This window comes from Primulina huaijiensis, chromosome 14 (genome assembly GCF_012295235.1).
Source record: "Primulina huaijiensis isolate GDHJ02 chromosome 14, ASM1229523v2, whole genome shotgun sequence".
In the NCBI taxonomy this organism is placed as follows: domain Eukaryota; kingdom Viridiplantae; phylum Streptophyta; class Magnoliopsida; order Lamiales; family Gesneriaceae; genus Primulina; species Primulina huaijiensis.
The window spans coordinates 34,883-94,281 of record NC_133319.1 but is presented as its reverse complement, the minus strand read 5'-3'; the positions used below and the strand labels follow the sequence as shown (position 1 = coordinate 94,281).

At 34.4% G+C, this 59,399-nt stretch overlaps 9 protein-coding genes and 3 long non-coding RNA genes across 28 annotated transcripts in view; 8 read left to right on the top strand and 4 right to left on the bottom strand.

The window, feature by feature from the left end:
• LOC140957629 (uncharacterized) overlaps positions 1–9,711 on the bottom strand; it is a 12,524-nt gene extending 2,813 nt beyond the window's left edge. Inside the window, exon 1 of the mRNA XM_073414960.1 lies at positions 8,196–9,711. Within this exon, the coding sequence (XP_073271061.1) occupies positions 8,196–9,618 (1,423 nt within the window). The 5' untranslated portion in view covers positions 9,619–9,711. The remainder of the gene's footprint in view (positions 1–8,195) is intronic.
• On the top strand, positions 7–3,298 carry LOC140956783 (uncharacterized). The gene is made up of 2 exons (XM_073413649.1): positions 7–485; positions 1,060–3,298. Exon 2 carries the CDS (start codon positions 1,232–1,234, stop codon positions 3,296–3,298), a length of 2,067 nt encoding a protein of 688 aa, XP_073269750.1. The 5' UTR covers positions 7–485; positions 1,060–1,231.
• Positions 6,624–7,894, top strand: LOC140956518 (uncharacterized). Of its 2 annotated transcripts, XR_012171484.1 has the most exons (3): positions 6,624–6,718; positions 6,805–6,828; positions 7,718–7,894. It is a non-coding gene; the product is annotated as an uncharacterized lncRNA (long non-coding RNA). The 2 variants fall into 2 exon arrangements; XR_012171483.1 differs by lacking the exons at positions 6,624–6,718; positions 6,805–6,828 and adding an exon at positions 6,851–7,134.
• Positions 9,712–14,809: 5,098 nt separating the features above from the next.
• On the top strand, positions 14,810–17,768 carry LOC140956722 (WAT1-related protein At1g70260-like). Its single transcript, XM_073413578.1, has 7 exons — positions 14,810–15,207; positions 15,299–15,361; positions 15,455–15,571; positions 16,248–16,521; positions 16,617–16,775; positions 16,888–17,039; positions 17,310–17,768. The coding sequence occupies exons 1-7, from the start codon at positions 14,819–14,821 to the stop codon at positions 17,461–17,463; spliced, it is 1,308 nt and encodes a 435-aa protein (XP_073269679.1). The 5' UTR covers positions 14,810–14,818; the 3' UTR covers positions 17,464–17,768.
• A 1,050-nt stretch (positions 17,769–18,818) lies between these two features.
• On the top strand, positions 18,819–21,573 carry LOC140956744 (WAT1-related protein At1g70260-like). Its single transcript, XM_073413613.1, has 7 exons — positions 18,819–19,012; positions 19,104–19,166; positions 19,260–19,376; positions 20,053–20,326; positions 20,422–20,580; positions 20,693–20,844; positions 21,115–21,573. Exons 1-7 carry the CDS (start codon positions 18,855–18,857, stop codon positions 21,266–21,268), a joined length of 1,077 nt encoding a protein of 358 aa, XP_073269714.1. The 5' UTR covers positions 18,819–18,854; the 3' UTR covers positions 21,269–21,573.
• A 6,867-nt stretch (positions 21,574–28,440) lies between these two features.
• LOC140958085 (uncharacterized) lies at positions 28,441–30,602 on the top strand. The gene is made up of 5 exons (XM_073415479.1): positions 28,441–28,625; positions 28,712–28,876; positions 28,960–29,040; positions 29,988–30,111; positions 30,195–30,602. The coding sequence occupies exons 1-5, from the start codon at positions 28,495–28,497 to the stop codon at positions 30,240–30,242; spliced, it is 549 nt and encodes a 182-aa protein (XP_073271580.1). The 5' UTR covers positions 28,441–28,494; the 3' UTR covers positions 30,243–30,602.
• A 1,247-nt stretch (positions 30,603–31,849) lies between these two features.
• LOC140956468 (uncharacterized) lies at positions 31,850–35,227 on the top strand. 6 transcript variants are annotated; one of them, XM_073413211.1, is made up of 11 exons: positions 31,954–32,029; positions 32,422–32,530; positions 32,639–32,858; positions 33,043–33,201; positions 33,597–33,674; positions 33,787–33,879; positions 34,001–34,093; positions 34,165–34,308; positions 34,379–34,486; positions 34,774–34,825; positions 34,913–35,221. In XM_073413211.1, exons 3-11 carry the CDS (start codon positions 32,760–32,762, stop codon positions 34,942–34,944), a joined length of 858 nt encoding a protein of 285 aa, XP_073269312.1. In that variant the 5' UTR covers positions 31,954–32,029; positions 32,422–32,530; positions 32,639–32,759; the 3' UTR covers positions 34,945–35,221. The 6 variants fall into 6 exon arrangements, with proteins under 6 accessions (XP_073269309.1, XP_073269312.1, XP_073269308.1 ...); XM_073413208.1 differs by lacking the exon at positions 32,422–32,530 and having other exon boundaries at positions 31,850–32,029; positions 32,599–32,858; XM_073413207.1 differs by having other exon boundaries at positions 31,958–32,029; positions 32,422–32,858.
• A 776-nt stretch (positions 35,228–36,003) lies between these two features.
• On the bottom strand, positions 36,004–37,085 carry LOC140956562 (uncharacterized). The gene is made up of 3 exons (XR_012171490.1): positions 36,732–37,085; positions 36,574–36,625; positions 36,004–36,494 (listed from the first exon to the last, which is right to left on the bottom strand). It is a non-coding gene; the product is annotated as an uncharacterized lncRNA (long non-coding RNA).
• A 1,074-nt stretch (positions 37,086–38,159) lies between these two features.
• On the top strand, positions 38,160–41,537 carry LOC140956488 (uncharacterized). 6 transcript variants are annotated; one of them, XM_073413245.1, is made up of 11 exons: positions 38,264–38,339; positions 38,732–38,840; positions 38,949–39,168; positions 39,353–39,511; positions 39,907–39,984; positions 40,097–40,189; positions 40,311–40,403; positions 40,475–40,618; positions 40,689–40,796; positions 41,084–41,135; positions 41,223–41,531. In XM_073413245.1, the coding sequence occupies exons 3-11, from the start codon at positions 39,070–39,072 to the stop codon at positions 41,252–41,254; spliced, it is 858 nt and encodes a 285-aa protein (XP_073269346.1). In that variant the 5' UTR covers positions 38,264–38,339; positions 38,732–38,840; positions 38,949–39,069; the 3' UTR covers positions 41,255–41,531. The 6 variants fall into 6 exon arrangements, with proteins under 6 accessions (XP_073269343.1, XP_073269346.1, XP_073269342.1 ...); XM_073413242.1 differs by lacking the exon at positions 38,732–38,840 and having other exon boundaries at positions 38,160–38,339; positions 38,909–39,168; positions 41,223–41,530; XM_073413241.1 differs by having other exon boundaries at positions 38,268–38,339; positions 38,732–39,168.
• A 3,254-nt stretch (positions 41,538–44,791) lies between these two features.
• Positions 44,792–48,745, bottom strand: LOC140956536 (uncharacterized). Of its 4 annotated transcripts, none has more exons than XR_012171486.1 (7): positions 48,634–48,722; positions 48,262–48,560; positions 46,201–46,393; positions 45,868–45,926; positions 45,631–45,769; positions 45,083–45,157; positions 44,792–44,960 (listed from the first exon to the last, which is right to left on the bottom strand). XR_012171486.1 is itself a non-coding variant. In XM_073413308.1 (7 exons), exons 1-3 carry the CDS (start codon positions 48,733–48,735, stop codon positions 46,348–46,350), a joined length of 459 nt encoding a protein of 152 aa, XP_073269409.1. In that variant the 5' UTR covers positions 48,736–48,745; the 3' UTR covers positions 44,792–44,960; positions 45,083–45,157; positions 45,631–45,769; positions 45,868–45,926; positions 46,201–46,347. The 4 variants fall into 4 exon arrangements, 3 of the variants coding, with proteins under 3 accessions (XP_073269409.1, XP_073269407.1, XP_073269408.1); XM_073413308.1 differs by having other exon boundaries at positions 46,201–46,400; positions 48,262–48,565; positions 48,634–48,745; XM_073413306.1 differs by having other exon boundaries at positions 48,262–48,565; positions 48,634–48,745.
• On the top strand, positions 46,407–48,081 carry LOC140956537 (uncharacterized). Its single transcript, XR_012171487.1, has 2 exons — positions 46,407–46,776; positions 47,580–48,081. It is a non-coding gene; the product is annotated as an uncharacterized lncRNA (long non-coding RNA).
• A 2,174-nt stretch (positions 48,746–50,919) lies between the features above and the next one.
• LOC140956725 (uncharacterized protein At4g28440-like) lies at positions 50,920–53,666 on the bottom strand. 3 transcript variants are annotated; one of them, XM_073413582.1, is made up of 3 exons: positions 53,526–53,666; positions 52,703–52,907; positions 50,920–51,251 (listed from the first exon to the last, which is right to left on the bottom strand). In XM_073413582.1, the coding sequence occupies exons 2-3, from the start codon at positions 52,890–52,892 to the stop codon at positions 51,064–51,066; spliced, it is 378 nt and encodes a 125-aa protein (XP_073269683.1). In that variant the 5' UTR covers positions 52,893–52,907; positions 53,526–53,666; the 3' UTR covers positions 50,920–51,063. The 3 variants fall into 3 exon arrangements, with proteins under 3 accessions (XP_073269683.1, XP_073269685.1, XP_073269684.1); XM_073413584.1 differs by having other exon boundaries at positions 52,703–52,901; positions 53,526–53,651; XM_073413583.1 differs by lacking the exon at positions 53,526–53,666 and adding an exon at positions 53,362–53,508.
• Positions 53,667–59,399: the final 5,733 nt, after the last annotated feature.

Here is a 59,399-nt window from a genome sequence, read left to right as displayed (position 1 = left end):
CACATCAATACCACTGAACATATCATATTGAGCCTATCTGTTATTGAGATCCAGTTATATTTCGGTTGAGATCCGTTATATATATGATATGATATGGTGTTCTGGAGATGTTTGGCTACCTTGATTCGGTCCGGCTTAGGTAGTTGCTGGCTTCGAGGCTGGGCCATATCCCAGGCACGGTCCGCTGAGTCGTGGACCAGCTCGAGCATATATGTATGATTGTTGATATCGATCATTTGATTCCTGATATCCTGATATCTTGCACCTATACATGCATTGCATTCATGCATGGCATCATTGCATTTCTATGTCATATATCGTGGTTTCTTGATGTCTCGTACTGGGGTTACTGACCCCCGAGAGGGGGCTGTCGTGTCTTTTGTGTGTGGACATGACAGGTGGTACGGGTGGTTCGACCTCAGGCGCTCGAGAGGAAGCCTCAGGAAGTACCAGAGCTCCTTGAGAGTGGGTTCAGTTGTATTTAGGTACTGCGCGGTGTTGCTGTCTCCCAGATACTATATGTATATATTTGGAGGATTGTATTATGGTATTATCGAGCCTTGTCGGCTCTATGATATTTTGGGTTTGTATATGTCATGATTGTGTATGGCTGACACATGTTTTATGATGTTGTGTTTATTGAGGGCATATGTTGTGTATTCTGAGTATTTGATTTTCTGGTATGTCCAATTTATGCGAAGGTCATGCCGAAAATTTTATAGGCCCAAACGCAAATTTTTAACTCACTTTTCCGCTGTTTACTGATTAATTATGATTGCATGTTAATAAATCGTTATTAGGATAACGGGCCCTCACAGATGGTATCAGAGCGTAGCCTGGGATACGCTCGTACTAGAGTTAGTACACTCGAGTTTAGGCACAAGAGATTTGTGCGCATGTGTTTTCTTATTTGAAATTACTTGCTCTTGCCTGGTGTGAATTACATGGTAGTATCTTAGGGATATGACATATAGACTGTACATTGGAGTTTTATTTCGGTGCTTTGGATTATATTGAGGTTATTGAATATTTTGGGAATTTAACCTTAAAATTTTGTAGAATGGCAACTAGAGGAAATAAAGGGAAATGAAAAGAAGTGGCTCAGGAGTCTGGGGCACAAAATATCGGAGGAAATGACAGAGTTCCTCGAGGTAGGCGCGGGCGTCTTGCTGCAGAGGTAGCCGCTAGAGCTGATGCAGAGGTAGAACAGTTGGTGCACAGAGTTGATGAAATGGAATTGGCTGTAGCTCGATTTCAGAACATGCATCCTGCGACATTCTTTGGGAATGAAGGCAGTGATCGAGCAGAAGGATGGCTAAAGCACATGGAATTCCTGTTCAACACAGTACATTATGATTCTGATAGAAGGTTGACTATGGCAGTTCTCCAACTACGGGATCGTGCACAGCGTTGGTGGGAGGCTACTACCAATGTACTGCAACAAACAGGTAGTCAGATCACTTGGGAGGTGTTCCGTGCTAAATTTCTCCAAGAATATGCTCCACCATCCTACTACTCAGCCAGAGAATCAGAATTTCATCGACTAGTGAAGGGCAATATATCTGTTGAAGAATATGCTCGACAACTTTCTGCTCTTCTCACTTATGTACCACATGTGTCTGCCAGTGAAAAAGGAAAAATTTCAAAATTTTTGGAAGGACTGGACTTTCAAATACATGCTATGGTTATGGCTGGGTCGCCTACAACTTATGCCGAAGCTGTGGACAAGGCGATTGGAATTGAGGCGGGGTTGAGACGAGGAAAACAACCACAAGCTCCCCAAATGCCTAGTAGTGGTTCATATTTTTCAGCAGGTACACCGTCTTTTCCATCTCAACAGTCATACCAACAGCAAAAACAAAAACAATTCAGACCAAAGGGCAAACAATTTAAAAAGAAATATCAGTCCAGTTCCTCTAGTTCGAGCAGTTCACAAAGTGCGACAGGTGGACAGTACCCCGTGATTTATTGTGATCGATGTGGAGGAAGACATCCTACTGCACAATGTAGTGGAGTACAGGGTTCATGTCATACTTGTGGTCAGCCAGGGCATTATGCTAGAGTTTTTCCGAGCCGTGCACAGGGACATATGCAGCCACAGCAGTTGCCTTATGCTAGAGGTAGTGTTCCGAGTGGCTCATCTCAGCGACCATTTGCTCCTGCACCGTCCTATCAGCAGTCTAGTTACCCACAGGTCAGGGGTAATGTGCCACAATCTTTTCAGGGTCCCCAACAAGCCCGAGTATATGCTTTGACCGAGGATCAGGCTAGAGAGGCTCCAGGCGGGGTGATCGCAGGTACTTGCCTTATTTACGATCATATTGCACGAGTTTTATTTGATACTGGGGCATCTCATTCATTCATTGCATCTGATTATGTTGATGAATATGAACTTTGGACTACACCATTTCATGAAACTGTATCTGTGTCTACGCCAGCTGGTCGATTTATTCCATCTGGGCAAATTGTATTAGACTGTGTGTTGCATTTCGATGATAGCATTATGATCACAAACTTGATTGTATTACCGATGCATGATTTTGATTGTATCATTGGTATGGACACACTGTCTAGTTATCGAGCCACTGTAGATTGTTTTCATGGTGTAGTACGATTTAGGCCATACTATGGTAACAAATGGAATTTTTATGGTCGAGGATCACATGCTAAGATACCGTTAGTCTCAGCGATGGAAATGTTTAGATTATTATCTTTAGGAAATGAGGGATATATGATTTATGCTGTGGATGCTACAAAGAAAGAACCGAAATTATCTGATATCCCAGTAGCGAAAGAATTCCCCGATGTCTTTCCTGAAGAAATACCAGGCTTTCCACCGCAGAGAGAAATTGATTTTAGCATCGACTTGATGCCGGGTATTGCGCCGATCTCTAGAGCGCCGTACAGAATGGCTCCTGCAGAACTGAAAGAATTGAAAGAGCAGTTACAGGATTTACTCGAAAAAGGTTATATACGCCCTAGTATGTCACCCTGGGGAGCACCTGTACTGTTCGTAAAGAAGAAAGATGGTTCCATGAGAATGTGCATTGATTATAGGCAGCTCAATCGAGTTACTGTTAAAAATAAATACCCTCTGCCTAGAATTGATGATTTGTTTGATCAGCTGCAAGGAAATTCTGTTTATTCGAAGATTGATATTCGATCAGGATACCATCAACTTCGGGTTAAAGAAGAAGATGTTCCTAAAACAGCTTTTAGAACTAGATATGGACATTATGAATTTTTAGTAATGCCGTTTGGTTTAACAAATGCACCAGCAGTGTTATGGATCTGCTGAATAGAGTATTCAGAAATTTTCTGGATAAATTTGTTATTGTCTTTATCGATGATATACTGGTGGATGCGAGATCAAAGCGGGAACATAAAGAGCATTTACGATTGGTTCTTCAATCACTTCGAGATTCTCAATTGGATGCTAAGTTGTCAAAGTGTGAATTTTGGATGGATAGTGTAATATTTTTGGGTCACGTGATATCAGCCCAAGGAATATCTGTAGATCCAAGTAAAGTTGAAGCCGACTTGAATTGGGCTAGACCAACCAATATACCAGAGATTCGAAGTTTTATGGGATTGGCTGGCTATTACAGACGATTCATTGAAGGATTTTCTCAGATTGCTCGACCTATTACCCAACTGACCAAGAAAGATGCAAGATTTATTTGGTCAGCTGAATGTGAAAAGAGTTTTCTTACATTGAAAGAGAAGTTGACAACAACACCAGTGTTGGCATTGCCATCTGGATCAGGTGGATTTGTGGTGTGTACTGATGCATCATCAAGAGGTTTGGGATGTGTTTTAATGCAACATGGAAAAGTTATTGCGTATGCCTCAAGACAATTGAAAACACATGAATCCCGATATCCAGTTCATGATCTTGAACTTGCAGCCATTGTTTTTGCTTTAAAAGTTTGGCGACATTATTTATATGGTGAACAGTTTATTATCTACTCAGATCATAAGAGTTTGAAATATCTGTTTACTCAATCAGAACTGAATATGAGGCAAAGACGATGGTTAGATTTACTGAAGGATTTTGACTGTGAAATACAGTATCGGCCAGCAAAAATGAATCAGGTTGCAGATGCATTAAGCCGGAAGTATCAGGAAGTTATGATAGCATCTATCCATGTCTGGCAGAATTATGATGATTTATGTACAACTGGTTGGAAATTTCAGCCGAAAGACAATCATTTTATTGTTTCTGCTTTACAATTTGAGCCGAAGATTATTTCAAAGATCAAGAAAGCTCAAAAGAATGATCCACAGGTTCAGAAATCGAAAGACTTGGTTTTGTCTGGTACCCAGATAAATACAATATCTCATCAGATGGTTGTTTACGAATGAATAACAGGTTAGTGGTACCAAATGTCACAGGATTGAGAGAAGCATTGCTTCAAGAGGCACATTGCAGCCGTCATAGTGTTCATCCTGGTACGCACAAAATGTACCACATCCTGAAGCCATATTTCTGGTGGGATGCGATGAAGAGAGATATTTCTNTTTTTTTAACAAAAAACAAAATAATCTATAACAATTAAAATCATAATTATGATACTTGTTCATCGTAGTCTCCAAACGTTTCTCATTAACAAGATCTTCAATATTTTGGTTATTGAACTTGNGACATGCCAGCAGGTTAAGGCCGAGAGAATGAAACCTGGAGGTATGCNATCGTAGTCTCCAAACGTTTCTCATTAACAAGATCTTCAATATTTTGGTTATTGAACTTGTAAGATTCAGAAACCGACAAAACATTGACAATGTAATATTATATCTCCATCGNCCAAATCAGCACACTTTATTCCATACGATCGTACTTATGCTTATAACAAAATGGCACGATTATATGTGGATAATGTTATTCGATTGCATGGAGTTCCAGTATCTATTGTATCTGACCGAGATCCTAGATTTACTTCCAAGTTTTGGAGTAGTTNTAAATATTTTTAAACTAAAATATACAAAGATAATCTGTATAGACATGATCTTACTATTGAAGCTGTGATCTACGATTCTTCGAAGTATAATATTCATCAATTATAGAATCTGAGTCTATATTTGAAGCAAACTCTCTCTCAATGTAGATAATCATAGAATCTGTCAGAAAATCATCTCCCATTTTACTACGAAGAACTGTTTTAACATGCTTCATAGCCGAAAATGCACACTCCGTAGTTGCCGTGGAAACAGGCAAAGTTAAAACTAGACGGATCAACTTGTCAATCAAATTATAATGTTGCAACTTTTTTGTTTCAAATAACCCTCGGCACAATTCTGAGATAGTGGACATTTTCTGAAAATCTTCATGACAAACTACATCGAGCTCAAAATGTTGTAGCTGACACCTCAAATGATGCATTTCCTGTTCAGCGAAGCCCTCGGGATAATACTTCTCAGCGAGAGTACAAATCTTGTCAATGTTGAACCATTTAAAATTATCTTTTGGATCCAAAGCAGAGCTAAGAATTAGAAGTTCAACTGTCTCATCACTGAATCTAGAGTTTAATTCTTCTAACTGAAAATCTATTGCAACATTAAATATATCATAATGAAAGTGATGTTCAACTGTGATGGTATCATTTTTCTTGCATGAACGAGTAGAATGCTTATAATGAGAACTCATCTCCGGTATATCGACATCCAGTCTTGTGCAAAATGATTTTATATACGAAAGAAGAATATCAAAACCATCATTTCTCAATCTTAGGAAAAGTTCTTTAGTCGTAGAGACCAAATCCATTGCACTTATGATATCAAGAGATTTTTGTTGCAAGGCACGGCAAAGCAAATTTGTGATCCCCATAATTTTATGCATTAAATGCAAAATAAAAATGAAATCAAAAGACTTCATCACTATTAATGAACCACCAGCTTCCCCGCGCATTGAAGTAGAGGTGCCATCAATGATAATGCTTTCGAGCACATTAATAGTTGCATCATTGTAATGACCCGATTTAATTATATGTTATTTGACGATAATTAAGATTAATTATTTTAAATTGAGGAATTTAAAATAATTACGTCAAATAATTAAATCGTGTGTTGAAATATGTATTAGAAAATATCGGTTCATAGACGATATTAAAATACGTATTTAAATTTTATAGCACACGAGAGTTGAAATAAAATAGATCGGGTCAAATTTCGAACCCCGAAAAGATAAAAGATAAAAAAACACACACACACACACACATATATATATATATATATATTATAATACACTCTCTCTCACACACTACACCTATTCACACACACGAATCCACTCTCCCTCCCCGTAACTTTCCGTCCAAATCTCCAACCCACCGCCGCAGCTTTGACCGCCGATTGTGGCCGCACCGGTCGTCGAAAAATTCAAATAAATATATGGTTGGAAAGCTCTTGACGAGAGCTACGTTTTGGTACCCATCTTGAAGTGTTTCTCGACACTTTTCGAAAATCCATCGGAAAACGCCGCGCCTTTTTCCGCTGAATCGTCACCGTACGTCGCCGGAGTTCGGAAATTGATTGAGGGGGTTTGTTCCTTATCTCATAAGCTTTCTTTTGATACCACTTTTGCAAATTTTCGAGAACGACACGTCGGCTCTGATTTTGTGCGTTAATTCCGGTCATCTTCTCCGGCGAGTCCACCGCCTGTTGCCGTTCAGCGTCGGTTTAGGCTCGAGTTTAGCCACTGTTATTGGACGTACAAGCTATATTGGTGCGGATTGTTGTGTATGTGAATTTGATTAAATTTCGAATCAAATATTGTATCATTATTAATTAATTATTGGGTGATTATTGTAGGTTCCGGACTTGTGCGAGTTGGAGGTATGATCTGGTGAACCTAAAATTTATCGCAGTCGCATAAATATTAGTTTAGCGTCATTTAAAGCTAAAAAGAATATTCTGCGACAATTAAAATAGAAATAAATAATTTTAGGCATTTTAGTCGAATTTTGGAATTTTAGGAATTTAAAATGTCTAAATTGTTGTAATTGGATTTTTAGTGAATTTAAATGGTTCTGGAATTTTTATATGATAATAAGACCATTTAAATTAATATTCAGGTGAATGGTCTGAGTTGGCATTTTCAGGACTTTCTTGAGGATTTAAGTTACTCATAAATTAGTTGAGGTACGTAGAGATCAGTTATTTTCACGATGTCTGACAGAGGCATCTGATGATCCTGTGTATGATTTAGTTGCTATTTGTTGATTTATGTGATATTATATGCTGAATCGCATATTATCAGTTGGTAATTGATGTGCAAAATAAAATAAAATATTTCTTTTGTTCACACACATTTTATTTTAGTTAGGCACATCAATACCACTGAACATATCATATTGAGCCTATCTGTTATTGAGATCCAGTTATATTTCGGTTGAGATCCGTTATATATATGATATGATATGGTGTTCTGGAGATGTTTGGCTACCTTGATTCGGTCCGGCTTAGGTAGTTGCTGGCTTCGAGGCTGGGCCATATCCCAGGCACGGTCCGCTGAGTCGTGGACCAGCTCGAGCATATATGTATGATTGTTGATATCGATCATTTGATTCCTGATATCCTGATATCTTGCACCTATACATGCATTGCATTTATGCATGGCATCATTGCATTTCTATGTCATATATCGTGGTTTCTTGATGTCTCGTACTGGGGTTACTGACCCCCGAGAGGGGGCTGTCGTGTCTTTTGTGTGTGGACATGACAGGTGGTACAGGTGGTTCGACCTCAGGCGCTCGAGAGGAAGTCTCAGGAAGTACCAGAGCTCCTTGAGAGTGGGTTCAGTTGTATTTAGGTACTGCGTGGTGTTGCTGTCTCCCAGATACTATATGTATATATTTGGAGGATTGTATTATGGTATTATCGAGCCTTGTCGGCTCTATGATATTTTGGGTTTGTATATGTCATGATTGTGTATGGCTGGCACATGTTTTATGATGTTGTGTTTATTGAGGGCATATGTTGTGTATTTTGAGTATTTGATTTTCTGGTATGTCCAATTTATGCGAAGGTCATGCCGAAAATTTTATAGGCCCAAACGCAAATTTTTAACTCACTTTTCCGCTGTTTACTGATTAATTATGATTGCATGTTAATAAATCGTTATTAGGATAACGGGCCCTCACAATCATACATATCTATCAAGCTGCAAATAGAATCAAAATGGGAGCTCCAACGAGTAGTACCTGCTCGCTGCAAAGTACCAATCTGATTAGCTCCTCGCCCAGTCTCACGTTCACCGGCAACAACAGAACGTGCACTTTCAGTAACTTGATAAGATTGTAACTCAGCATTGCGCTTGGAAGAAGATGTAACAAGATTGACAATAGTCGTCAGATTTGAAAAGAAAAGCCATATAGAGATCTCTTTTTCAGCTACTGCAACTAATGCTAGTTGGAGTCGATGGGCAAAACAATGTACATAATATGCATAGGGGCAATCATTAAGAAATAAAGCTTGCAATCCATTAAAAGCACCACTCATGTTACTAGCACCATCATACCCTTGACCTAGCATATTATGAATTTCTAGATTATATCTAGTGAGGACATCACATATTTTTTTCTTGAGTGTTGCAGCTGTGGTGTCATGAACATGCACAATTTGAAAAAAACGCTCCCGCGGAAAACCATGGGCATCAACAAATCTCAAAATTATAGTCATCTGTTCTTTGTTGGATACATCTTTCGCTTCATCCACCAAAATACAAAACTTAAAATCTCCAATTTCATCACGAATTTTTTTTCTGACTCTATTACCAATAATATGCAAGATTTCTTTTTGAACTTCTGGTGAGGTATATCTTGCATTTCCCGGAGCCTTGTCTAAGATAACATCTTCAATACTAGCATTCCATTTCCCCAGTAGTTTTAACATCTCAATGAAATTACCACGATTTTGGGAATATGAAGATTCATCATGACCTCTCAGTCCACGTCCTTGCAAACTAAGCCAATGGACACACTCAATTGTTGCTGCAAGCCTTAACCGATTTTTTTGAATCCGTTCAGAAGTTTCTTGATTCATAACTACATCTATATGCCTAGTGACATTCATCAAATCAACAACAGATTTTGAAGATTTATTGTGTGTCGAGTTAGAACTTCCTATGTGAGACAAAAAAACACACTTTGCTCCATCATTAACGCGTTTCCAACTTTGAAACCCTTCAATTGTAAATGTAGATTGTTGTGCTTCACTTAATTCAAAAAGATAGCACGGAAAACAAAATATTGCATCCTTCGAAAGAGAGTACTCTAACCATGGAAACTTTTTAAACCATGTATATTGAAATCGACGATGCTGCTTTCCTGATTCAGACCGTGGGTATTCCGACAATTTAGGTTGATATGGCCCCATTTTGATATAAGCTCGTCTAATTTCATCACGATGATTAACAGGATGTTGCAACATCGAAATACGCAATCTAGGATCCCGTTCAAGGGAAGTTTCATCAAACACAACTCTTTTAGATTTAGAAGGAGGTCCGGGCTCCTCAATATGAATGGATGCATGAGGTTCGATCCTCTCGGAAGATGAAAGATTATCAATTTTTGGCTGAAAGAATGATAAAATATTGTTTTTCCTCTTTTTCTCTTGATTTGACATTAAAATAACCTAATATAAACAAAATTATTAAATTTAGATTAGAACCAAATAATATAAAGTACATAGATAAATTTAATGTTAATAACATGACAATACTCGATAAACAAAGAATATATGATCTTAATAAATCTCTATAGTGATTTCAAAAAATATATCTCATGCTTTCTCAGAATAATCGAGCACTCAATATTCCTAGAATAACTCTTAGCAAGCATGTCAACAACTTGATAATAATTTTATGTTTATGCACGCTTATGTTAAAATTTGAAATGACGATACAAACAAAACTATAAACTTTAAAATAATTATTCAATAAGCCCGGGCTTATTGAATAATTATATAGACAAAAACTAATACATAGTAATAAAAAAAAAATTGGGCCTTGGGCCACCCGGGCTACAGCCCAGGTGGCCACAAGTCTCCCTCCGCCCCTGCTCGTGTACTTAATTAATATTTAATTATCAAACAACAAGGATTAATTGGTGTAAACAGCGAAAACGAGTTTAAAATGTTCATTTGGGCCTACAGAAATTTCGACATGATCTCTCCGTAAGTAGGACATCCCAAAAATTGCAAAACACAACATCATCAATATACACTCGAAAATAACGTTAAGTTCACAATCAACCAAACAAATATCCTACAGTCGCACTGACCAGGACTAGATACAACATACCACAAATAAAATCCAACACAACATAAAAACATCACCATACAGTTACACAGAGCATCTCCTTGACAAATGTATCAAACCAGTATAATATATAGATATCTAGGAACTCTGACAAAAATCAACTGACTACTGTGTACCACTCGCTGACGCTCCACCAGATGCGTCAAATCCCCTGGAATGACCTGCTATGGCATCAAAAACAACCACAACATAAAAGGAAAACAGGGGTCGGATCCCAGTACGAAAAACCAGTAAAATTACGACGTAAATAAAAGACATGTAATAATACCAAGTAAATGCAATGATATGCGATGCATGAATGGTAACAATGTAATAACGGATACCAAACAGAGTCCAAACGAATAGCATCATCAACAGTAACAGTGGACACCCGTGTCAGGAATGCAACATCAAATCGCAACTCGTCCATGCACGTAGCATCGGGAATGCGAGTAGCTAAGTCGCTGTCATCTGGGAATGTGGCTAATTCTAACCCTCTTGTCCCTCTGATTACTCAATACATCTCAACAGAATCAACATAAATCGCCGTTAAAGGAGTCAAAGCTCAATACGTTATGCCAACACAATTAATGCATGAATGTAACAGAATAAACATTCAAGGCACATAACAGCAAACATCATTCACTGAATATTCTTACACGCCAATATAAGCGTCATAATGATATATGTTTGAGCGTACCTCAACTACAACTTACAATACCACAATAATTTCTTAAAGAATTCCTGATGAACTCGTCCAACGATATAACCTAAAATATAAATTCGCTATATAGTTCAAGATACTGCATTTCAACTGACTAAAACAATTTAAATTGGCTTGGTTAAAATTAAATTTCCGGACAGCCTATATAACATTTTTATAATCTGAAATTTCAAGCTTAATACCTCAAGAATCGAGGCTAAAACGCACAATAGTGATCTCGTCGGAAAAGTCGTCGGAAACACTATTCTCATGCCGGAAACCTAGCTGAAAAATAGCTGGAAAAACAGGAGAAAATAAAAGGCTTTGATTCCTTGTTCAATAAACCCCACAACAAGAAGAAAAAAAATCGAAGCTAGAAGCTCACCAAATCGGACAAATAACGAAACGCGCTGCTGCCCGAACGCGAAGGATGGAGCTCTGATTTCTACAGATTCAATGCAGGAAAGAAGTTAACAGAAAGAGGGAAGAAGATTGCTAAATTACTGCTGCACTAAAAATCCGACTGCTGGCGGCGTTGCTCGATGGCTGCAGAAACAGGAGAGAAGCTACAAGTTGCAATGCAAGGGAAAAGCTTTCTGGACTGAACGTTCCTGCTATCCTTAAATCAAATGGATTGGTTAATATATAATTGAAATGGGCTGGGCCCAACTTAAGTATTTGGCTCTCACAAAATTTTTTAAATTTAGTTTCTAGTTTTTTTTAAAAAAAAATTGTACATGTAAACAAAAATTTGAAACGTGCAAGGACGCTAGTTAAAAATAAAGAATTGGAATCCGCCATGGCCGGATGGAGACGTCGAATCAAAGCTCGGGAAATTCTTAGGAACACTTTTTTCTTCAGTAAAATTCATGAGGGGTTGTGATCATTCGGGAAGTAGTCTAGCCGGATCCCAGCTCATTTAGTTCCTGGTTTTTATTATTATTATTATTATTTTTTTTTTTTGGCCGGCTCCCGTGGGTAATTTGCTTGACTCTTTTCTATATAATCTTACTGATCTTCATGAATAATGATGCATTCAAAATACAATGAAACGTAAAGGGTAACATTTGATTTCGGAGAATATATTTGGACAGCAAATTAAATTCGCTAGCTGTTACTGATGATTTAACCTGTTTCCCTGATTGTCAAACCTACGTTTATGGAATGTATAAAAAATTAATTGCTTAAGGATCAAATGGCTGGGTGGCTGTTGGCTGAAAATCTGGCTTGTAGAAGTTGAGTTTCCCGTGGATAGGACTTGCCACCTAAGTTTATTGGTGTGCTTCAGTTGAGCCTAGTAATTGTCAGATCATTATATTCTTGTAGTAGAGTGTGCTATATAAACTAGAGGAACATAACTTGGAAAGAAAGCATAGGTTTTACCAGGATAAGTACCAATATCTGGGTGGTCCTTGCATGGGATAAGCCATATATCAGCATCTTGTTCATCCAGGACAAATTGATAAGAGTTTAATGTACGTAAATGTCGGTGTACTGTGAACTTGTTGGGATTAATAGGATGACTTAATTATCCCAGGACTCAAATTTGTTCGATCTTTTTCTTCTCAGCTATGTGCAATATTTTGGTTTCGGAATATTTCTATTAGTATTTGTATTGATTTTTTGGCTTAATTTATAAATGTTTAGCTAGTGTCTGATTTGTCTTTTTGGATGGACTAATTCATTTTTAAGATATCGATATTAATTAGAAAATTATGTTGTTTTGGGATTTTCATTCATGAAAGTAAATACATCTAGAATTTAAGTAAAACCAATTTTTTTTTACCTTGTTTAGGACAGTGTTGTCATAAATTCCTTCAGTGTAATTTTCCGTTGACACAACACACTTGACTCCAAATGAATATCAGCCAGTTTTAATCTTCTCCGTCTTAGCATGATTTCTTACGTATGTAGCAATGACTATGAGAATATATCACAGATGGACATTGAGAAAAATACCAGCACGAGAATATATCACAGATGGACATTGAGAAAAATACCAGCACGAGATTGACATTGCTACTGAATTTGAAGTTCATTTTTTAGCTATGTTTGCTATTTAATTTAAAGTTCAGTAAGAATTTTAGTGTTTTCTTTTTCTATTTTTTTATAAAAGAATATTACATCTGGTTGGGATTCTTTCATTTTCCATTGACACAACACACTTGATACCAAATGGATACCAACCAGTTTCCATCTTCTCTTGGTTAGCATTATTTCTAACGTATGTTAGCAATGAGAATATATATCACCACCGCCAATAAAGTATAATGCAGATGGCTATAGAGAAAAATATCAGCACGAGCGTTGACATTGCTATTGAGTTTCAAGTTAATTCAGCGAGACTTTTTTAGTTTTTCTTTTGTTTTTTTAAAAGAATATTACATCTGGTTGTGATTCTTTAACAAATCATCATAAACTGAGTCTTATTGAGCCTTTTCATTTTATATGTAATAGTTGACAATTAAATTCTGGATAATGGGGAAAGTACCAAGGAGTCATTTTTAGGAGACAATACTACAGCTTGTATATATTTCTGCCCCTTTTACTTGTGAAGGTCAACAGATAACCCTCAAGACAGCTCATGCTAAATATCCGACGCCTTTGTGGTGAAAGAGACGGCATTGATGGTTTCTTCCCGTCCTTTGAAATGAAGGAATAGTTCATTATTATTTTTATGCGCATTTTCTGTGCCGCACTCACACATGAGTAATGGCATAGATTTATAGAATATATTCGTTGAATCAGATTGTTTTATTGATCGAGGTTTCATATCTTACTCTCTCTAGATGGTGAAACGCGAGGTTCTCTTAATGCCTATGCATACCAGTGAGGTGATGGATTCCCTATGCGTACAAGTTTCTGTTATGTATGTTCTGCCACGGTCGAAGGGAGAATGGTGGAAGAAGCTTTTTGATAGTGAGGAATTTCAATATTGAGGATATGAGTGAATTCAAAATGTTTTTTTAGATTGTTAGAAATGTGGGAATTTGGTATAGAATATTGAATGCCTATAGCATGAATAAGTATACTACTCATAGACGTGTTTGCCTCGAATGACGCACGAATTAATGGTAGTGGTTAAAACAGATTTATAAAATCATCATGCATGAGTCATATATATATATAATCAATCTGATCGAGAATTATAATCTCACATTTTATCAAAAAATTCAGCTATCATCTGTTGATAATATAGTATATACATGCTCAACTTTTCATTTTACGTCACACACGCAACGCGGGTATTTTATATGTTTTGTTCAACAAATATTAACTTGCATTTTTAACTAAACACAACCTCACTAATACTTAATTAGGGGTTTACAAGTGTTGGGAAGGGGGTCATCCATCTTTCTTGGTAGGTCCTCTTTTAAAATGAACCACAAAGAAAACATATCCCAGATTGTGACATCAATAATTTCAGGCTGGATGATTAAAGTTTGAGTTTTTTTTTATCCACGAGAACAAACAAATTAAAATATATGCTCGTCAGTAAATAAATAAATTATACTCACCATAATTCATGTGATACAATAATATTAACCAAAAAAAAAAAAACTCATTGCGCCGTTATTTTTAACTGTTAATACCGACACTGTACAACCAAAATATATCATCAACATAGTACATGTTTGAAACATTCACATGATTAAGTTGGACATGCCAATAAATTATAAACACAAGATATATATATAATCGTTATAGTCGTTTCTAATTTTTATATCATCAACATATATATATGGTTATAGTCGTTTCTAATTTTTATTTTGTATTATTAAATACTATATTTGAACAAGATATCACGTATGCCTTCCCTACGCATGCGTGGAACGCCACTCGAGTTGCTCATTCCCCTTCAAGTAGCTTCATACCTCTCTGAAGAGTTGCCCTCCAATTTTTTTTCTCCTTTTTCATTCAAAAAATCGGACGTTTCCATCATATTAATAAAGGGGAAATTAAATCGATCAGCTAAAAACGCAAGAAAGAAAAAAGGAGAGAGAGAAGGGATGAGAGAGACTACTGGAGGTGGTTTGAAGGCGGCGGCGGGCGCCATGGTATTAGTGGAGGGTTGCATTGTCGTGTTAACAATAATGGCTAGCACTGCCATGGCTAGAGGGATGAGCCCTTTTGTCTTTGTTGTGTATACGAATGCTCTGGGATCAATATTACTTGTTCCGTATTCATACTTCTACGATAAAGATGATTATAGGTATGGCGATTCCCATATATATTATATTAATTAATTTGGAAGTCTTTAGGTCTAGGTTTGCAGGAGCATCATGAATTAATTGTTGTTACAGATCGGAAGAGCCATTCTTGACTTTACGTTTTCTACTGAGAGTCTTCTTACTTGGATTGATCGGGTTAGTCTCTCTCTCTCTCTCTCTCGATCATCGAAGACATGCATATATAATATAGTGGGAATTAAGTAGCTATATTAATTTGGTGCACTGCAGGGTGACGATAGCTCAGAATCTTGCATTTGTTGGTCTAAGTTACAGCTCTCCTATTGTGGCTTGTGGCATGGCTAACCAGATTCCTGCTCTCTCTTTCATTTTAGCAATATTCCTAAGGTTATTATTATTATTTTCATAAAAATTTATTAATTTGGAGAGAAGGATTATAACCACTGTTTATTTGGCTAATTAATTAACTGATGGAAATATCAATTATTACTCTAAGGACAAATATGTGGTGGTTGTATCAGAACCACATTTCAGGAAGCAATTAAGTATTTGTGTGGGCCTATATATTCAAAGGTATATTGAGGAATCTTGAATAAATTGCCACTCGTTATATTTTTTGTCGCCATATATACATTTGTTCACTTAGTTATTATGTTATATTGTTTCGTGTTATCTTTACTATTACTATGTATAAATTAGTAATATGCACCAACTTCATTCACCCTATTACATGACATCTCAACAAAAAATTGGAGCGATGAACATTCAAAATAGGCTCACATTCTAACTAATCAAAATTTAGTCTTACTCCAATTATATATTCTGCTTCTTTTTTTTATTATTATTTGGTGCGTGACGATATATATTGCTGCTGTAGCGTGTCGATTATTCTTCACGTGAAATAATCATATCAACGCCCCGACAAAAAAAACTAGAATTATAAAAAAAGAAAAGTTATTAATAAAGATCGAATGTTGACTGTTTATTTGACAAAAATCTTATTTATATCCTAGAATCAATTTATTAGTTTACTCTTATTGTGCATGTGTGATACATATGACAGGACAACAAAATTTGATTGGAAAAAGCCTAGTAGCCAAGCAAGACTAATTGGCACCTTAATATCTTTTATGGGTGCGATTACACTCACTCTCTACAAAGGTCCTTCAATAAAGAACCACAGATCTCCCTCACTAGCCTTAAGGACTGCGGCAGTGGTGGTGGCACCGCCACCTCAGCGGCTTCTCGTCTTCTCTTCAATACATGAAAACTGGGTTCTTGGATGCGTTTTATTTGCTTCTGCTTCTTTTGTTCTTTGCACATGGAATATTGTACAGGTACAGACTACCTGGTTAAATTTAGTGGAATGTTTTTTGGAAATATGGAAAAATTAGTATCTACTTTTTATCGTATTTGATGATTTTCGGGTCAGGTTGGAACTATTAAAATGTGCCCAAAAGTGATGAAAATAATCACTTTTTATACCTTATTTGGGACCATCCAGTCGGCTGTGCTTGCTTTATTTATGGAAAGAGATCTCGATGCATGGAGATTGGAGCTCAATTTTGAATTATTGATTATCATTTTAACAGTAAGATTATTAAAAATTCTATTTCCTCATCGTTATAGTACATGAAATATATGTGCATGCACGCATGTAACGTGATTCTTGGCATTGATTAATTAATGTTTTTAACTTGCAGGCATTTTTTAGCAGTGTGATTCGTAGTAGCGTTCAAATATGGTGCACGCGCATGAAGGGGCCGTATTTTGTCCCCATTTTCAAGCCATTTGGAATTCCGTACGCAAGCACTTTCGGTTGTTTACTCTTTGCTGATACTTTCCATTATGGCAGGTACGTAAAAACTTTTGCATTTTCTAACAATCTGTGTACAATTAATTATATGAATCGATGAACTGTCATAGTAGTCCAGCCACTCGAGCGACACCATAAATTACTGAGATTAAAACAGTTGGAAACTCGAAACTGCAAAACGTACATAGAGTCACTTCTTCGATTTTTTTCCCATGCATGAGATATAAATTTCTCTATTAGCTGATCAGTTGTCCCTTCACTAGATTTATGTGATACTAGCTACTTTAATGTCTTTGATGTACAAATTAGCATGATGGGAGCATTTATATGTGGAATTGGTTACTACACTGTGTTGTGGGGACAAATTAAAGATGAAGAGCTACAAAAACTCGAAAGGGGCAAGATTTCTTCAATCGATGATCAGAAAGCCCCACTTCTTCAAGATCAAGACTCTCGAGTATGAAGGGCAGAAATTGTGCCTGATTTTGAGAATAAAAATTTTCGAGCTGGGAAGGAAAGGTTACAATTGAATATCGAAACTGAGATCTTGGTAGAATGGTAGTAAATAAACTAGATGATTAGAGATTTTGTTTTGGTGTATATATGGATAGGGTTTTGGTTTTTAGGGCTCTCCATCTCTTACATGTTGAAAGTAATGATTTCCATGTAACATATGCATGCACGTCAGAAAGTACAGCTCGATCGGGGATCTATTGTAATTAACGAATAATGCTACGTAAATGAATTTATTTTAATTATGACTGAAAATCAACAGTTTGATCATGCAATAATTGAGTGTAATTGGCACTCAACTTTGGAAATTTTATGCTTTTTTTACAAAATTTAGATTTTCACCCTAAAATATAAATTGATAATATACACCTAACCCTTGTCTTTGAGTTTTTTGCTTCAGAGTCGAGGATCAAAAGGTGCAATATTAATGATTTCCGATATAATATTCTTAAAAACAAATTAATTTTATGATTATGATGAGACAATATATATTATCCAAGTCAAACATGAGCAGAAAGATGGGAGTCTATATATGGCTTGAGAAGATAATCATCCAAATCTTGGAAATTCTTGAGAGCAAAATGTTTGATGAGATCTGGATCTGGGATCTCTTCGCTTGCCTTACGGAATTCACACCACCATTTTGACCAAACTCTCATCTCCCTTGGAATTCTCAGACAGATTGCCTTTAAATTCTTGTAAAATTTTAAGATATCTCCATCAAACGCTGTGGCTCACTGTCTTGTTCCCTTCATCCACCGATTCAATCTTTTCTTTGGTGCTTGAGATGTCAGATATTCCTACAAGCATTATCAACAAATAACTTAATTACTATATGTAAGACCCTTAATTCCTAATCGTGATTACAATACAATTTGATTAGAGTTATTTAATTACAGCGGAAAAGGGGTAAATTTTTTATTTACAATGAGCCCAAAACGTGTCAAGTACTATAATTATAATACTCAAAATAATACATAATATAGCCTCATTTAAACAATCACAGCATAAAATATGCCAACACATAATCAAAATCAACTATATACAACAACTCATATCCTCGGGACATGACCCGATATATAGATACATATATATACTGGGATAGACAACAAACCTCAACTCAGCTGTGACTCTCTCTAGAAGTACCATCTCTGGTCTCCTGATAACTTGGAGTATCTGCTATTGTCCACACACAAAGACAACAACAACTCCCCTTGGGGGTGAGTAAAAGCTCCGTATGGAACNTTTCTAATTTTTATTTTGTATTATTAAATACTATATTTGAACAAGAATATATANAGAGAGACTACTGGAGGTGGTTTGAAGGCGGCGGCGGGCGCCATGGTATTAGTGGAGGGTTGCATTGTCGTGTTAACAATAATGGCTAGCACTGCCATGGCTAGAGGGATGAGCCCTTTTGTCTTTGTTGTGTATACGAATGCTCTGGGATCAATATTACTTGTTCCGTATTCATACTTCTACGATAAAGATGATTATAGGTATGGCGATTCCCATATATATTATATTAATTAATTTGGAAGTCTTTAGGTCTAGGTTTGCAGGAGCATCATGAATTAATTGTTGTTACAGATCGGAAGAGCCATTCTTGACTTTACGTTTTCTACTGAGAGTCTTCTTACTTGGATTGATCGGGTTAGTCTCTCTCTCTCTCTCTCTCGATCATCGAAGACATGCATATATAATATAGTGGGAATTAAGTAGCTATATTAATTTGGTGCACTGCAGGGTGACGATAGCTCAGAATCTTGCATTTGTTGGTCTAAGTTACAGCTCTCCTATTGTGGCTTGTGGCATGGCTAACCAGATTCCTGCTCTCTCTTTCATTTTAGCAATATTCCTAAGGTTATTATTATTATTTTCATAAAAATTTATTAATTTGGAGAGAAGGATTATAACCACTGTTTATTTGGCTAATTAATTAACTGATGGAAATATCAATTATTACTCTAAGGACAAATATGTGGTGGTTGTATCAGAACCACATTTCAGGAAGCAATTAAGTATTTGTGTGGGCCTATATATTCAAAGGTATATTGAGGAATCTTGAATAAATTGCCACTCGTTATATTTTTTGTCGCCATATATACATTTGTTCACTTAGTTATTATGTTATATTGTTTCGTGTTATCTTTACTATTACTATGTATAAATTAGTAATATGCACCAACTTCATTCACCCTATTACATGACATCTCAACAAAAAATTGGAGCGATGAACATTCAAAATAGGCTCACATTCTAACTAATCAAAATTTAGTCTTACTCCAATTATATATTCTGCTTCTTTTTTTTATTATTATTTGGTGCGTGACGATATATATTGCTGCTGTAGCGTGTCGATTATTCTTCACGTGAAATAATCATATCAACGCCCCGACAAAAAAAACTAGAATTATAAAAAAAGAAAAGTTATTAATAAAGATCGAATGTTGACTGTTTATTTGACAAAAATCTTATTTATATCCTAGAATCAATTTATTAGTTTACTCTTATTGTGCATGTGTGATACATATGACAGGACAACAAAATTTGATTGGAAAAAGCCTAGTAGCCAAGCAAGACTAATTGGCACCTTAATATCTTTTATGGGTGCGATTACACTCACTCTCTACAAAGGTCCTTCAATAAAGAACCACAGATCTCCCTCACTAGCCTTAAGGACTGCGGCAGTGGTGGTGGCACCGCCACCTCAGCGGCTTCTCGTCTTCTCTTCAATACATGAAAACTGGGTTCTTGGATGCGTTTTATTTGCTTCTGCTTCTTTTGTTCTTTGCACATGGAATATTGTACAGGTACAGACTACCTGGTTAAATTTAGTGGAATGTTTTTTGGAAATATGGAAAAATTAGTATCTACTTTTTATCGTATTTGATGATTTTCGGGTCAGGTTGGAACTATTAAAATGTGCCCAAAAGTGATGAAAATAATCACTTTTTATACCTTATTTGGGACCATCCAGTCGGCTGTGCTTGCTTTATTTATGGAAAGAGATCTCGATGCATGGAGATTGGAGCTCAATTTTGAATTATTGATTATCATTTTAACAGTAAGATTATTAAAAATTCTATTTCCTCATCGTTATAGTACATGAAATATATGTGCATGCACGCATGTAACGTGATTCTTGGCATTGATTAATTAATGTTTTTAACTTGCAGGCATTTTTTAGCAGTGTGATTCGTAGTAGCGTTCAAATATGGTGCACGCGCATGAAGGGGCCGTATTTTGTCCCCATTTTCAAGCCATTTGGAATTCCGTACGCAAGCACTTTCGGTTGTTTACTCTTTGCTGATACTTTCCATTATGGCAGGTACGTAAAAACTTTTGCATTTTCTAACAATCTGTGTACAATTAATTATATGAATCGATGAACTGTCATAGTAGTCCAGCCACTCGAGCGACACCATAAATTACTGAGATTAAAACAGTTGGAAACTCGAAACTGCAAAACGTACATAGAGTCACTTCTTCGATTTTTTTCCCATGCATGAGATATAAATTTCTCTATTAGCTGATCAGTTGTCCCTTCACTAGATTTATGTGATACTAGCTACTTTAATGTCTTTGATGTACAAATTAGCATGATGGGAGCATTTATATGTGGAATTGGTTACTACACTGTGTTGTGGGGACAAATTAAAGATGAAGAGCTACAAAAACTCGAAAGGGGCAAGATTTCTTCAATCGATGATCAGAAAGCCCCACTTCTTCAAGATCAAGACTCTCGAGTATGAAGGGCAGAAATTGTGCCTGATTTTGAGAATAAAAATTTTCGAGCTGGGAAGGAAAGGTTACAATTGAATATCGAAACTGAGATCTTGGTAGAATGGTAGTAAATAAACTAGATGATTAGAGATTTTGTTTTGGTGTATATATGGATAGGGTTTTGGTTTTTAGGGCTCTCCATCTCTTACATGTTGAAAGTAATGATTTCCATGTAACATATGCATGCACGTCAGAAAGTACAGCTCGATCGGGGATCTATTGTAATTAACGAATAATGCTACGTAAATGAATTTATTTTAATTATGACTGAAAATCAACAGTTTGATCATGCAATAATTGAGTGTAATTGGCACTCAACTTTGGAAATTTTATGCTTTTTTTACAAAATTTAGATTTTCACCCTAAAATATAAATTGATAATATACACCTAACCCTTGTCTTTGAGTTTTTTGCTTCAGAGTCGAGGATCAAAAGGTGCAATATTAATGATTTCCGATATAATATTCTTAAAAACAAATTAATTTTATGATTATGATGAGACAATATATATTATCCAAGTCAAACATGAGCAGAAAGATGGGAGTCTATATATGGCTTGAGAAGATAATCATCCAAATCTTGGAAATTCTTGAGAGCAAAATGTTTGATGAGATCTGGATCTGGGATCTCTTCGCTTGCCTTACGGAATTCACACCACCATTTTGACCAAACTCTCATCTCCCTTGGAATTCTCAGACAGATTGCCTTTAAATTCTTGTAAAATTTTAAGATATCTCCATCAAACGCTGTGGCTCACTGTCTTGTTCCCTTCATCCACCGATTCAATCTTTTCTTTGGTGCTTGAGATGTCAGATATTCCTACAAGCATTATCAACAAATAACTTAATTACTATATGTAAGACCCTTAATTCCTAATCGTGATTACAATACAATTTGATTAGAGTTATTTAATTACAGCGGAAAAGGGGTAAATTTTTTATTTACAATGAGCCCAAAACGTGTCAAGTACTATAATTATAATACTCAAAATAATACATAATATAGCCTCATTTAAACAATCACAGCATAAAATATGCCAACACATAATCAAAATCAACTATATACAACAACTCATATCCTCGGGACATGACCCGATATATAGATACATATATATACTGGGATAGACAACAAACCTCAACTCAGCTGTGACTCTCTCTAGAAGTACCATCTCTGGTCTCCTGATAACTTGGAGTATCTGCTATTGTCCACACACAAAGACAACAACAACTCCCCTTGGGGGTGAGTAAAAGCTCCGTATGGAACAACCATAATATATACAACATGTATTTACACAATGATATATGATATGCAATGCATGTATGTCGTGTAGATATCAGGTCAAATGCACATCCACTGAGCATGTATCAGAACCAATCGAATTGCTATCAAATCAATGCTCGAGCTGGCACACCGGCCTCAATCAAGTATAAGGGATAATCGTATGATAGCGTCGACAAAGCGCCATCAAATCCCAAATCTCAATTTATCAATCATCGAGGCCATGAATAACTATATTTTAAGGGCCACATAATGCCAAACATAGGATCGTGCTCACAAACTTCAGAATCAAATCCAATGATATAAAGTTATATATCCAAAGATCATATATAGCTCAACGTGCATGTCATGTATCGATGTATGAATAAAATGATGTGTGTTAACAAAATATGTATGTTATACATCGATATCCAATCATGAATGTCATGTATGACACATCAACTCATCAAATAATACATATAGACACATAATTTCAGTCAAATCAATCAAACATATATCATATGACACAGATACCTGTCATATGTTACTCGGTCGCAACATACCTCAATTCTTCTTCTCCAATCAATGTAGCTTTAAGATTTTAGTACAGAAAATCTATCTCAAAAGAACGCTCTTGACGCGAAGATTCCGAATATATAATTTGTTTCGCGTTCTGACAATGTTTCGGAGTAGATTCGGACGCTAGAACTCGATTCTCTCGCTTGTCTCTCTCGAACCTTCAAAATCTGTCCGTGAATGTCATTCTTATCACCTCTATATATTGGTGTGCGTGCTGGGGCGGTCAAGTATTTGCGCCCTAGCGTGCCGAGCTCCGCTTCGAGCGGTTTTATCCTGCTGGGGAGTTGCGCGCCAGGTTCTGTCCAACATACTTAATAAAGCCGCGCTGGAGCAGTCAAGAAGTAGCGCCCTAGCGCGCCTTGTTCTATTCGGAGCGCTAGGTTTTGAATTCACAAAAGTGGTCAACATAAAAGTTGTAGATCTATGTCTTGGCTTTCATTTGCCACAAACCTCACTCAATTTGAATATCAGACGTGAAAGTTATGCTCATTTTCCCAAAATGTGTCAGTGCATGAACTTCAATATACACAATACACTTCGAGATGATTTTTTCCCTATTTTCAATTAGATTTGGACAAAACTCAAAACATAAAAACTCTAGTACTATATATTAGCTTTTTAATGAAATTGGTTTAATTTCATTTTGACTAATACTCATATCATTAATTATGCTAAAAACCGAAACATGTGTCACTTTTCGACTGCGGTTTAACATATTCTTCAAACACAATTCAATTACTACTACAATAATTCATTATCACAACATACTTTCTCTAATAACATAACAATCTCATGAATTATCTATAATCATATTATGATTTACGATAATACGATATACGGTCCTTACACTATATGAACTGATGCTGGTAGCTAGCTAGCTAGCTAGCTAGCTAAGTAGGTAGGTACCTTGAGCAAACTTAACCAAATGAACAGAGCCAACAGATTTCCCATCGCCTTGGACAATGATGCTCGATTCCCTTATGCTTTCCTAAAACTTTGTCTGCATTTGCTTTCACTTCAACCTTCGAGCTCATTCTTAATTAATTTGCATATATAATTCACCAGATTGTTCGCTTTATATATACATAATCATAATAAATCTGAAATGAATTTTGCTCCGTATGCATGGCAGATGAAATATTATTAGTGCATTGATTGTTCTTCTACTAACGGCGATCCATAATCGACAAGCTTATATGCGAAGTTTGCATGTTTTCATGTGTTTAGTTTAAATAATTTACTATTTGTTATATGATTTTGTTTGTTATTTTTCTTCTTTTCTTAGTGAATACAAATATTTTATCATTATATTTAGTATTAACAGTGTACTTTATTTGTCGTAAATGAAATGTTGACGATATATTTTATGCATATTTTGAACTTCTAATACATTATATATGAAAATAATGATTTTCTATCTAATTTAGCTTATCGAGCTTTTTCATCACAATAATTTATAACAATTGAATATCTTTAAACAAAATATTGTTGTAAGTGTATATATCAAGTTTTAATAATAAGTAAGGATATCGTCCGACAGAACATATATTACAAATCTAACTCAAGAACAATTATTTAGCTAACTTTAAATTAATAAACTAAATTGAAACTAAAATAAGAGAATGAAACAAATGCAATATAAAAAATCTAAATTAAAATAATAAATAAACAACTGTTAGAACCACGGTTAATGCAGCCATTTAATCTTCTATAATGATTGGATTTCAATTTTTAAGCAATGTTTTTGAAGGAATTCATTATTTTATCAATATATTATGTTGAGTTATATTGAACTAATTTAAAAATATGCAATAACCAATTGTCATTTTGTTATTTAATAATTGCAATCGCAGCAATGAACGATAGATCGGAATTCTCTAGCTTTCGTTTTTTAGTGTATGACTATCAATATGTACTCAATTATTTCATATGTTGTTAGGATCGGCTATGTATTAAAAGGGGTGAACGAACACCTAGTAAATTTTTTTGCATGATTGGTTTGGGCTAACAAAACATAATCATTTTATCTCAACTCGGTTGAGATACAAGTCAGCAAAGTAAAATATATGCGCGAGAAAATACTCGTGTTCAAAGTTGAACCAATAGACTAATACGAGAATCGATAGACTCGGTTATCCCCAATGCCAAAAATATTCACGATGTCCAGTAGCTTTTCGACGATGAAATACTGTTAGATAGTAATTTCAAACTGATTTTGATGGAGAAAATAGAGAATAAATGCAGCATCCTTTGGAGAATGCATAATCTACCGAGAACGAGCAAAAATCAACAATCAATCAACATATTTCAGTCAATGAGACAGAAAATGAACAAAGATCTCAACGAGTTAAAAGAAGGCCGACGTGGATTACAGATTATGACGTAACTGGTTTTTACCAAATTGAAGATCCGTTTTGCTCTATTTTCATATTGTGACCCAGTAGCTTTCGAAGATGCCGTCAAATAATCAAAATAAAAAAATACAATGGAAGTTGTCCATCGAGAAAAATAAAACTTGAGAACTGAACGAGCTTCCAAAAGGTCAAATAATAATAGGTGTGAAGTGGATTTACAAGAGTAAATTAAAAAAAATGAAAATTTCGACAAATTCATCACATAGTTAGTAGCAAAAGGTTACAAATAAGAGTTTGAAATCGACTATAAAGAAATGTTTGCTCCAGTTGCAAGGCATGATACGATTAAATTGGTAATTGTCTTAGTAGCACAATATTCATGGGAAATGATTGTGTTATGTTTGAAAATTTTAAGGAGTTGATGATGGTTGAGTTTGATATGTCAGATCTTAGCTGCCAAAAAGATTTTACGATACTTGCAACGATACACTAAAACTTAGTCTCTAATATAAGAAAGGAGAACAATCAGATTTGATATCTTTTTGATAGTGATTATGCAGGAAATCGAGATGACAGAAAAGAACTTCAGGATATGTTTTTCTCTTAGATTCAACCATTGTTCCATAGACTTCAAAGAAGCAATCAATTGTTAATTTATCAACCACTGAAGCTGAATTTTGTTGCTGCAACTTTATATGCATGCCAAGCTATTTGGTTGAAAAAATTCTTGAAGAACTTAAATTCAAGACTTAAATATAAGAATCATGATCATATTGCTATTTATTGTGATAATAGTTCAGCCATTAACTGTCAAAGAATCCAGTCCTACATTGAAAAAGCAAGCACATTGATTTGGAATATTTTTTTTAAGAGAGCTCACAAAGAATGAAATAGTTCATCTCATCTTTTGCGGAAATGAAACCAAGCAGCTGACATGTTTATCAAGCCCCTCAAATTGACTTCATTTCAGAAACTAAGGTTACTACTTGATATTAGCGCACTATAGAACAAGTTTGAGTGCGTGTGCTCTTATTAAACCGATGTTGACCTTATCGGTTCAAGGGAGAGATTGTTGAATAGATAAAGATTTGTCAAAGTCTTTCGTTATCTGCTTTGTCAAATGAAGTATGCATGATTTATCAGTAACAAAGTATTATAAGAAATAATTATTTTTGCATGTTTTTTATTTAATAGTTTTAGTGGTCCAATATTGTTGTTATTTTTATAATTCTTTCCGTTGGTGTATTTGCCTATAAAAGGCTCACGACTGAATATCTTCTTTTTGCTTGATTTATATTTATTCTCACATTTTCTTAGTTTTTATATTAGTGCAAAGTCTGAACCACGAACTACATATTTATATGTTCATTTAACTTGAAATTTAAAAAATTAACTTCAAAACATTTTGTGTTATAAAACCTACAAAAAATATTGTAGGTTTAAAAATATTAATAGTATTCCACTTTTTCATTTGAAAGTATGCATAGTAAAAAAATATGTAAAACATATTAATAATATTCGAATTTTTTATTTGAAAGAATGCATAGTTATGTATCAATTAAATAAATAAATAAGTTAAATCAAATTAAATTAAAAGTCTATCAGTTATTAACTAACATTGAGAAAAAATTACACAGTGATGTATCAATCTATCAGTTAAATAAATTAACTTTATTTAACTTGAAGTTTAAAAAATTATGTTCGAATCTCTAACCATAAATTTATATGTTCATTTAACCTGAAGTTTAAAAAATTAAAAACATATATTAATCATATATAAATCAATCAAATTAACATATATTAGAACAACATTATATGATTATATTCATCTTAATAAGTCGGCGAAATCACAATAAATTATTATTATTATTACAAAAAATAAATAACTAAAATTATTCACATTGTCATGACCTTACAATTATTTTCAAATACAATAAGTACCAACATCCACAAATATTTATTTAAGCTAAATTTATAGATTGAAACCATATGCGAATGAAATATTAGATAATTAAAAATGTATGAATAAGTATTATAGATAAATATAAATGAGATAACGACATATTTATATATTCATTTATCTTTAAGTTAAGAATATTAAGTACGAATCATTTTTAGTTATTAAAAACAGAAAATATATTGTAGGTTTAAAAAATATTAACTACAAATCTATATGTTCATTTAGTTTGAACTTTAAAAAATTAAGTCCAAACCACTAATCATAAATTTACATGTTCATTTAACTTGAAGTTTAAAAAATTAAGTACGAACTATTTTTGTTATAAAATGTACATGTTTATTTAATTTAAAATTTAAAAAATTAAGTCTGAACTGCTAACCACAAATTTATATATTTATTTAACTTGAAGTTTAAAAAATGAAGTACAAATCATTTTTGGTTATAAAACGTAAAAATATATTGTAGGTTTAAAAAATATTAATAGTAGTCCACTTTTTCAAGTGAAAGAATGCATAGTAAAATAATTATTAATAGTATTCAAATTTTTTATTTGAAAGAATGTATAGTTATGCAAGTAATTATTAAGTAATTAAATTAAAAAATATATCAATTGTTAAGTAATAGTGAGAAAAATGAAATTATAATAATGTATCAATTAAATAAATTAGTTAATTAAATTAAAAAATATATTAAGTAATAGTGGGAAAAATGAAATTATAGTAATGTATCAATTAAATAACTTAGTTAATAATTAGTTAATTAAATTAAAAAATTGAAAATTCACATAAATAAATAAAATATTAATTAAATAATAGTGAGAAAAAGTTTATAGGTATATATACACACACATATGTATTCGATTTCGACGACCTTCCTTCGTATATAATTGAATAATTGTAAGGAAGATGATGTATTAAATATTTAGAGTAAATGTTGGTGGCCCAAAACAGTTGGTCCAGGCCCATTTACAAACTTGTACTAAAATACAGGTATTGCTTGAGTCACTGGTGGGAGAGGGAGAGGGAGAGGGAGAGCAAGAGCGGCAATGGAAGCACACCAAGATCAATCAGAAGAATTCGCTGTGGGTTGTCTTCTGTCAATAAAGACAACCTTTGGAGAAGAATTTCAATCCCAAGTCATCAGCTTTGACGTCCCCTCCAATCTTCTCATCCTTCATATCCTTCCATTTCATTTCAATGCTTTGTAGGTTTTTTTTATTTTTCTTTTCTTGTTTTCTTTAACTTTTCTTCGGGTTAAGCACAAGAGGGGGTGAAATCTGGGATTGGCTCGAAGAGAAATATAAGGCTGCTTAAAGCTAACTACATCAAAGAATTCTCCTTGTTGGGTCAAGCTGAAGACCCACTTGATGTTAAAAAGTGTTTTCTTGATCTTACTACTCTTCAATCTAGAGAAGACTCTGCTGTTAGGTGATGTATCTAATTTTACCAGATTTTTTTTTTGATGTTTGTATTATTTTAGCAATATCATCGTATGATTTTATAAATTTCAGACAAGCAGAGGCTGAGGCTGAGAGGATAGGAGTTGGTGTTACAACTGAGGCCCAAGCTCTTTTCGATGCATTGTCTAAAACGTAATGTCTCGTCTCATTACTCTATCTAATCATGGATTCTTTTTTGCTAGATAAAAGTGTGCTTTTTAATAGAATATTAGATACTGTGTCTTCTAAAAAAATTTGATTTTGATTTGCTAGTCGTTTATTATGATTTTTACATCTTGTGGCATTACCAAGTGCAAACTCTCTATTTTTTGTGGCGTCAAGGTGCTGGGTAAAAATTTCATGACAATTGATAGTCAAATTCGATCAGTCGCCTGAGTACAGTGTTTCTCTTGATTCTATTTTTGGATTTGGATTTGATCTATGTATACGTGCGACCTTTACTTTAATGTTTCAAGACAAGATTTTTGAGACTCTACGAAATTGTTTCCAAGTGGCCATCTCAAATTGGGTACTTCGGTAGTTTTTGCTGCATGCGTCATTAGCACGCAGAACTAATCTGATGGAAAGATTCAGGTCATTTATTATTTATTTCCTATGTTCGTCCAAAATATCATCATTTTTCTGAGTTCACTATCGAAGATATCTTTTCTGCCCTCTTTAGTTCCAGATCTTTTTTGTTTTAGTATGCCAGCCCGAACTTATGGTAAAATGTTAAGCCGTGTTTGTAGTGCGAAACTGAATCATAATTATATGTTCCTTCTTGCGTGAGACTGAAAATTCGATACCCAAACAGTTGTCTTGCACTAACACCCGATATATCCAGTGACATTCGACCTCAAATGCAATTTCTGTCCTTTTATTGGAGTTCTTGTTCGTATGAACATGAAATGTTTTGCCGTATATATTCACTATTCATATGTTGAGTGCTGTATGATCTATTTTGTTACACCTGGCTGATGTTGATGACACATCTGGGTACCATATTATTTTGACCATTGAATCCACCGTGTGATCTGTGCTGTGTCATAAGCTTTTGATAAAGTGGTTTCCAATATTGCTGCCACTGGTTATATAACCAGGCTTCCAGTTCAGTGGGACAAAACGATCATAGTTGTGATGAATGACGTGCGAGTCAGCAGCCCTTATCTTCCTGAATCCGTCATCGGTGGAACTCCTGCTGCCAATGAACGTGTACGGAAAGTGGTAAGATAAACACTTAAGTACCTAGAGTTTGAGTTCTAACAAGAGTTGTTTTCAATAATATACGTTGGCATCTTCACGTTCAGCTGGAACTTGAGAGGAAAAGGTTGCAAACTCGTCACTCTGGCCAGTGATGGCTTTCGAAAAATCTCGCCATCGCCTTTTGAGGTTGTCGAGGGACAAGAGCTTCCAATATGCTTGCTTGGTGCCTTTGAGTTGTGGGGACCATTGGTAGAGGTATATTCTGTCAGTTTGCCAGAAACCTTGTTGGAATTTATATTTTATTAAATTTATGGAAACTTGACCTTTTTGTCTTCCGAAGCTTCTTCGCCTATGGAAGATGGTATTTCAATTACTTTGTGATCGACAACCAGGCCAAGGAACGTATACAGTGTTTCATGTGTGTGTGCGTGTAACTCCGCGTTGATTATCAGTGTTATAAAACATATCGAAGGGATCTTTTGTGGAGAAGTTGTCAAAGTTTACTGGTACAATGTTGTCAAAGTTAATCCCATATGCATTGCAGAATGATTATAGTTGAGAAATAAATGAAATCTTACTTAAAGAAGGAAAAAACATCAACTTTTCCAGAGATCGTCGTTAGCGAAATCGAAAATATGCAACCTATATTTCTTCCAGAAAGTAATGATTTTGTGGACAGCGACCTATATTTTGTCTTCTTTTTTTTTTTTAATTCATTCTTCAAATTGTATTTTAGTCCATTTATCTTTTATATTTCATTATTTCAAATTATAGTTAGTCTTCAATTAGTTTTTACAATTATAATATTATTTCCATTTAAATATAATATTTTTAAATTATAATATGATATTATCTCGGTTTGAATATATCAATCACTATTTATTAAGAATCTTAATGACATAGCCAAAATTGTGTCATAGTACGTTATTTTGTAATCGTGTCATGTTGTTTGGTCTTTTTCTATTTTTTTTTTAAAAAAAATTCATTTCAAATTATAGTAGTCCATTTGTTTTTTTTATTTCATTATTTCAAATAATAATTTAACCACTCATTAATTTTTATAATTACGATATAATATCTATTTAAATATAATAATTTCAAATTTCAATATGTACATTTATTACTTTTTACCATTATAATGTTACTCCGATTTGAATATAAATTGAATTGATTATAAAAACTGTATAAACTCGATGTATTAGTCGAAAAATAATGGGCTCCAATATAGCTAAGCATAACACGAAGAAAGAAGGGTTCCAATTAGGAATGACAATTCTTCTTGAGGGAAAAATCCAAAATGGGGCGGGTTTGGGGATTTTTCAAATCCTCGATGCAAATTGGGGACGGGTATGAAAATGTTATTCCCATCCTCGAATTCGTATCAAGGCTCTTGATAATAATATCATTACTAATAATAATAATTATTATTTTTTCTAATAATTAATAAAAAAAACTCAAATTCATTACATTTAAATCTTGTTCATGATAATTATGTGATTTCATTTTTTTGTTTATAAGAACCGTGAATTACAAAAGTTTGAGTAATATTAATATTTATATATGTAATTGGATTATTGTATCAATATTTTTTTAGTGAATTTGAAGATATTTTGATGAGAATAGTGATTTAATTTACGTTAGGTCGGATATGATGATGAAAAATCCGATCCACCTTGTTACAATTTTTAGATTTTTTGAAGACTTGGACGAAGATTTAATGTCCGAAATGAGTAAAATCAAGTATAATGGCTGACGAGGACTTGACCTCTGTGAAAAATTGTATTCTCTAATTCCAATAATACCTCAACCCCAACAACCCACGCGGATTAAAAAAACAAGACCCAACCACCCCTACCCACCCAACCATTCAACAAACCAAACCACCCCCCCGCCCCGTTTTCACTTTCAGTAACAGTTCTGGAATTCAAGAAGTCTATCGGTATGTGTGTATTCATTTAACTTTTATTTGTTCAGTATCCTGTTGATCACTCATTTGGGTATCCATGATTTAGGAGTATCCTGTTGATCACTCATTTGGGTATCCATGATTTAGGTTTTAAATTCATTTCCTGCGTTGAATTTGTGTTTGGACTTTGGATAAGGGTTCTGGGCAGAAGTAATTGCCTTTTTATGTTGTTCTACTTTTAACTAGCTAAAACTTATTGGAATCTTTGTGGCTTTGTAGGGAAGAAAGGAAATTTTTTTATTATGACTAAATGGAAAAAGTTCTGTTTTAGCCTTCGCATATCAGAGGAATTCAAAATTTAAACATAGCTTTTTCTAAGAATGTAAAGTTTTGTGAGAAAAAGCTGATTTCCCGTCCTTTTTCAGTGTCATAGTTTTGAACTGTTATAGAAAGAATTTTAATTGGTTGGTGGAAGTCGAAAAATTGTTTTCTAAAAGGATTACCTGAAAAACCCGAGAAAGAGGAGGAACTCTGGTATGTTTTGTTTGCTTCATGCATGTTCTCTTACAATATTATCAAGAGTTCGCTGTTTTTTTGTCAAGGCGCCGTTTTGTGGCTCTTGTTTTTCTTCATGGAAAACAGGTATCCACAATTCAGGATTTAGAACAGTAAATTTGGAATTCCTTCGGCAAGATTTCGACTTCGTTGCTATTCGGCAAAGCAGTCTGTTAGAGGTAGCTCTCGTGAACGACCCAAAACTATAATGAAGGACGACAGGGAAGCATTTTTTGTTGTTCGGAAGGGCAATCTCATTGGTGTTTACAAAAGCTTAAGTGATTGTCAGGCTCAAGTTGGAACCTCGGTAATCTAATGTTCTCAATTTTGATAGTGAATACATACATGTTGAGATGTTTTCATGTTGCGCATTGTGTTTAATGATTACTTTCATTTCAACCTTGTGTAGTATACTCAATCTTCATTCTGTTGGGAGAGAAGACCTACTAGTACTTAGATGCATCTATTTTTTCTCTTATTTTCTCGGGCAGATATGTGACCGTCCTGTCAGTGTGTACAAAGGTTACTCCATGCCGAAGGATGCAGAGAAATATCTTCTCTCTTGTGGACTTGTTAATGCTCTTTATTCCATCAGAGCTTCTGATCTCACTGAAGAACTTTTCGGCACTCTTGTACCATGTCCAATTCAGGTCAGATCATCTCACCACATATACAATCAAAAATTTGAAACACCTTATTCGATGGTATTCCACTTCTCCTCCATTCAAGATGTGTTATTCAGCCTGATATTAAACTTTTTTGAAGATGTTCACGGCACTTATGTGCTTGTTTCTGGTGTCCCTTGATGTAGAAATATTATTGCTGAGTAAGATCAATGAAAACTACTATTATTGTAAAAATAATGAATTCCATGCTAGCTAACGCTCTCGTTGATATGCATTATGCTATGGGACAACAAGCTTCTGACTTGTGTTATCCTGTTATATTCATCAATTACTAGAAGGGCAATAATACGATCAAGTCCTTACTTTTGTGTTACTTTCCAATACCTCGATATATAAGCACCCGAGTTTTCCTACTGCAGCCAACTTCTGTAGGTGAAACAACTAATGACTCATTGACAAAAAAGAGGTCACAAAAAGCTCTGTGGTCAACTTATGGAGTGAGTGAGAACGTTATCTGGTCCCCTTAAAGAAATGGGGAAAAAGAGAAACATGAATCTATGAAATTAGCTTCACGAGTCTGTGGTTTATAAGCACTTTTATGTTTCTCAGGAAGCTGTTGGACCAATGCTGACTTCAAATGACTCCTCAATAAAGCATTTCAAATTGGATCCTAATGGAGTTGACCAGAATTCATCGGCTTGTGTGAGTGATTGATTCATGATTAGAATTTGGACTAATTAAAAACAACGATTTGGATTCAAGAATGCTCTGAGATTGAGATTTTATTTGCAAAAACCTGAATGTTGTTTTTATTCATTTGCAGCTATCTTGTACTCTTGAGTTTGATGGTTCTTCGAAAGGGAATCCTGGACAAGCAGGGGCCGGAGCTATTATACGATCTGATGATGGGAGTTTGGTAAGCATCATTCTTTTTGCTGTATCTTTGACATTCAGTTCATATATCTCTAACATTTTTTCACACGTTAGATTTGTAAGTTACGTGAAGGGTTAGGCGTAGCAACAAGTAATGCTGCTGAATATCGTGGATTTATATTAGGATTGAAATACGCTCTTGGAAAAGGTTTTACGAGTGTTCGAGTTAGGGGGGACTCCAAACTTGTTTGCATGCAGGTGCATTTCTTGGTAAAGGCTTCATTTTCTCCCGGTGAATTTTGCATTTAATGTGATATTTCATGAACAGATTCAGGGTTTATGGAGGGTGAAAAACCAAAATATATTCAGGTTATATGAAGAGGCAAAGAAGTTGAAGGATAAATTTCAATCATTCCAGATTATTCATGTCTTAAGGGTAAATATTGGTTTGATGCATTCGTTGTGCACAACGAAACTCGACATGGCATGCTTCCGTTGATTAGGAGCACATAAAAATGATCTCGGTTTCATTAGTGTCTCTGTTTCTTGTATCATTTTGTACAGCAACCCATATATCACCTTTTTCAAATCTTCTGTTACATTTGTCTTGTTGTCCACTACACTGAATAGTCGCACAATAGAGCATAACATATAGTTCCAAATGCAACAGAAAATTCGGAGTATTTCAGATTAATTTAACTAGTTCTTTCTCTCTTCTGGTAGGACTTAAATTCTGAGGCTGATAATCAGGCCAACTTGGCAGTTGATCTTGCGGGTAAGATTATCTCCATGTTTTGCTAATCTTATTCGGTTCCTTGACTGATATCTGTTATTTTGTTCGATTCTTTCGAGCAAAAAACAGTGGGACAAGTTAACGAGGATATTGAAAAGTAGCTCGAGTCTATTAGAAGATCATCAAAGGTATAATGTATTAGAGCCCTATCAAGAATCTGCACGCTCGAGTGGCTTTAGATGTTTTATATGCGGTACAGGAGGCTTTAAATTTTGAATTAGAAACACATCAATTCAAGTTCAGAGTATTTTTTCCATCAATTCGAGCTTCACAATATTCTTGAAGAACATGCGCCACACTAATTGCCAGTAACCAAGCTTTACATTCTAAAACTTCATTTTTTTCTGAACAAAATTGGAAGTATAGTATTGAGAACATATACATCGAACGCAGATGTACATCCATCTTGGTCTCAAATAGGAGTGTCAAGGAACCGAATCGAGCCAATTACAATAAAAATAACTTAAGGCTCGAACTCGGCTCAACTTAGTTATATTCAGGTTTGAGCTCAATTCTTGAAAATCTCACATTCAGTTCAAATTAAAGCTCTAGTTCGAGTATGAATCGAAAAATTCAACCATATTCATTAAATTCGAGCTATTGCTCGAAAACTAGTAATCGAAAGGCTCAAAATTAATTAATTTATTTAATACATTATTATATTTTATTGATAAAATATTAATATCCCTGAGCGCGAACTATGAAATCAAATAATTTGAACTCGAAAAAAGTTCTAACATGTTCGAGTTCAGCTCGAATACGAATTAAATATTTTTTTAATTGACTCGAAAAAATCGTAAACTTGCTTAGTTCGATGAATTCATAAATGATTAAACGTTTAAGTGTCACTGTACTGACAAAATAATCATACAAGCTTGGATTTCACGGTTAGTTGAACCGAGTAAGAAGAAAAGTTGGAGAACGAGGAAGAAAAACATGAAAACAAACTCTAATTTCTTTTATGGCTTTTGCTGGTGAGATCAAGAAGAGACACCTTGATCATCTTTATGACATGTACGTATCCGTTTTGGAGTGAGAATATCTTTATTTGTAAGAAAGTCATGTTTTGCATCTTACTCCAACGGATTTCTCCTACAAAGAGAGCTTCAGTACACAGGTGAAAGCATAAAAAAACTCAACTCCATTAACCAGAACTTTCTTACTAGCTTTGATACGCACTTTCAAAGACCTCGTCCAAGGTCAAAACAAAAATTATTAAGCTTTAAGCTGTTTATCCGAGACAACAGTCTAATTCTTCTAGGAAGCGACCCAAAATAAACTATGCAATGAAATGCGCAAGACTGCTTATTACCCAAAACCACTAATAAGAATTATTTCAAACAGGCGGAGTAATTCACTCCAAATCCAACGCAAATAACATATATCTAATGCCTTCGCTGACAATTGGTTGCATACATTTTCACAACAGTGAACGCACACCTATTATCCATTGGTGAATAGGAGGTACCGTGATTGTATGTATGGTGAGGGTGAATATTGCATTCCTACAACAGTACTCTAGCTGGATTGGCCTTTTCAAAAACTCAGCATGTTGCGAAACCGAAGCTGTGGCTGCATTCCTTCTATTACATCTAATAGTTTACATTGGAATTTCCTGTGGAATGAATGATGCACCATCCAGTCTATTTACCTGCAAATTAAGCTCTGTTAAAATATTTTAAAACAAGTAATCTCAAATCACGTCGCCTCAGAGGAGTATCCCAGTTTACCTCTCTTCTTAAGCTTGTTTCGGAAACTCCTTTTTCTGCTAAATGCCTTTTCCTGAAGTAAAATGATTACATTCTAAAGATCGTTCCATAACAAGCTTTCCTAAATAAATTTTATTCGAGCCAAAAAAGTAATAGTTTGTCTTTAGCCAAAACATTACCACAGACAAATCCAGTTCTTCAGCATCGCAAATTGCGCAACAAGATCTCGATTTGATTTTGTAAAAAGACTTGTAACGAGGCCATCTTCACCTGCTCTGGCTGTCAGACCGACTCTATGTAAAAAGTCTACAGCTGAAGCCGCCTACCAGGAAACCAGCTCGTCAGATTTTACATAAACATAAATCAAGGGGACGAAATATTTTTTATGATCCTCGCTCTTTACGAAGTTGAGGACTGTTCTAAATTTATTCATTTTCAACCTTAAAAATCATCAAGGGTGGCATAGGAAGTAAAACTAATCCGATTCTCCAGTCATGTCAAATTTCTATAATATTACGTGGGTATTTGCCACTTCTGGTCTCTGCTNTTTTTTTTTTTAATTCATTCTTCAAATTGTATTTTAGTCCATTTATCTTTTATATTTCATTATTTCAAATTATAGTTAGTCTTCAATTAGTTTTTACAATTATAATATTATTTCCATTTAAATATAATATTTTTAAATTATAATATGATATTATCTCGGTTTGAATATATCAATCACTATTTATTAAGAATCTTAATGACATAGCCAAAATTGTGTCATAGTACGTTATTTTGTAATCGTGTCATGTTGTTTGGTCTTTTTCTATTTTTTTTTTAAAAAAAATTCATTTCAAATTATAGTAGTCCATTTGTTTTTTTTATTTCATTATTTCAAATAATAATTTAACCACTCATTAATTTTTATAATTACGATATAATATCTATTTAAATATAATAATTTCAAATTTCAATATGTACATTTATTACTTTTTACCATTATAATGTTACTCCGATTTGAATATAAATTGAATTGATTATAAAAACTGTATAAACTCGATGTATTAGTCGAAAAATAATGGGCTCCAATATAGCTAAGCATAACACGAAGAAAGAAGGGTTCCAATTAGGAATGACAATTCTTCTTGAGGGAAAAATCCAAAATGGGGCGGGTTTGGGGATTTTTCAAATCCTCGATGCAAATTGGGGACGGGTATGAAAATGTTATTCCCATCCTCGAATTCGTATCAAGGCTCTTGATAATAATATCATTACTAATAATAATAATTATTATTTTTTCTAATAATTAATAAAAAAAACTCAAATTCATTACATTTAAATCTTGTTCATGATAATTATGTGATTTCATTTTTTTGTTTATAAGAACCGTGAATTACAAAAGTTTGAGTAATATTAATATTTATATATGTAATTGGATTATTGTATCAATATTTTTTTAGTGAATTTGAAGATATTTTGATGAGAATAGTGATTTAATTTACGTTAGGTCGGATATGATGATGAAAAATCCGATCCACCTTGTTACAATTTTTAGATTTTTTGAAGACTTGGACGAAGATTTAATGTCCGAAATGAGTAAAATCAAGTATAATGGCTGACGAGGACTTGACCTCTGTGAAAAATTGTATTCTCTAATTCCAATAATACCTCAACCCCAACAACCCACGCGGATTAAAAAAACAAGACCCAACCACCCCTACCCACCCAACCATTCAACAAACCAAACCACCCCCCCGCCCCGTTTTCACTTTCAGTAACAGTTCTGGAATTCAAGAAGTCTATCGGTATGTGTGTATTCATTTAACTTTTATTTGTTCAGTATCCTGTTGATCACTCATTTGGGTATCCATGATTTAGGAGTATCCTGTTGATCACTCATTTGGGTATCCATGATTTAGGTTTTAAATTCATTTCCTGCGTTGAATTTGTGTTTGGACTTTGGATAAGGGTTCTGGGCAGAAGTAATTGCCTTTTTATGTTGTTCTACTTTTAACTAGCTAAAACTTATTGGAATCTTTGTGGCTTTGTAGGGAAGAAAGGAAATTTTTTTATTATGACTAAATGGAAAAAGTTCTGTTTTAGCCTTCGCATATCAGAGGAATTCAAAATTTAAACATAGCTTTTTCTAAGAATGTAAAGTTTTGTGAGAAAAAGCTGATTTCCCGTCCTTTTTCAGTGTCATAGTTTTGAACTGTTATAGAAAGAATTTTAATTGGTTGGTGGAAGTCGAAAAATTGTTTTCTAAAAGGATTACCTGAAAAACCCGAGAAAGAGGAGGAACTCTGGTATGTTTTGTTTGCTTCATGCATGTTCTCTTACAATATTATCAAGAGTTCGCTGTTTTTTTGTCAAGGCGCCGTTTTGTGGCTCTTGTTTTTCTTCATGGAAAACAGGTATCCACAATTCAGGATTTAGAACAGTAAATTTGGAATTCCTTCGGCAAGATTTCGACTTCGTTGCTATTCGGCAAAGCAGTCTGTTAGAGGTAGCTCTCGTGAACGACCCAAAACTATAATGAAGGACGACAGGGAAGCATTTTTTGTTGTTCGGAAGGGCAATCTCATTGGTGTTTACAAAAGCTTAAGTGATTGTCAGGCTCAAGTTGGAACCTCGGTAATCTAATGTTCTCAATTTTGATAGTGAATACATACATGTTGAGATGTTTTCATGTTGCGCATTGTGTTTAATGATTACTTTCATTTCAACCTTGTGTAGTATACTCAATCTTCATTCTGTTGGGAGAGAAGACCTACTAGTACTTAGATGCATCTATTTTTTCTCTTATTTTCTCGGGCAGATATGTGACCGTCCTGTCAGTGTGTACAAAGGTTACTCCATGCCGAAGGATGCAGAGAAATATCTTCTCTCTTGTGGACTTGTTAATGCTCTTTATTCCATCAGAGCTTCTGATCTCACTGAAGAACTTTTCGGCACTCTTGTACCATGTCCAATTCAGGTCAGATCATCTCACCACATATACAATCAAAAATTTGAAACACCTTATTCGATGGTATTCCACTTCTCCTCCATTCAAGATGTGTTATTCAGCCTGATATTAAACTTTTTTGAAGATGTTCACGGCACTTATGTGCTTGTTTCTGGTGTCCCTTGATGTAGAAATATTATTGCTGAGTAAGATCAATGAAAACTACTATTATTGTAAAAATAATGAATTCCATGCTAGCTAACGCTCTCGTTGATATGCATTATGCTATGGGACAACAAGCTTCTGACTTGTGTTATCCTGTTATATTCATCAATTACTAGAAGGGCAATAATACGATCAAGTCCTTACTTTTGTGTTACTTTCCAATACCTCGATATATAAGCACCCGAGTTTTCCTACTGCAGCCAACTTCTGTAGGTGAAACAACTAATGACTCATTGACAAAAAAGAGGTCACAAAAAGCTCTGTGGTCAACTTATGGAGTGAGTGAGAACGTTATCTGGTCCCCTTAAAGAAATGGGGAAAAAGAGAAACATGAATCTATGAAATTAGCTTCACGAGTCTGTGGTTTATAAGCACTTTTATGTTTCTCAGGAAGCTGTTGGACCAATGCTGACTTCAAATGACTCCTCAATAAAGCATTTCAAATTGGATCCTAATGGAGTTGACCAGAATTCATCGGCTTGTGTGAGTGATTGATTCATGATTAGAATTTGGACTAATTAAAAACAACGATTTGGATTCAAGAATGCTCTGAGATTGAGATTTTATTTGCAAAAACCTGAATGTTGTTTTTATTCATTTGCAGCTATCTTGTACTCTTGAGTTTGATGGTTCTTCGAAAGGGAATCCTGGACAAGCAGGGGCCGGAGCTATTATACGATCTGATGATGGGAGTTTGGTAAGCATCATTCTTTTTGCTGTATCTTTGACATTCAGTTCATATATCTCTAACATTTTTTCACACGTTAGATTTGTAAGTTACGTGAAGGGTTAGGCGTAGCAACAAGTAATGCTGCTGAATATCGTGGATTTATATTAGGATTGAAATACGCTCTTGGAAAAGGTTTTACGAGTGTTCGAGTTAGGGGGGACTCCAAACTTGTTTGCATGCAGGTGCATTTCTTGGTAAAGGCTTCATTTTCTCCCGGTGAATTTTGCATTTAATGTGATATTTCATGAACAGATTCAGGGTTTATGGAGGGTGAAAAACCAAAATATATTCAGGTTATATGAAGAGGCAAAGAAGTTGAAGGATAAATTTCAATCATTCCAGATTATTCATGTCTTAAGGGTAAATATTGGTTTGATGCATTCGTTGTGCACAACGAAACTCGACATGGCATGCTTCCGTTGATTAGGAGCACATAAAAATGATCTCGGTTTCATTAGTGTCTCTGTTTCTTGTATCATTTTGTACAGCAACCCATATATCACCTTTTTCAAATCTTCTGTTACATTTGTCTTGTTGTCCACTACACTGAATAGTCGCACAATAGAGCATAACATATAGTTCCAAATGCAACAGAAAATTCGGAGTATTTCAGATTAATTTAACTAGTTCTTTCTCTCTTCTGGTAGGACTTAAATTCTGAGGCTGATAATCAGGCCAACTTGGCAGTTGATCTTGCGGGTAAGATTATCTCCATGTTTTGCTAATCTTATTCGGTTCCTTGACTGATATCTGTTATTTTGTTCGATTCTTTCGAGCAAAAAACAGTGGGACAAGTTAACGAGGATATTGAAAAGTAGCTCGAGTCTATTAGAAGATCATCAAAGGTATAATGTATTAGAGCCCTATCAAGAATCTGCACGCTCGAGTGGCTTTAGATGTTTTATATGCGGTACAGGAGGCTTTAAATTTTGAATTAGAAACACATCAATTCAAGTTCAGAGTATTTTTTCCATCAATTCGAGCTTCACAATATTCTTGAAGAACATGCGCCACACTAATTGCCAGTAACCAAGCTTTACATTCTAAAACTTCATTTTTTTCTGAACAAAATTGGAAGTATAGTATTGAGAACATATACATCGAACGCAGATGTACATCCATCTTGGTCTCAAATAGGAGTGTCAAGGAACCGAATCGAGCCAATTACAATAAAAATAACTTAAGGCTCGAACTCGGCTCAACTTAGTTATATTCAGGTTTGAGCTCAATTCTTGAAAATCTCACATTCAGTTCAAATTAAAGCTCTAGTTCGAGTATGAATCGAAAAATTCAACCATATTCATTAAATTCGAGCTATTGCTCGAAAACTAGTAATCGAAAGGCTCAAAATTAATTAATTTATTTAATACATTATTATATTTTATTGATAAAATATTAATATCCCTGAGCGCGAACTATGAAATCAAATAATTTGAACTCGAAAAAAGTTCTAACATGTTCGAGTTCAGCTCGAATACGAATTAAATATTTTTTTAATTGACTCGAAAAAATCGTAAACTTGCTTAGTTCGATGAATTCATAAATGATTAAACGTTTAAGTGTCACTGTACTGACAAAATAATCATACAAGCTTGGATTTCACGGTTAGTTGAACCGAGTAAGAAGAAAAGTTGGAGAACGAGGAAGAAAAACATGAAAACAAACTCTAATTTCTTTTATGGCTTTTGCTGGTGAGATCAAGAAGAGACACCTTGATCATCTTTATGACATGTACGTATCCGTTTTGGAGTGAGAATATCTTTATTTGTAAGAAAGTCATGTTTTGCATCTTACTCCAACGGATTTCTCCTACAAAGAGAGCTTCAGTACACAGGTGAAAGCATAAAAAAACTCAACTCCATTAACCAGAACTTTCTTACTAGCTTTGATACGCACTTTCAAAGACCTCGTCCAAGGTCAAAACAAAAATTATTAAGCTTTAAGCTGTTTATCCGAGACAACAGTCTAATTCTTCTAGGAAGCGACCCAAAATAAACTATGCAATGAAATGCGCAAGACTGCTTATTACCCAAAACCACTAATAAGAATTATTTCAAACAGGCGGAGTAATTCACTCCAAATCCAACGCAAATAACATATATCTAATGCCTTCGCTGACAATTGGTTGCATACATTTTCACAACAGTGAACGCACACCTATTATCCATTGGTGAATAGGAGGTACCGTGATTGTATGTATGGTGAGGGTGAATATTGCATTCCTACAACAGTACTCTAGCTGGATTGGCCTTTTCAAAAACTCAGCATGTTGCGAAACCGAAGCTGTGGCTGCATTCCTTCTATTACATCTAATAGTTTACATTGGAATTTCCTGTGGAATGAATGATGCACCATCCAGTCTATTTACCTGCAAATTAAGCTCTGTTAAAATATTTTAAAACAAGTAATCTCAAATCACGTCGCCTCAGAGGAGTATCCCAGTTTACCTCTCTTCTTAAGCTTGTTTCGGAAACTCCTTTTTCTGCTAAATGCCTTTTCCTGAAGTAAAATGATTACATTCTAAAGATCGTTCCATAACAAGCTTTCCTAAATAAATTTTATTCGAGCCAAAAAAGTAATAGTTTGTCTTTAGCCAAAACATTACCACAGACAAATCCAGTTCTTCAGCATCGCAAATTGCGCAACAAGATCTCGATTTGATTTTGTAAAAAGACTTGTAACGAGGCCATCTTCACCTGCTCTGGCTGTCAGACCGACTCTATGTAAAAAGTCTACAGCTGAAGCCGCCTACCAGGAAACCAGCTCGTCAGATTTTACATAAACATAAATCAAGGGGACGAAATATTTTTTATGATCCTCGCTCTTTACGAAGTTGAGGACTGTTCTAAATTTATTCATTTTCAACCTTAAAAATCATCAAGGGTGGCATAGGAAGTAAAACTAATCCGATTCTCCAGTCATGTCAAATTTCTATAATATTACGTGGGTATTTGCCACTTCTGGTCTCTGCTGCAACCACCACATCAGCTCCTGCAAGAATGGATGGTACGCAAGCTGCCTGAATTGAGATTTTAGTGAGTTCCACTGTGATTAACTATTTTCTCTTAGTTTCTTAAAGCCAAATAAAGAGATATTCCATACATATTGAACTATATTTTGGAATATGAGCTCTCATATAAAAAAGTGAAATATAATAATCACAAATGACAAATTCAATTTTGCAGTTCTAGATGCTGCACCAGTTTAACTAGTATTTATTTTTCAGATATTACTAAAATATCAAACATAATGGCAACAATTAGAAAAAGGAAAAAAATAAAGAAAAGAGATAAATGATTCCGAAAAAATTTCAGATTGAAGTCGAGAAGTTCTGATTTCGAAAAAGAAGCTTTATTTGTATGTAAGAAACATGGAGTTGAAGTTGGAGTAGGAGGTTATAATGGGAAATTCGGATACTCTAGAGCGTCTTATACAATGACACCAGCTGATACAGTAAACGACTATACAAACTATGGATAAATGAACTCTTGATTCAATAGTCTAAACAAGGGAACTTGAACGAGGTTCGGTCGAGAATCTCCTAGTTAAATTTGGTTAGGAGTTTGACGGACCGATTCACTTTATAGTTGAACTCGACACCATTAAGGTTCCAAGAATAGGCAGGAGGAGGATGAGAATAATTGCCATAGAATCCATTCAATCGACAAAATTTGAATCACTATCATCTTATAAAACGGTGTTCTTACAAAAAAACGTATATCACGTTGGTGAGTGTGACTGAATGTTAACACGTAGGAGTTCTTGGCCAGTGATTGGTAGGGATACCGCTCATACAAATGGGGTAATTTAGTGACCTGGCAGAGCAAGAAACAACCTGCTGTGACAAGAAGTAGGAGCAGAAACCGAGTTTCGATCTTTGGCCAATGGGATTTGCGAAGGTATTTGGATTCAGAGGTTGTTGGCATAATTGAAATTAGAAGGCTATCAAACAGTGGAACCAATCAAGCTGAATAAGTATTGCCAAGAATCCAATTCACCATGATCTTACTAAACATGTTGAAGTCGATCGCCATTTCATAAGCTACGTTCCTAGCCATTCACAAGTTACAAACATCCTAACAAAGGCCCTATCTCACCCTACGTTTGAAGACTTAGTATCTAAGTTGGGCATTATCAATGTATACAACCCAAGTTGAGAGGCAGTGTTGAAGATCCGAAATCTTGTTACGATAGGACTTATCTTTTTGGATAACATGTCATCTTACTCTTTGTATATTAAACATTGGTTAGATTATATTAGATTAGATTAGGGTGTTATCCTTTCATTTATATTTTGTATTTAAGGTAAGACATTTACCGATGAAAGAATAAGGAACAATTAAGACATTTACCGATGAAAGAATAAGGAACAATTTTCTTTCTTCTCCTATGTTTACTCTAACGTAATCTACCAAAAGTATAATAAATTATTATCCATACAGAGTAGTCGATCAAATTGTTGCTGAGTTCAATCACACGCAAACTTGAGTTTTTCATTAACATTTCAGCAATAGCTTTTGCTCCCTGTCATGGGAAAAAACAAGATATAAATTAGGTATTTTTACAAGGAACCTTTTCATGAATATTGTGAAGGGTACAGCAAGTCCACATGTTAACAATAGTTTCAACTCCAAAAGTTAGCTAACCTCGTCCCCGAATGCACTACTGCTCAGCTGAAGCTTCTGAATACTGTCATTATTCACCAGAATGTCACATAGACACTGTAATATTGCAAAAACCATAATAGAGGATGTCTAAACAGCAGATTTATGGGGGGAAAACACTGTCAATCACTATAACATTTCCATCATTATAAAAATTCATTAATACAAAAAAGAGTAAAATCCTCGGATGAGTGAAACTAGACATGGAAGGATTGCTGATACATCTTATAAATCCATACATGAAGACCATATCTCACAAAGTAGTAGATTAATAATGATATTTTCACCATGAAAACAGAAACATCTTGGTCACAAATAAGTAAGATGGAAACAAATGAACCCACAGCACCGCTTTCCAGAGGTCATATATTTTTTATGTACATGAAAAAAATAAAGAGATTGATTTAGAACAGAAAGTAGCAAAATGGGACAAACAACTTAATCAAGGAGCTTAGCTTTTGATCATCTAAGTGAATTAGCTACATCAAAAGGGAATAAAATTGTAGAACAGTATCATATTTGAGCCTTACCTTCACCCCTTCATCTCCAATAGAATTTCCAGATAAATTAAGAGATTTTAGTGCAATGCTAGAGTGCAAAATCCCATCAAATGATTTTATTCCATCAGCAGTTATCCCATTTGCAGCAAAAATTTACATCCTCAGCAACCTGAAATAAGAAAACGTGTAGTTGATGGACAGGGTATTAAAAGTTCATGAGTTCTGAGCTCAAATTTAGAAGGAAAAATTATCATAAAAAAATCTGACCTGATTGTATGCTAAGCTCTCAGCTAGAAAGAATAACCCTTCATCTCCAAAGTCGCGACCTAACAACACCTTGTATAGTTAGACAATTGAACACCAAGTTTCAAATAAAAGGTAAGGTCTTTTTGTACATTGTCTTTATAAGAGGAAAAATGGATTACTCAACATTTTTTTAGTACACAGAAAATGTCCACAGTAAGATGACGAAATGAAGAAGGAAATAAAAAATTGTGCCAAAATAATAAACTTTATTATCGAGATGTTCAGTTCGTTATGACTCTGATAACCTTATACCATCATTAAAGCAACCAGATAAGAATTAAAATATTTGTAAACTTGACATGTCTACGCTCGCAAACGATCTAATCTTTTTGGCAAAATCATTTAACCTTAGCTTGGATTATCTCTCTCTCTTTGCTCCAAAAGATGATAATAAATATGTCCCAGAGGGTTTGACTGGGTTTATTCTCTTCTGATACAGACTTAACAGGTTTTGGTACGAGGATTTTCTCCACCATTTTCCACAAAACTGTAAGCTGGAACACAGATTAGTTACCAATAGAGAAATGTTCTCATAACATAAATTATTTGGAATATGCAATAACCCTCCTGCAGGAGCCAAATTTTGCAGCCTAAAGGTGGCAAGGCTATGGTGGTAAAATTAAATTCAATAACACAACATAAGTGCATGAAACCTACTCCACCACAGGCCACACCAACCATACACAACAGAGAAACAGAACAAAAGAAACGATGTGATTTATCCAATAAAAGAACTTCATCGTCTATTTGTTTATCATGCCAAAAGATAACCACAACAGAAATAATCACACAATATAAGGCCCTCTTTTATTATCAGCGCATGTCATCCAAAGTGAATGTTTTCTAGGATAGTTCTCTATAATGGTCATAGTTATTTAGTGCGCAAGGCGCACTAAAGCGCTACAGTATCCTGAAGCCTGAAGCGCAAGGCGCAAGGCAAAACGCACGCTTTATTGAAGTAAAGCGCATTTGACAAATTTTAAAATTCAACATATATAAAGAGATTTATACTATAAATCTATAATATTACATAAATTAAATATTCATAAAGATAGCAAATATTAAAAATAAAAATTCATTAATAGATCATAACCAGAAAAACTTTAATCATCTAAAATTCATTAGTAAGTCAGAAATTCATAGTATATTAAGAAAAAAACTTCAAATATTTAAATCATTAAATTCCTCTTCATCCTCCTCAACCATACCATCCTCATCTTCTTCTTCCAAAACCATGGTGAGTCATGAGTGTAGAAAAAATTTAGAGTAAAAGTTTGAATAGAGGATTACAATATCATCTAAACCATCAAATTCTTTTTCATCTTCCTCAACTGTATCATCATCATCATCATCATAATGGGAAGATGACAGTAAAAGTTTGCATAGGGGACTTTTTAACTTTCTGATAAAAAAGTCTTGCATAAATGCGTTACAACATGTTCTTTTATCATTAAATAGCGATATGCTTTGCTAATTGGGATTCAAAATTGGTTGGGCTCAAGTTAATTTTTATTTACTTACAAAATATCAGCCCGCTTCTTTAAAACGCATGCTTCTGCGCCTCTCGGATGCCTCGCGTCTAGGCCGAGGTGCACGCTTCTTATTTCAAGTGCTGCACCGATTGTGCCTGGTTGGGCACGTCGCTAGGCGCACGTTTTTAATAACTATGATAGTGGTGCATCCTAGAACTGGATTATATTCCTAATGATTATCATGCATTTCACTACAATAAAAGTTTCTTTGATTCAAGTGGGTGATCAATTTTCAGCTATATATCTTCGTTTTCTTCTCTCTCCCCCTGTGCACATAAAAGTCCAACAAAGAATAATCGATAAAAATTAAAATGAACCAGTCTATAGTACGAACTCATTAATTGGTAAGAGTAAGTAAGAATTGGACACCATATTCCATTTTTAAAGAAAGATAAGCATAGTTATAAAAAAAAAAAAAAAAAAAAAAAAAAAAAAAAAAAAAAGGAGACACTGAACAACAAATAATTGCAGGTGATTGCTAAAACAATCAAATTAGGTGCCTATACAATTGTCTCGAGACGATCTCAAGAAATATGTAGCTTCGTGACATTTTATATAATTTAGAATCATTCTATCATGAATACCACCACAAATAATATTGTTCACATCAAATTGTTCTATTTATGCACATCAATTAAATTAATTAAAAAAATCAATCCATAAACCGTACCCGTGCCCATCTTCTCTAAATCAACCATATTCAAAGAACAATTACATAAATCATCCTAACATAAAGTTCATCCAAACACAAACGACTTAGCTGCTCCAATATTTATAGCAAGTCACACCATCAAAAAGTATCTTCAAAACATATAAATAGTACCGAATATGACAACAGCAAATACGCCTGCGGGGAGAACAGAGGAAGCCATTTGTTTCACAATAGCAACGGAGGGTTGTGCTTGAGACTGGTTGTAAACTCTGCGAGAGCTGGAGCTACGACTACGTCCAGAAGAGGCGGACGCTTTAATGCTCGACCAATTAAAACGTAAGGGTTTCGAAGCGATGGACGTATTAGTGTATATAAGGGCAAGAACACCCGGCGCATAGCAGCACAGCGAACCATGCTTGATGGTGCCGGTGTTGACCAACTCTCTTGTCTGTTTCCCCCGAAATCCGAAACTAACCTAAGGCAAGGGGGGGAAACATCAAACAAAGATAATACAAAGTAAATCAACGTAACGTACTTTACAACCTTTGAATGAGAATACAGAGAGCGTGACGCCATTGGTATGCGATTATTTGGATTGGAAGTGTCACGAGGAGATAGAGATAGAGATAGAGTGGCCAAAGGCATTTCCGGTTGGAGATTTAAATATCATTTTACAAGCAAACATGTTTATGTTGTCCTTTACACAACCATCATGTATAAAACTAAGTAGAAAACTCAACCCAATTTAAGGATAACTTTAATGTTGGTATACTCTCTAGCTGTTCTTGTAAAACCTAAGATTTTATAATCGTGATAATATTTTTGTAATTTAAGTGTGCTAGGATTATTCAATATTTGGGTATCTATCTTATTATTTTATTTAAGATGTAAGATTTGCAAGTTTATCTAAAGTTGGGTGGATAATTATATCGTGTACAATATTTTTGGAGCTCAAGATTTAAGATAATATTGTGCACATATTTTGAACTTAGGATAATAAATAAGTCTATCACAATCTAAGAAATTAAATAAGAAATTTGTATATAAGCAGGTAAAGTTGAAGATATAAATTCAAAGTTGAAAAGATTTTTACCAGATAAAGATTTAATATTTGATATACCTGGATAAAGATTAAACAGATGATAATATGATCCCTAAATTTCGAAATATCCAATGGATGAATATTTAGATTCGAAATATTATCCAAGATCACAGATAAAAAAATGATAATTATCCTAAATTTAAAGCTTAATTCAAAAGTTCAAACGCTAGGATAATACACGATCAGGCTAGCAGTCACCTCCCTATAAATAGGAGAAGCTCCCATTCAGAATTTACACCTCATTTATACATCAAATTTTCGAGTTTTGCTCTCATATTTTCGAAATTCCTCTCCAAAAATTCTGCAGTAGTCATCAAAATTCTGTGCAAGTTCAGAAAGTTATTTCTCTCTCTCTCGGGTACTCGGAATCCGATCTCCACCGTTCAGAATGTGCTTCCACATGTTTCGAATAACATATCCAAAATTCGGCCAAATCCAAGTTATTTTTTGTTTATAGCTTTCGTAAGAAAACTGCTCCGATTCTAAGCAGAAAACAGCATACCTACGGATTTTTTTATCCATAAACAGGATAAAAAAGACTTCCAAACCCGATCTCCACCGTACATAATTTATTTGACATAGGTTTGGACGTACTGTAAAAGTTTAAGCCCGATCCAACGGTTCAATGAGGCGCAAATAATTTTTCAAGACGGCTGATTTTTCGGGCGATATGCTGCTCAGTTTTTGAAGTGTCGGTTGCATGATTCTTCTATGATTTTCGAATTCTTCATGTTTTCTTCCAGGTCTAAGGTAAGTGGGCTTGTTTTAAAGTTAAACTTTCGTTTATGCATATTTATTTCGTTTTTTCGAAAATACGGTCGAGTACACGTTCATCTTCTACTCCATTCTTGTGTTGGTTGTCATATGGTTTTGGACACTGTGAGGATTTAACTTGATATGGGAGGAAATCCCAACCATCCTTACGCGGTGGGGGATATAACCACCATATGGCATCGCCCCCTCAGAGGATTAAAAATTAGTGACTGATATCAGTAAACCATTTAAAGTAGAGAAATCTCATTGTATGATCAATGTTATGCATGTGCTATGAATGATGTTATGCAAGTCATGTGATTTTCGAAATTATGCATGTTGTTATATTGTGCTCGAACGGCCCCCACTTTGCTGAGTGATGACCATATCACTCACCCCTTACTCTATTCTCCTCAGATAAATCAGAAGAAGAAATAGATAAAGAATAATCAAACACCATTTTTGGGGCTGATAGTGGACGCATGAAGAATTTTAATTAAGAATATATTCTTGTGAGTTTTAATTCAAGTTATAAACGCTTCCGCAGATTTTTATCGTTTTCAGAGATACTATTGTAAAAGACGATTTCACTGTTATGATATTTATGATATAAACTGATTTTGATTTATATTGTACTACGAAGTTTGTTGTTTAGCAATTATATGATTGTTGAATAATGGCGGTGTCGACTAACCCCGATCTCGGGACGTGACAGTTCTACATAAAAATTATCTCACACTATTTTTTAATATATTATATAATAATAATACAACCATATTAAAAATTAGCAGCTATTTTTCAAGTGGAAAAATGAAAGCAGCAGTGCAAACGATATTTATTTCTTTAATGAGAGAAAACCAGCCAATTTGAATTAGACAACACCAACTTTAAAGTCTGAAGCCCATTTTTTACGCAAGCTCGTCCCACAAAAGCATACCCACAGAAACCAGATAAGCTGAACCCAGAGCTGTAGATAGTAAGAAGCAAACTCCAATAATTATGAGCTCGGATTCAACTCAAGCATAAAAACTGCAAAAATCAAACCTTGTCCACCNAAAAAAAAAAAAAAAAAAAAAAAAAAAAAAAAAAAAAAACACATTTGTTTTGCCGCTTAAGGCTCATACTGCCACATCATATCGATCAAATTCAATCAAAGACAAGTTGTTGCTTTCTTCGACCCTGAAACTCGCAGGTTCACCTGCTTCAACTCGCCCAGATCTATCCACCACAAGCCTCATTGATCCTTTAAACATGTCAATCTTGGCATTTGAGAGAATAAGTGTGTTATCATCATTGGCCAGATCCACTGAAAATATTCAGATGCAATAGAATTAAAACTTCAGAAGTGTGGGGAAAAAACATGTGAAGTTTAACCATTGTGATGCTTGTGTCAAAAAATTTGTTCTCCAGGTTATAATGGAATTTCTGAAAACAAATCATTATTGATCCTGAAAACATATTAAAAATACAGCATTGTGTGGAGTCCACAAACTGCAAGTACCCATGGATGTCATCAGATACATAATGTACTAAAACTAAAAAAGAAAACCATGTGCTTACAATCTTGGGAACCGGTGGTTAGTCTTGGTGGATCATTCTCTATCTTCCAGTCTTCAAGAAACTTGTTTATTAATAGAAAGCTTTTCACATTTTCGGGGGACAAAATCTTCTGCTACATTGATGCTTCAAACCGTGCTATACTTTGCTCAAACAAGCCCCGTTTACACAAATTATTAAAAATTAAACGCAGTAAACATCATGGATGGATAAAATACAATTAATCATTGATAAAACATTCGATGTCCCAAGCACGATAAATGATTAAAACAATATATTGATGATTTTTTAATTAAAAAAATCGATGAATCAAATGTTTTATCAATGATTAATTGTATTTTGTTCATCCAATGTGTTTAGTGTTTTTAATTTTTAATAATTTGTGCAAACGAAGCTTGTTTGAACAAAGTGTAGCATGGTTTGAGGACCAAGTGTAGCAGAGGATTTCGTCCAAATTTTTGGAGGAATTTCCTTTCATGCCATATTTATGTACACAAATAAACTAGAGATTCTAAATGAAAATGGATTGTTTCTAAACTACCGAAGAACTAGCATTTATACACAAATCTTTTTTAGGGCACTAGTTTTTTTTATCAAAAGCGACTTGTCGAAAGAATCATACGGAACTTTGATGGGGAAAGGAATTTATGGAAACACAAGGTGTATAGAAAATCAAATCAACAGGAGGGTGCCACCCCTGGGGAGCGAGGTCTAAGGATGTTAAAACATAGCCATAACACCTTTGAAATCAAAAGAATCTCCTTACATGGATTAAACCAGTGGTAAATCAACTTATTTTAAGATTCCGGAAAATCGGACACATGATAAAGATTTAATAAAATGATTATTTGTGAGAGAGATAAAGAGGTTACCAAATAGTTACTTATTCGAACAAGCCAATCAAAAGCAACACCTTTTCCATTTTCCATATTGCATTTATATCAAACATGATTGCGTTGTTGCCATTCTAAAGCATTAAACTAATCATCAAATGCAGTCAACAAAGGAAGCAAAATAAGAAAAAAACAGGTAGAAAAACTCATCAAAGCAAATCCACAATTCATAACAGAAACCGCAAAAGTTGATCAGTTTTCTAGAACATATAAGAAGATATAAGCCTACAAGAAGAAAATCTGAGAAGTTACAAAACATCTTTATGAGAACACAGGGACTTCATTTTTTTTAGGACATAATACCGACCTTGATCGTTCCTTGCAGCAAAAATAATCATCCCTGTTTCATCTCCCACCAAGCATTCAGAAAAACGACCATGAGCACGACTTCTCTGAGCCACAACCTTTGTACTGACAACCTTTACAATCAAAGTGAGTCCGGTATCGAACGGGCGTAGCTGGCTAACCTTGGCGCACTGCTTCTTCTGGTCAGCCATATCTATGCACTTCAACTTATACACAAATTACACATATATACACAAAAATTCTCAGTCACAGGAAAGATCCTCTTGGAAAAGATTATTAATAGAAAAAATATATTCTTTTCCCGACAAATAAAGAGCCATAGATGAATCGGGAGAACTTAATTCCACAACTAATTTCAGATAAATTAAATAACTCTGTTCAGATATTCGAGGAAATAGATCTTTACTCGCAATTCAATCCCAGATAAATCAAGATCCCTAAAAACCAAAGACAAGATTTAGAAATTTTAATCTACGTTCTTAGTTTAGTTACTTTCTGTGCAATAAAAGGTTCTGAAAAATAAGAAAATAGAGAAAAACTCCGATACAGATATATGACGGGCACTACAAAAAAGAAAAATTAAACAAATCAAACACCAATGACTTCACCAATAACATGAATTGAAAAAGAAAACAATGGGAATTCATCGAGGGCACGAACAAATTCGCATCTTTCTTCGATTTGAATAAGACTGAGAGACTCGCGCAATGGGTTTCGAGCAGATCAAGTAATGACACTCACGCAGATCAAGTCAAGAGATTGACAAAATAAACCCTTGAATTAGCATATGAAGATGTTGCATGTACGAATTAGAGCCAATCTACCTGAAATTTTGCAAAGACGGTGGTTGATAATCACCAGATATTGGGGATTTCAACAAATTGAGATCGTAAAACGGTGAGGTCTAACCAAAGTATTCCAGCGCTTGTGGACATGTGTTTCGCTTCTTATTTCGCTCTGTGCGAATATTTATTGTAATTTACCTTTTTAATTTTTATTTTTTATATAAAATTTGTATTTTATAAAATATATTTGATCAACTATTTTTTTAAAAAAAATATACCATTATGTTGACCAAAGTTAACTTTGGAACGGTGACGAAGATTTTTAAAATATCTTTTAATCATTTAAAATTATGTATTTTTTATTTTGATTTTTTTATGTTGTTGAATTTAAATCTTAGTTCCTCATAAGCCCGAATCTTATGGATATTTTAACTATTTTATTTTTAACATATTCGTGTTTATGTGATATTTTATTTCATATTTTTCAATTATTTTATTTAATTTATATTATTTGTATATTTAATCAAAATGTGAAAAAAAAAAAAAAAAAAAAAACTTAATTTTGGAGGTAAGGTCAAAGAATTCAATGTCAGATAGGAAAGACCCTGATAAAATGGGAAGGATAAACGGCTAGGGTTGGAGACTTGGTGAGGAAGATTTCAAGTTCGAGCAAGAAGAAATACCTAAATTGTTGAGATTTCTTTTAATTCTTCTCGATTGTGTTTTTTTTTTTTATGAATAAAAAAAATATTTCTTTTGTTTTGAGTTTATGGGGTAGACTTTCAAGTCATGATAGGACCGAGACAAGTTATTTTTGATGTTTTGAATTTGATTATTTATTTGATTAATTGATTGGTGTCGTCTATCATGTGTGTTTTTAATCTGACCAATTAAATTGCATGATTTGTTGGTTCATCTAAAATCAGAAGGTGGTAGATTAATATAATTTAGTTGACTACATCAATCAACATATAGTAAAATTGATCAGGAAGTTGAAAAACTGAAATGCAGTTAAATCTAATTAAGTTCAGTTAAAAATAATTGGACTGATATATTTAATTAGGTTTATTAACTCACAAAATAGTTTAATAAATAGTATAGAAAATTACGTCGTGAATTAAGTAACTAATTTATTGGATTTGAATTTGACACGTAGATTATACTTGGCTTGGTACCGTTGTGTGACTTAGTCATTTTTAAGAATTTGAATTTTTCCTCTAAACATCTTTTTGTCGTTTATTTTTTTTTATAAAAAATCTTGATTTAGTTAATTTATTTTAGTTTGTTTTATTTAATTGACTAGCCACACCTAATTTGAATTTTATTAGCCTAAATTAAGAAAACTAATTTATATTATAGTATTTAAAGGTTGATCTGTGTGATTAGGGATGACAACTTTCCCCACGGGAAAAACCCGAAACGGGATGGAGATCTCAGATTTTTTCGTGTTCGGGTTCGAGTTCGGGGATTTTTTAAAATCCCTGATGTAGTTCGGGGCGGGTATAGGATTACTATCCCCACCCCCGAAATCCCCGAACCCGCCCCGAAATTAATATCAATAATAAAATAATAATATTGNTAATAAGTTTTGGTTTGAGAAAATCTCCGAATCCGTCATCGTCTTGGCATATTAATATTTTTGAAACGAGGATGGGGGCGGGGATGAGAAGTTGATCCCTGAAGTTTCGGGTTTGGGGAGCGAGGATTGGGACGGGTATGGGGGTGATGATGAAATTCGGGGATGGGGAAGGGAATGGCAAACCCGCCCCTGCCCCGGCCCATTGCCATCCCTATCTGTGATAATGATATTTGAACTCATCATCAATTTATTATCACTTGACCTAGTCTCCTTGCTCGATTTATTCTCAATTGAAAATATCGATTAAGTTTCTGATGACACTGTTGGGTTCAATTTGTTTAATATTAGAATTTATTATTTTTCTGGATATTAATCATTTATTTATTTTATTATTTTCATAAGTTGGAGGCTTTTGCTTTATTTTTATTTTTCAGTGCTAAAGGAGATAAAGTATTTTGATCTAGATATTGAAAATACTTCCCGATGTAGATGTAGGATACAATAAGATAAAGTTTCAGATTCTGAATTAGAAGAAAATTTTGAATTAAAGGACAAGACTGAAACTGAAATACCAAATATCGAAGCAATGGTCAAAGAAGAGGATGATCACATTGTCCACGATCTTACTATACAAACTACTAAAGATTATGGTTAGAACATCACTAGTCCTATTGTGGATGAAAATACTTTTGAGTTGAACTTGGCCACCATTCAAATGAAACTATATCAAGTGAGATTTGGAGGATCACAAAATGAAGATCTAAATGCGCATCTGGAAGGATTCTTATCCATATGTGATACGATTAAATATAATGGATTGAGCACAAATGCTATTAGATTGAGGTTATTTCCCTTCTCCTTGCTTGGTGAAGAAGTCAAATGGCTTAAGGATCTCCCAACTTCCTCTATTATAACATGTGATGGTTTGGTGGAAGCGTTCATTAATAAGCATTTTCCACACACCAAGCTAGTAGACTTGTGTATGTATATTTCATCTTTTCGACACAAATATGGGGATACACTACATACAACTTGGCAAGATTTAGGAAGATGTTGAGTATGTGTCCTCGACATGGTTTATCTTCTTCCGATCAAGTTCAAATTTTATATAATAGGTTGATCATATTCTGTGTTCCATGATAGATGCGGCAGCCAATGGTAGTTTATACCAGAATATTGTAGCAAAATTTTCGCGCGCAATCACACTGTGTCATTTTTTAATATGTGATGAATAAAGTATCGTTCTCACGAGTAGTGTATTCAATAATATATCAAGCACTATAATTTTATCAATCTCAACTTTATTGAAAAATTAAGTGATTTTTTGTTTATTAATTAATAGCAAATAAATGTAACTCAAGCACACATAAAATAATGAGATTTTCGATAAGAGGAAGATTTAGAGGTTTGATTTTATCTTGTTTTCCACAATAATTATTCTTTTATGAATTTATACTTATAAGTTCATCATGTTCCATAGACCATAGCAAAGAACACTTGGTTGTTTCTATTTCTCTTTCCCAAGTAATAAATAGATTCCACCATTCAATATTAATTGTGATATTCCTATCTAAAATCTAATATTAAATGATATATGCGAACACTATCGTTCTTACCTCGACTTTGATGAGGTTACATATATGTCGAACGATATAAATATCCAACGACGTGTTTCTTGTTATCCTAATTTCAATCCTCCCCAATTCATAGATTTCCATTATAATATCAATCAATTTATGCAAAGTTAATTGAATGTATTAATAAAAATAAAACACAATTAAACCATGAGGAATTCACTTATATAAATGAAAAAGTCATAAAAGTCGTTTCCAACCAGCCTATCTCATTCATCTAGAACAGAAAACTAGTTCATAATATAATAAAAATAAAAACAAAGTCTGTTTGTAGATCTAAACATTAATCTAAATATTTGGGTTGGAAAAAAAGTAATAACGAAGTCGAGTCTCGTTTCCGTCCCCGAATCCAGCATTTTTCGTCTTCGTATCAGGTTTTTTGCTTCACAAATTTCCATGCACGTGCGCACGTTCTATCCATGTGTGTTTCTGCGTGTTATTTGTTTGTTTTCTACTCTTTTGCCTGTTATTTACTCCCCCCTTACAACTGATGATATCTCCCATTATATTTTTCCTAGCCCAAACTCTAGAGTCCAAATCATGCAGGGACTCTCACTACAACAAAAATGGCTTTTCGCAGCGCGTAAATTCGCTTTCCGCGGCGCACATTGCACGATGCAAAGTTGAAAGCTGTTGAAAGTTAAAGATTATCTTATGCATGCCGTTAATACAATTATCCGCGGTGTGCGCCGTTCATACTATTATCCGCGGCGCGCCTACGCACGCCGTTGATATTCATATCATTAATTAGCGACCGTTTAAGATTCCGTCGCTAAAACTAGCGACAGTTTTAAAATTCCGTCGCTAATTAGCGACAATTTTTTAAAAAACCCGTCGCTAAATCGCGACGGTTTTTTTATAAAAGACTGTCGCTACTTAGGGACGGTTTAAAAAAAACAGTCGCTAGGTAGCGACGGCTTTAATATAACTGTCGCTGATTTTAGCGACGGATTTTGTCTTTAGACAAAATCCGTCGCTAATGTTTATATTAAAATAAAAAAAAATTACTTTTATAATTTAATAAATCTAAAAAAACGTAAACTGTAATAACAATATTCATCTTAACTAACACTTAAAAATTTACAAAAAATTGAAACAAAAAAACGTACCTTAAATCGAAACTAAAATCGCCTTAGAGAGAAAAGTTTTAAGTGTTATTTAAAATTTTACGTGTTATGAAGTGGTGCGGAAGGAAATGATTCGAGACTGTGGGTATTTAAAGACAATTTGCGACGGTTTTGGTTTTACCGTTGCTCTTAGCAACGGTTTTGTATTAAACCGTCGCTATTAGCGACGGAGTAATACCGTCGCTTCTAGGGAAGGTTATCTGTTTAACCGTCCTAATTTGAAATTTGCGACAGTTTTATTTTACCGTCGCTAAATTTAGCGACTGTTGAACAAAAATCGTCGCTAATATAGCGACGGGTTGCAAAAAACCGTCGCTAATATAAATTTTGCATTTCACAGCGTGCCATAATATGCATGCCATTAATAATAATATTGACGGTGTGCTTTAATACACGCCGTTAATATTGTCAAGTGCAATAATATTAACAGCGCACATATGGGTGCACGCCGTTAAAAGTAATATTCGCAGTGTGCTTTTAATGCACGCCGTTGATGACGTGCTACGGAAAATCATTTTTCTTGTAATGTCTAGGCATTGAGGCGTCAAGTAGGTGGCACTGAAGAGTCATTGTTTCTGCTCTAAGGCAAAATCTTTGTGCTTCCAGCGCTGAGGCGCTGGCGTTGTTTGTGCTTATGCGCTTAACTCTATGAAAAATTGCCTTGTTTCCTAGTGGCAAGCGCTGAGGCGCCTGGTGCTCGGCCCCTACAAAGTTTGACATGCTCAACCTCTACAAAAACTTCCATATGTTTTCTTCTTTAGTCTTTTCTTTTCCCTAACAATATCTTGCCAAGTCACAATTCATCTTACACCTGCAAGCACAAAACTAAACAAACCATGCATTATTTTGTCCAAAATAGCATAATTCAATTGGATTCCTATGACAAACATATAAGTACAAAACTTGCACTTATCAAAGCCCGAAACTTGAATTTTTGCTAGTCGTGAGTAAAATAAACAAAGATTCAACAAAGAAATAAAAACTAAAATACGAATAAGAGCTTTAAGTCATGAAATTGTTTGAGTGAACTTGGCCTCAGAGATAAAACATCAAGTCATTTGTGTGTCACAACAATCCAAGAGTTCACGTGTGTGTATGAAGTGTCAATTTTCGTTTACCCACTTGCATGCTAAGATAAATTCACTTAACTTATTCACTTTACAAGAATTCCTCCATTTAAGCTTCAAACCACACTTTATCAAGATAAAAATCTTCTCACACAAATCACAAACGACTTTCTTGGTTAGCATTTGATTCAAAAAATATTCAAAAAAAGTACACTAAAGTGTCGTCCATGTTATGAGATGTTTATATGTATAACCGATCAAATTCTGTACTTGCTAACAGCGTCATGCCCCGAGACCGAAGCGCAGATGACATCCGACATTATTTAACAATTTCATTGAAAACAATAAGTCTTGTAGCAAATAGCCAAAACCAGTCTAGTTCATAAAAGAATATCATCTTTACATGTGCGAAATTCAAATAATGTGAAAATTGTTCTTATAAAGAAAAGTGAGAAATGCGGAAGCTAATACGACATCACTTCATATTCAAGATAATTGGCATTGAA

Bases quoted from the DNA above. Each gene is read 5' to 3' on its own strand.
- LOC140958085 (XM_073415479.1), top strand. From the start codon at position 28,495: ATGGAAGCACACCAAGATCAATCAGAAGAATTCGCTGTGGGTTGTCTT. The intron at 28,877-28,959 runs GTGATGTATCTA...TATAAATTTCAG, and splicing joins AGAGAAGACTCTGCTGTTAG to ACAAGCAGAGGCTGAGGCTG. The intron at 29,041-29,987 runs GTAATGTCTCGT...TTATATAACCAG, and splicing joins TTCGATGCATTGTCTAAAAC to GCTTCCAGTTCAGTGGGACA.
- LOC140956488 (XM_073413245.1), top strand. From the start codon at position 39,070: ATGAAGGACGACAGGGAAGCATTTTTTGTTGTTCGGAAGGGCAATCTC. The intron at 39,169-39,352 runs GTAATCTAATGT...TTTCTCGGGCAG, and splicing joins AGGCTCAAGTTGGAACCTCG to ATATGTGACCGTCCTGTCAG. The intron at 40,404-40,474 runs GTAAGCATCATT...TTCACACGTTAG, and splicing joins GATCTGATGATGGGAGTTTG to ATTTGTAAGTTACGTGAAGG.
- LOC140956783 (XM_073413649.1), top strand. From the start codon at position 1,232: ATGGAATTGGCTGTAGCTCGATTTCAGAACATGCATCCTGCGACATTC.
- LOC140956468 (XM_073413208.1), top strand. From the start codon at position 32,760: ATGAAGGACGACAGGGAAGCATTTTTTGTTGTTCGGAAGGGCAATCTC. The intron at 32,859-33,042 runs GTAATCTAATGT...TTTCTCGGGCAG, and splicing joins AGGCTCAAGTTGGAACCTCG to ATATGTGACCGTCCTGTCAG. The intron at 33,880-34,000 runs GTGAGTGATTGA...ATTCATTTGCAG, and splicing joins ACCAGAATTCATCGGCTTGT to CTATCTTGTACTCTTGAGTT.
- LOC140956722 (XM_073413578.1), top strand. From the start codon at position 14,819: ATGCGTGGAACGCCACTCGAGTTGCTCATTCCCCTTCAAGTAGCTTCA. The intron at 15,362-15,454 runs GTTAGTCTCTCT...GGTGCACTGCAG, and splicing joins TTCTTACTTGGATTGATCGG to GGTGACGATAGCTCAGAATC. The intron at 17,040-17,309 runs GTACGTAAAAAC...TGTACAAATTAG, and splicing joins GATACTTTCCATTATGGCAG to CATGATGGGAGCATTTATAT.
- LOC140956744 (XM_073413613.1), top strand. From the start codon at position 18,855: ATGGTATTAGTGGAGGGTTGCATTGTCGTGTTAACAATAATGGCTAGC. The intron at 20,327-20,421 runs GTACAGACTACC...TTTTCGGGTCAG, and splicing joins GCACATGGAATATTGTACAG to GTTGGAACTATTAAAATGTG. The intron at 20,845-21,114 runs GTACGTAAAAAC...TGTACAAATTAG, and splicing joins GATACTTTCCATTATGGCAG to CATGATGGGAGCATTTATAT.
- LOC140956536 (XM_073413306.1), bottom strand. From the start codon at position 48,735: ATGCCTTTGGCCACTCTATCTCTATCTCTATCTCCTCGTGACACTTCC. The intron at 48,566-48,633 runs GTTGTAAAGTAC...CCCTTGCCTTAG, and splicing joins CTCTGTATTCTCATTCAAAG to GTTAGTTTCGGATTTCGGGG. The intron at 46,394-48,261 runs GTACTATTTATA...TCCAGCTTACAG, and splicing joins ATTTGCTGTTGTCATATTCG to TTTTGTGGAAAATGGTGGAG.
- LOC140956725 (XM_073413582.1), bottom strand. From the start codon at position 52,892: ATGGCTGACCAGAAGAAGCAGTGCGCCAAGGTTAGCCAGCTACGCCCG. The intron at 51,252-52,702 runs GTCGGTATTATG...GAATATTTTCAG, and splicing joins TGCTGCAAGGAACGATCAAG to TGGATCTGGCCAATGATGAT.